This window comes from Vipera ursinii (genome assembly GCF_947247035.1).
Source record: "Vipera ursinii genome assembly, chromosome: 9".
Classification (NCBI taxonomy): Eukaryota; Metazoa; Chordata; class Lepidosauria; order Squamata; family Viperidae; genus Vipera; species Vipera ursinii.
The window spans coordinates 14,435,305-14,507,393 of record NC_139523.1 but is presented as its reverse complement, the minus strand read 5'-3'; the positions used below and the strand labels follow the sequence as shown (position 1 = coordinate 14,507,393).

At 39.7% G+C, this 72,089-nt stretch overlaps 2 protein-coding genes across 4 annotated transcripts in view; both read left to right on the top strand.

Moving 5' to 3' along the window:
• SRSF4 (serine and arginine rich splicing factor 4) overlaps positions 1–5,080 on the top strand; it is an 11,974-nt gene extending 6,894 nt beyond the window's left edge. For all 3 annotated transcript variants that reach the window (XM_083368990.1, XM_083368991.1, XM_083368992.1), the window contains exons 4-6: positions 1,660–1,874; positions 3,265–3,354; positions 3,672–5,080. In XM_083368990.1, coding sequence (XP_083225116.1) covers positions 1,660–1,874; positions 3,265–3,354; positions 3,672–4,470 — 1,104 coding nt within the window. In that variant the 3' untranslated portion in view covers positions 4,471–5,080. The remainder of the gene's footprint in view (positions 1–1,659; positions 1,875–3,264; positions 3,355–3,671) is intronic.
• Positions 5,081–14,837: 9,757 nt separating this feature from the next.
• On the top strand, positions 14,838–63,072 carry LOC310644275 (lethal(3)malignant brain tumor-like protein 4). Its single transcript, XM_083369105.1, has 20 exons — positions 14,838–14,875; positions 26,894–26,991; positions 27,626–27,773; positions 28,354–28,408; positions 29,753–29,841; positions 32,998–33,102; positions 33,618–33,753; positions 35,171–35,262; positions 36,471–36,622; positions 37,413–37,489; positions 42,670–42,755; positions 43,294–43,404; positions 44,202–44,316; positions 44,457–44,556; positions 46,231–46,395; positions 47,279–47,413; positions 48,430–48,494; positions 50,113–50,279; positions 52,667–52,729; positions 60,751–63,072. The coding sequence occupies exons 2-20, from the start codon at positions 26,951–26,953 to the stop codon at positions 60,877–60,879; spliced, it is 2,031 nt and encodes a 676-aa protein (XP_083225231.1). The 5' UTR covers positions 14,838–14,875; positions 26,894–26,950; the 3' UTR covers positions 60,880–63,072.
• Positions 63,073–72,089: the final 9,017 nt, after the last annotated feature.

The following is a 72,089-nucleotide window of genomic DNA, read 5'->3' as shown; positions in this document are numbered from 1 at the left end:
TTCTTGAGCATGAAGTGTTCACTGTCTATGCTCTTTTTATTACCTATATTACATTACCTATTAAGTACAGAGAAATGTTTCCAACAGAATAAAGGTCTCTATATCAAATCTCACCCATGACCTTGATGTTTTAGAAGCTGTTCAGAAAAGCTAACCGCCAGTGCTTCTTCGAGGCACTTGTTGCAGTGGCTTGCCCTTCTGTTTAAGATTGGTTCACGGTTTGGCATTTGAATTGGCTAACCTACTTGCCACAGTTACTTACAGGCCACTGTAATAGTTCTTTATCTCTAAGGATTCAAACTGTTCTCAAGTACAAGTAGACCTCAATTTACGACCACGATGGAGCTCAAAGTTTCTGTTGCTAAGCGAGACAGATATTAAGTGAATGTGGCCTCATTTTACGACCTTTCTTGCCACAGTTGTTAAACAATCACTCCAGTTAAGCTAGTGGCATGGTTGTTAAGTGGATCTGGCTTCCCTGAGTTCACTTGTCAGAAAGTCAAAAAAGGGTGATCACATGAACCCAGAACACTGCAACCATTATAAATATGAAGAATCAGTTGCCCAACATCTGAATTTTAATCATATAACCATTCAGATGCTGCAACAGACACGAATATGAAAAATAGTCATAAGTCACTTTTTTCAGTGCCATTGTAACTTTGAAAGTAGCTAAACAAACTATTGTAAGTTGAGGACAATCTGTACTTTCCTGGAGTAGATAGATATCTTTATTACAGGTACAGATAGCCCTCAGAAAAACTAGCTATGTATGTACGTGTGTATTTTTCTGCCTCTTCGTGTTATAAATCATGAGCTGTTTTTTGGATTGCTTACAATGCATTTCTCTTGCTGGACTATTGATTATATCTTTTTTGTAATGGTGTACCCAGTGGTACTATCTAATCCTTGGGGTCTTGTTTCCTCCTTGCAAACTCCAGCCTTTATAACTACCTCCATTTTTGCTCTCCCCCCAATTGATTTCTTGTGTTCCCTCTCCTTTTAAAATTCTAAAAAAATGATGCCCTGAAAAGCAAGCGTGTTGATATTTTTAGGTAAAATTAGCATTTTATCTATGATGCCTAGAAATTGAGAGGTAGATAAGTAAAGGTAAAGGTTCCCCCGCACATGCGTGCTAGTCGTTTCCGACTCTAGGGGCCGGTGCTCATCTCCGTTTCAAAGCCGAAGAGCCAGCGCTTGTCCGAGGACGTCTCCGTGGTCATGTGGCCGGCATGACTAGACGCCAAAGGCGCACGGAACGCTGTTACCTTCCCACCGGAGTGGTCCCTATTTTTCTACTTGCATTTTTACGTGCTTTCGAACTGCTAGGTTGGCAGAAGCTGGGATGAGTAACAGGCGCTCACTCTGTTATGCGGCACTCGGGATTCGACCCGCCAAACTGCCGACCTTCTGATCGACAAGCTCAGCGTCCTACCCACTGAGCCACCGCCTCCCTGAGAGGTAGATAGAGATATAGAAATGAGATCAATAAATCAGCAATTTGTTTTAGACATACAGATGCCGCATGTGTGCATATCAGTACGTGCCCAGGTGTGTGTGTATATATGTGTGTCATTTTTTCATTTGTAGCCTTTAACAAAACATAATCTGATACTATCAGAGTTAGACAAAACACTGAAACCCTGTATCTGTTTTTAGGATTATATGCGTCAGGCAGGTGAAGTGACATACGCTGACGCACACAAGGGGAGAAAAAATGAAGGTGTGATTGAATTCAAATCTTATTCAGACATGAAAAGAGCCCTTGAAAAACTGGATGGGACCGAAGTAAATGGTAGAAAGATAAGACTAGTGGAAGACAGGCCTGGGTCCAGGCGCCGCCGTTCTTATTCCAGAAGTCGCACTCATTCAAGGTAAGTTTGTTCGTAATATTATGCTTACTAGGGCAATAGTTCAGTGTAGTTAATGAAAAATAACAGGATATTCCCTTGCAGGAAAAGCAGTAAAGTGTTAAAAGAACTGAAATTATCATAATGACTTGTGCTGGTGATAAAGAAATAAGAGTGTGGTTCAGGAATAATGTCAATGACTTGGCAAGTTATGACTTGGCATTATACTGTTGAGTAACCAGAACAGTCATGTTTACATATATGGAATCTATATCTCCAGCCTCCATTTGCCATTGAGGCAAACTAGCCTTTTCATTTGAGGGAGCAGATAAATCATCTGTCTGAGGAAAGGGATGTATGATCCTTTCCCGGAGGCATTGCTGTCAAGCTATTCTACAGAGAAGCAGATAATGGAGTTTATATGGGAAAATTATATTAATTGAGGATCTCTGTATAAAAGCTGTAACCTGGTGAAACTGAACAACTGTGTTTTGAAGCCACCTTTTAATGTATTCAAAATGCTGATACATTTTACTTTTTATTTCGAAACGTATAAATAGAGTATAATCTTGCAAACTAGAATCAGAAGCCAGGTCCAACATAAGAATAGCAGTATCTCATTGGCGGAACATATATTTATTTAGGTTCTAAAATGTCACAAAATCATTGCCTGGCATGTTTAGATAGAATTTTGAAAAATAGCCTGGAAAGGTATTACCAATTACTGCAGAGAATAATAGCTAAGCTGATCAATGACTTGAGTTTTGTTCAAGGGTTTCCTTCACATGTTCAGGTCAACACTTAAGTAATACTGAGCAGCTTTTTAACTCCACGGTATATCAGTTGGAAACTTTATAGTGAAAGGGGTTCCAGGTCATGCAGAAATATTTGAATGTACATAAAATGGTTTTCACTACAAGCATGGAAACTCTCCATTAAATAATACACAGCTTTTCTTGAAGATAAAAAAACAAATAAAATAATAGATTGGATCTTTCTCTGCAATGTAAAACTATTGGAAAAGCCTTGTGTCTTGTAGTTTGAGTTGTCGTAACAAAATTATTATCTAAACAACTTCCTTTCTCCTGCTTTCTTTTCTTATTCCAGTGATCCCTCTGACCACAATTGCATTCTGTTTATTTCATCTATTTACATCTTTGTCAAAACTGGCTTTTGTTTTTTCAGACACTTAATGAAACTAATCTTATCGCTGACATTAGAAGGCTTTATGGAGCCCATTTGCAAAAACTTAGATCTCTTAGTAATATATAGCTAGAACTATGCTGCCTCAGAAATGCTCTAGGGAGATAGCGCCTTCTGTTATATTGTTTTATGCAGTTTGAAAGGGAATTTCTATGCCATGCTCAGCTGACTCTCTTGAATGCCCACTGTGACACGATTGTATTACCTCCAGGTCTCGCTCTCGAAGCAGACATTCCCGTAAAAGCAGGAGTCGTAGTGGAAGTAGTAAAAGCAGCCATTCTAAGAGCAGATCACGATCCAGGTACAGTAAAGTCTAATTAATAGTGGTCATAATTTAAGCTTATCCTCTGGTAACGTGCATTCTAGCAAAGTTGGCAGTATTGTAGTGATGGCTCTTCAGGATATGGTGTTATAATTAACAGTTATATGCCTGGTACAGGGGACTGTTAAGCATTTAGAATATCATTAAAATCATAGCTGTGAAAATTTAAAACAGTGTTATATTATGGCATATTTATAATCTGGAATTTGAACTGTCTTGAGACATCTGATGAATTATATCACTGAATATCTGAAAAGTTTCTGGTTTTTTTTTTTCTTCCTGCTTACCGGATCTAGATCTCATTCCAGAAGCAAGAGCCGCAGTCGAAGCAAAAGTCACAGCCGAGGCCAAAAGGAAAAAAGCAGGAGTCCGAGCAAAGATGACAAAAGCAGGAGCCGCAGTAGAAGTGCTGAGAAATCTCGAAGTAAAAGTAAAGAAAAACCACAGGAGATAGTTCAAAATGATGGTGACCATCAATCGAAAAGCAGAAGTCCCAGCAAGGAAAAGAGTAAGAGTAAAAGCCGGAGTAGGAGTGGCAGTAAAGAGAGGGCAGAAAGGGAGGAAAGGGGAAGCGTGAGGGGCAGTCGGAGTAAAGAGAGAGAGAAGAGTGTCAGCAAGGGAAGGAGCAGGAGTAAAGAAAGGAGCAGGAGTAGAAGCCGTAGCAAGAGCAAGGACACAAGGAAAGGTAGGAAGAGGAGCAGGGAGGCCAGCAGGAGCAGGAGCCGCAGCAGAAATGAGAGAAACAAGAGGAGGAATAAACGTGACAGCAAATCTAGTTGCAAGAAGAAAAAGAGAGAAGATCAAGAGCTGTCCAGGTCTAGGTCCAGGTCTCGGTCTCGGTCTCAATCCAAGGAGAAAGAGCGCATAAAAACAGAACCTCTTGACACAAAAGATGCCAAAGGCGAGGGCGAGGAAATGGACACCAGATGTAAATCTCGATCAAGATCAAATTCCAAGTCTAAGCAAAATGTCAAATCAGAGTCTCGCTCCAGATCCAAGTCAGTTTCAAAAACAGGATCCCAGTCGAAGTCTAGATCGAGATCTGCTTCTAGGTCACATTCTCGATCTAGGTCGCGATCTCGTTCCAGATCCTAAACTTGCTGCAACCCACATTTAGAGCTCTATGAGAAGTCTTTTGTACATGTTTGGTAGTTGTAGCACAAGTGATTGGAGTAGAACACATGTCACTGCTGTACATTTTTAATACCCCCCCCCCCAGTGGTGTGTTTGTAAGTGTTTGGGTCCAGTGCTGCCTCTCTGTTGCACGTTTTGGTACTAGAGACGAGGGCTTTACTTCAGGTACCCTGCATCATCCTAGATTTCCAGAACAGCCATAGAGAAGGAGCACTGCATTGATGGGCTTCTAAGATTGGAATGATGACTCCTAGGTAGGTATGGTAATTTCAACAATTTGCCCTTAAATTGATGCCCTTTGATGTAAGCCATTTAGTGAAAAGTGAAAAAGTCTTAAATTTCATAATACTTTTTTTTTTGTTTCATATTTTGGACTTGCAGAGTATGTGAATAGCACAGTCAGGAAAATAGATACCTACAGTAAACTATAGGAAGGGAAGAAACAAAAGTAGAGCTCCACATTCTGGTATTGTGACAATATCCTTGTTTTATATTTTTTATTTTTCCCCATCTTGCAAAGTACAGTGACTCCTGTTTCCATTAAATTTGAATAAAGACTATTTTTGCTTGACCAGTGGTTTGTAATGCTTTTAAATTGTGCTGCTTTGTTCCCTAAAAAAAAGTACACATTTCCAAGTCAGTCATGTAGCCCATTATAGGCAGAATTTGCAACAAAGACTTCAGACATTTAATTATTTAACAAAAAAATAGCAACTGTCTTTCCTTCCCAAATTTCTCCGCCACTTGGGGGAAGGGAAAAATAAGAAAAAGATACAATTTGTGCAATAGTTGTAGTTCTGATAAAGTCTCCCTGATATCATCTTCAACTTACGGGTCTATTGTATGGAAGTGACTTTTACACATTTTTCCCCTAATTGCAGCCCTGACACTCCCAAGTAGGTTTGTTTCTGTGCAGTTTTTCCAACTAGTTGTGATATTGAAAACAAAAGTCCTGGTCTGAAGGTGTTTTCAGAGGCATCCCATTTTTTTAATTCAGTACAGGTAGGCCTCATTTAGCTATCACAACTCTGTTAAGCAAAGTGATTTTAAGTGAAACCACAACTGTGCTTACGGTCTTCCTGCACTTTTCCTTTGCTTTACAAATTTACGAAGGTTGTAAATGTGGGCAATGGCTGCAAAGTTACTTTTTCATCATTGTCATACTGAACAGTCATTGTACAAAGCAGTTGCTAAACAAAGACTGTTCACTTTCCTGGATCATTTGCACATGGTTCAAAAAGGAAACAGAGCTCCAATTAAGCCTGAAATCTGCCTCCTACTGTGATAATCAAATGATGAACTTCAAGGATAATTAGATTTCTCCATAAGTGGAATGCGCTATTTGGACAAATGGTTATTGACTTATACATCTGGGAAGGAACTGCTGCTACATATAGACTTTTGTAGATGTTCAAAGCTTTTGCTGTAGTAGCAGCAAACAATATTCAGAGGAACAGAGTTCCACCTGATACATCATGGGAGGATGTATGAGAATTATATCAAGTCTTACCTTCACCAAGGATTGGCTACAAGATCAGTGGTCATCAATATTTGCAGGTTTTATCAACAGTGTTACAATAGTGCCTTCATTACCTAAAAGAACAACACAACTAAAGTGTAAACATTTCTCTGTGTGTGCCAGGCCTGTATATGAAATGAATCCCTCTACTTTTTGCATTCACCCTTGCTATCTTTGTAAAGAATCCAATAATAGCATTCTTGCAATTGTTGGGCTCAAACTCAATTTCACACATTAAGATTGCATAGCAGTCATTTCGTAAGTAAATCATACCCATATTTTAACATTTTTCCAGTTACACCACTACTTACATGCAGCCTTACCATTTTCAATATTCTAACCTATTGGGCCCTAAATATTAATTTCCAATAACCAACATTTTACATAATGATTTTAATAGGACAATAGATATAGATCAATGGCCTTAGTTACACCTAGGCCACACACTGTAGCACTATATCATTCCCTGCTAACAATAAAGATAGTAATGATCAGTTTAGGTGTGTGGCGCCAATACAATCGCCTTCCAATTTTACCCTCAGCATGTTCATGTTCTATGCAAGCTATAATCTTTAGAGCAGGGGTGTCAAACTGCCAGCCCATGGGCTGGATGCATCATGACGAAACCGCACCCACCCCATTCCTGGCAATGGAAAAAAAGTTGAGATATGTCGTGGCACATGTGACGTTGAGAGTTTGACACTCCTGCTTTAGAGGCTATTACTGCAACCCAAAACATACTTGCCTGCATCACACTAACCAAGGAGATAATATATTGTGCAGACACGGATGTTATCTGAAACGGGATATTTTTTGGAAACCTTGGGATTTCATGGCTTAGCTAAGAATAATGCATAGAATAGCCTTCCTCAATCTGATTAGGAAAAGCTGGCATACGTGAAAAAAAAGCAGATGATCAACTAACTTAGTGCAGAAAAGGAATTTGATTCATGATTCATTGCTAGAAACATTGCATGGGTAGTGTCAATGCTGTGACAATGGATGTCATCACTCTTGACAACTGAGAATTAGCAGCCATTTTTACTTTGGCTTCTAGCATGCCTTTCCTATTCTTTTAGAGTTCAGATATAGAAGGGGGGATGGGGCAAATGCTTGAGAGTTTAGCTAGCCATAACAATGTAGAAGTGGACATGGTTTATGACAGGGTTTAAGGGATGAGAATTGCAACTTGTTACTTTGTATCTGGGGGAGGGAATCTCAGTTTTGGGTTCAACTATGAAAGTGCCGATACTTTGTTTCCTAATAAAATGTTCTTTAAGGAAGAATTCTTGGTAGAAAATGGGAAATGAAAGTGGACGTTAAATGTTAGTACATCATAGTGCTGTGCGAAAGACTGTATTCATTAACTTTTTAAAAAATGGTCTGAGTTTTAATAGAAGCATCACAAAATGGGTGCTGTGATGTTTCTCTGCTAATCCCAGTGATTTGTGCCCTTCACATCAATAAAAAAAATCGGTAAAAAGCATGGAACAAGGTCACGCTTCTGAAAAATCTCATTTCCTAGTAAAATCTATTTAATGGGTCCCAAAATTCCTAGCATTCAGGCTGTTGCTTTCTGTTTAAAAAGTCCACTTAGATGGGGGTTTTTAATGAACAAATAAATCCCAAATCTATTTTCCTTTTCCTTGGTAATTTTTTGCTGTACATAGCAAAGCCATTCAAACTATATAAACACCTAACTGCTCTGCAGCAGCCTTGAGTCTCCAGCAGCTGTTATCTTCAGTTCCATAGGTAACTTCGTTCTGTTCTGGCAGTGCATTGAAATTATTTCGGAAGGCAAATAATCCTTTTGTTACATAAAAGCTTCCATTAGCATCTGATCAATGTAAATTCATGCTCTATTATTCTATCGACTGAGAGGTTTACCCCGCCCCCCCACATGGTTCATTTATTCTCTAGGATTATCGCACTACCTTGATGCCTGAATTCGTATGATGTTTCTCTCCTTAGATATACATTCTAAGGTTATATATGACCTTAGGATATATGGTATAGCTGTCAAAAGACCTCTACATTTCTCCCAAGACAAGTCTATTGGGCTCTTTTCCAATGCTGCTTTCCAGGCGAGTCCCCAGATTATGTTAGAAACTGTAAAGCTACCTCTTTACTAATTAGCAATTGGTCATGGTGGCTAAGGGTAGTGGGAATTCAACTCAGTCACATCTGAAGGACAACCCTGGGGAAAACATTTGTAAAATTTCTATCCCATCTTTTCTCTGAGAATTAATGGTGGCTTACATGGAGTCTCCCTAATTTTCTAATACTAATTTGTGAAATATATTGGGCTAAGAAAAGAGTGGGGAGAGATACTGAATTTCAGGACTAAATCTGAATTGGTTACACCATACTGAGTTTTCCTATTATCTGTTTTCAGCAGACCTTCAGGAGACAAAAAAGGCTTAGATTTAAGGGAAATTTGGTCTGTCCAATATGTCCAAAAGAGAAAAAACATGGAAGACATTTATGTTTGCCTGTTTATATATGCCGAATCTTGAGTGTATAAACAATCTGTGATAAGAATTTAATGGTTTTTGTGAAGACAGATGCAAAGTAAAAAAAAACCTAATCTCTTAGCTTCAAAAAACCCTCTTTGAAAAAATATTCTTTGAGAAAATATTTTTATAATGCAGGAAAGGAAAGCAATGAAGCTATGGTTAAGTATTGAGAGATTTATTTTTCCCTCCCTATGGCTAAGAAAATTTGGTAGAAGAGACAAGAAAATAATACTTTGCTCTTATTTCCACCTAGTGGTAACTAATCAACATTTTAAAAACTATGTGTGTTTACTTTGTGCATCTTCAACATTCAAAAGCACCAGGTAAGATTGCTTTTAATGGTGTAAAAATTAAAGGATAGTTTGATGTAATAGAGTTAAGATTCTGTTTTTACCACCATTTTCATTCACGAGCAAGGTAATTTATTTGAGAAAATATCTTCATTAACTCAACACAAATGTAAGATTTGGATTTGGAGTTTTTTGTATAATAGATTAGAAGAAGATAAAAGTGCAGAAACTCAACTTTAAAGTTTGAATAGCAATACATAGAGACAATATTCTGTTCAGAACTCTATAATCCAATTGTTCTGAAGTAGCTGAAGTCCAGTAAACCTCAGCAGGCTGATGACAAATGTGGTATGTTTCTCAGTGTACCTCTAAGATAAGCAAATGCAAATGATAGGAGCATGTACAAAATGCAAAAATGTTTTCGGAGCATTTTGAGCCTCCTGACTTCAAGTGAAAGAATAGAAATGTCCCACTCATTCTGAGGTGTTTTTTCTTCTTTCTCTGACCACTAAGGAAGGCCTGAGAGCCAACAAAGTCTTCCACACCAACTCCTGCTTCAATATGGCAAGGTTATAATATTTTCAAATATAAGGATATAATCAATAAACAAATACATATATATGATAAAACAGAATGCTAGTAACCCAATAGATGGTCATTGTCTAGTGCTTTATCCTCTACCAACGGTCCACCTACAATTTTCCCTCCAAATATTTCATGGTCCTATTGAAGGAAAAATCTTCATCTTGGTCCAGTCCAAGCCAGGAATAAACAACATGGTGACTGCTTTAGAAAGAAGGTTGTAGTTTACTGAAGAGGAGAGCCAGACAGAAAGATGGCTCTGGAAAAAAAAGGCTGACCACATGTAGGGAGTGGGTTTTTATACCTTCTTGGGCTTTAGAGTTGTTCCTGTGGCATGAACTTTGACCTGAGTCTGAGTGTGCCTTTCTAGTATTCTGATGGTGGTGGGTTAAACCCATTATGTCCCAAAGGTCATATCCGCTTCCCTGGGGCTGTGGCTGATGATTGTCAGATTTTTGGTGTGAGGGATTGCTAATTCTAGGGATCTTTCTTTCTAATCCCAGCTTCCTGACTCCAATCGTTCTGACAAGATTATCATATTTGCATTTCTGCAGACGTGGTTTCTGTTTGGGGCAGAGAGACTTGAGGGGGAGCGGGTTGGTTTCTGCCTTTAAAATCCTTTGGGGAAATATATGCTGCCTTTGGGGAAATATTCTTCCTTTTAAATATTTTCCAAAATACGGTACTTCTTTCTCTGAATTCTTCCCACAGTCCCTTTATGGCGCAGACTACAGGTACTTGCAATATTAAGACAAGAAAGAATATTCTGCATCGGGATAGACATTCTGTATAGTCAACACATCCAGTCTTCTTGTAGTTGAGTTCAATCTTGTAGGACTTCATGTGGTTTTCCTGGCAATCGTACAAAAGTAATTCTCCACTGCTTTCTTCCAAAATGATTTTTTATTTATTTCCCAATTTAGCCAACAGCCCAAAAATTTCAAACAAGTCCAAATGTGCTTAAGTTTTTTGAGAGCAGCCAAGGTCAAGTAGCTGCTGTCACCTGGCAAGTTTTATAGCACTAGACTACAAGATGTCTATGGAGATTCTCAATCATCCAGGTCATCTCAGTCATTGAGTCAGAACTGAAGAAGCTTCTTGGATGAGAAGCAAAACATCTTCCTCAAGGAAAAAAACAAAGTTGAAAAAGCATCTTTAAGACTAGATTAATTGGTTAAAAGGTAAATGTCTGAATATCATTAGTAGTTCTAGTGATGAGATATCTTTACCTTACTAGATACACATTACAATATAGACGGTAAGTACAATTATCCATCAAGGTGTCATTTGGGTTTATTCTTGAGAAGATCCTGAATAAATTACTTTGGACAAGCTCATTTTGTCTTCCTCCTCTTCCCCAGTTCAAAGCGATCACATATGTGCATTTCTCATCTGGTTAACATAAATGACTTGCCAACATTTCTTCCTTTCTATGTTGGAAGCTGGGTTAACATAAATGACTTGCCAACATTTCTTCCTTTCTATGTTGGAAGCTGTTTGAATGTAAGAAAAACTAAATGTCTGTGGAGAATATCAATCATCCAGATCATGGTTGTCCCAAAGATGCTTTTCAGAAGGCAACTAGACTTTCATGGGGGTTTTTTTCCCCTCGAAGACATTTCACTTCTTATCCAGGAAGCTTCTTCAGTTCTGGCTGAATGGTAGGGAATGGAAGGATATATTTGAGTGACTCTGAAAGTACAGATAAATCCCAAAGTGACCTCAACAACTCTCAGAGAGCTAGTGACCGACCTTCAGAATGCTAAGAGTACTAATGACCAGATGACTGCTAAGGAATATAATCAAAACTGCTATGGGGGAAAAAATCAAGAAAGTCCAGTTGCCTGTTGAAAAGTAACTTTTGCGCAAGAAAAAATTGTTTCCAGTGAATTCAGTGGGACTTTTCTATATATGGTCAAACCTAGATCCAAGTAGTTGGGAATATAAATAAATAAATGTATATTTATTTATTTAACTGTGTGTACATGGGGAGAGATTTACCTGTATAAATATGTGTCTAATAATTTGCAGAATCAGGATCTTATGTTCAAATCAGACTTGCAAATTAGGCAAAAGATATCTTCTGTGAATGTTAATAGCTGTTTCAAAACTATCTGGCAATCAAGGATATGTTTTATTTACTTCAGTTGAACCTTTAACAGTTCCTCACTAACTCCTCTGTAAATTCAATTTCTTTTAAATTGCCCCAACTTCATACCTCCCCAGGGTTTTATTTTTCTCGGTTAAAACTCAAAAATTTAGAGATGGAGTAGGACAGCATTTAACCAAGGGAAGGTAATGTTGTTTTAACTGGGGAATAGAGCATTTCCAATTTTGAAGATAAACATTTTGAACTAGTAGAAAGAGCAAAAATATGATGCTTCAAAAGTAGTAAGGTCTTGACAAAATTATTTCCCAAGCAAGGTTTCCCAAACAAAAAAAGAATACAAGTAATCCTCAATTTATGACCACAATTGGGATCAGAACATCTGTGACTAAGATACTTTTGTAAAGAGAATTGTGCCTCATGTTGACCTTTTCTTGCCACAGTTGTTAAGCAAATCATTGCAGTTGTTAAGCGAATCATATGGTTGTTAAGTAAATCCAGCTTCCTCCATTGACTTTGCTTGTTGGAAGCTGTCTGGGAAAGTTGCAAATGACAATTACATGACTCTGGAACGCTGCAACTGTTGTAAATGCATGCGTGTATTTACAATGTCTAAAGGTTAATCACATGACTATGGGGATGCTGTGATGGTTGTAATAGCAAGGACCGGACATAAGTTCCTTTTTTCTGTCCGTGTGTCACTGTAATGTTGAACGGTCTCTAAAACAAATGGTTGTAAGTTAAAGACTACCTATGTATCAATTGAATAAAAAAATAAAAAAAAATGGTTTGAAAAGTTGCCCTTGTTTCAAAAATGATTGTCAAGATGAGAACCGTAGACAAAGCAATCAAACTGATCACCAGCATTTGAATTACAAGCATAGCCAGTTTGGTCTAGTCCAGCCCAATTCACCTCCCAGAATTGTTATTGTGGGGAAGATAGGAGGAGAAAGGTGTGTTGGATATGTTTGTTGCCTTGCCTAGTTTTACAAATATCTAATAAAGGAGGGATATCAATCCATAAAAAAGCATTTTTTTCATACTTATGAGATAACTACTTAAAACATGTCACAGAACATTTTGACTTGTAATGAAAATGACTGAATGAGGCTGAGGTGATGAAACTTATCTTCCACTATAGCCATGCATTCTAAACGGTCCTTTAGACAGGAAGAGCTTCTTTCTAGAGGGTGTAAATGCAGAGGTGAACATTTAGCTTTGTACAATATGATAAGTAGGGCTACCAGATCTGGACTGTAGGAATCCAGACAGCCACTCACATGGTAGCAAAATTATGTGGGAAATGTTTGTTGCTGCTTTTATGGTGGCCACCCAGCCATTTCTGGTACCCCTAGCTAAGCCATACATCATGTCAACTACTGCTAAGTGTGATTTTTTTTTCAATACTAAATCAAGATTAAGAAAAAAAATGTACAAACCCATTCAAAAACTAATTTGGCCTAATAAATGAATGGAATCCCCATTATGATTCTTGACCTTTTCTTTTCTAGAGGGAGAGCAGAAAACAAAATAAAAAAGAGGAGACACCTGTGGCATTATAAAAAACTAGTAAAATTATTACTTTTTTAGTTTTTAAAGTTCACTCATATCCCAGGTTATTTAATATCTACATTAAACTGTTGAGATATATCATCAGGGTGCTTGGGTGGAGGTCTTGTCACAGTATGACATACAGCAATATTTCTTGTTCATCTGTTTCCAAAGCAACAATAATAATCCGAAACAGTAATATGTTGGATAAGGAATATAGTATTGGTCATTCAGTCAAGGGAATATGGGTTAGCAGGTGATAGGCTCAGGTGTTTTTATCAGTTCTGGATTTAGTTCATAAACTGGATGTATTTCTGAATTAAATTTTGTACCCAGTTTAATATCAGCTCAGGTGATTGCAATTTGCTTTGTTCATCTTATACTGATGCACCAAACACATTTTATAATGATGCACTGTTGAGGTCATTTTTGACTATAGTGATGTGCGCCCTTGTTATATACACAGACTGAGTGAAAAAAGGCTGCTTTTGAAGAGTCTTCAGAAACGTATGTCCAGGATGCAGCAGCAAAAATGTTGGCAGGTGCAATTTATACATATAAAATCTGAATTCTGAAAAGACTGTCTGTAACAAGGATTCCAGGCACAATTAAGTATCTTGAGGACAGCTTTTAAAGATCCCAAAGGCTTTGATCAAAGGTACCTTCAGACAATTTCCATCTCTATGAAGACTTTTTTTTTGCAACTTTTAGGTTTGTTTTTGTTCTTTGTTGTCTTGGATTCAGATATTATACTGGTGGTACTTGTTCCTAGCCATTTGTGGTATACAGTATATCCATGGAGTCAAGAGTAGGACAATGCTTTCTTATTTTTTAAGTGTACTTAAAAGATAGTATAAATAGGGGCATCTTTAGCTGCTACATGACAAACCTTTCTGAACAGCAAAGCAAAGCAAAATCTACCAGTGGGAGTTGGAGAGCTATCTTTTGTATGTCCAACTCTAGAAGAAATACACATTTTGCTTCTTTTGAAGGGTAGGTAGTTGACCTAAAGACCTTAGTAAGAATTAAGAATATTGAAATCAACTTGTTTATAGCACTTAGAACAATTTTCATAGATCCGGGTTTATATTCAGTATTTTATACCATCAACTCCATAGTCTCAGAACAGTTGTCTATTGACTTTTTTTTAAAAGTACTTTTAAAATTTTCTGTGTTTATTGCAAGTGTTGTTGATTTGTCAAGTTTTATATTAAGTCTTTTTCACTGCTCTCTCACAAACTGTTTTGGGGTCCTTTGACAGGGAGGGCAGGAGGTGTAGGCCTAGAAGGCTGATGGTATCAATGAGGGGGAGGAATAAATTGTGCAAACAGCCCTTGGTGATAGTGATTTTTGCTGCAAGCAACACACCAGCATAGTCCTTTCCTGCAACCACTGAATCGATCAGCCTTTTATCTAATATTGCGTTTTTCGTCCTCTCGCAGGCTCTCTGGACAGATTACATCGCAGCCCAAGGGCTCGCTCTGCGCCTAATTCTCGTGTCGAGTTGCAGCGCTTTTTCCCCGCGTGCATCCCCACGACCGGTGCTCAAGGTGAGCCTTCTCCATCCCGAGCCGCACCCGCCAAAAGCAACGCCAGCCACGATGCGCATGCGCCCAGGCTCAGCTGGCGCGCCCCCCCTCCCTCCTCCGGCCTCTTCATCCCTTCCACAAGCCGGCCGGAACGGCCCGCGCCCCAGTTATTCCGCGCATGCGTCTTGGCTATTCCGAGCTGCGCTCGTTTAAAAAAAAATTTGTTGTGGGAGTTTAAAGAAGAATCGAGCCGAGGGGAGGCGGAGGAGGAGGTGAGTCAAAAGAAAGTGGGGACTGGCAGGGGAAAGTTAGAGCGTACCAAGTGGGGGAAGCAGGGGGGCGCTGTTCGCCTTTTCCCCCTTTGTCTCAGAACTTTTGGGAGTTTGAACTTCGGTGTGGGATGGAGAAGGGACTCCGGGCGAGGCGGGCGCAAAAGGACTTGCTCGGCCTTCTCTCCCCCTAAGACCTTTTTGCCGTCCTCCACCCCACCCGCCGAGCGCCCCCCTCTCACCGTTAGGCTGCGCTTCCTCCCGCCATTTTGTGCCTGAAGGGGAGAAGCCCAACGTGGGTGTGGGGGGGGGGGAAAGATGATGCCCCCCAGCCGCCTCAGGGCAGAGGCAAGGGAAGACGAGCCCGGTGTGGAAGGAGAGGGGGAAGCCCACGGAGGCTCCCTTCTGGCCGGCTCGGCGGGTGCTCTTTTGACGCTTCCCCAGGGGCCGGTTCGCGACCCTTGGGGGGGCTAAAATCGGCTGGGGAAGTTGGGGGAGCGTGGCAAGTTGTTCTTTCGGGAGGAGCTGCTTTCTCGCCCCCCCCCCCGCGATTATTATGACATAAACATCAGGCAGAGGAAGGAGCCCAGCTCGACTGATGCTCTTTTCCTCAGCCCGGTGGTGGGATTAGGTGACGGACTCTTCCCCAGTCTCGGGCCTTCCTGAATTGGATGGCCACTCCTGGTTGGATGGAGATGGGCTCCCACCTCTATCTTCAGCGGAACGACTTACCCCGAGAAGGTCTGGGTGCTCCAACACTGGAGGTTTTTAAGAAGAGAGAGAGGACAACCATTTTGCCTGAAATGACATAGGGTTTCCTCCTTGAGCAGAGGGTTGGACTAGAAGACCTCCAAGGGTCCCTTCCAACTCTTGTTATTCCCCAAGCACAGCATTTATTTGGAAAGGATGTGTGTGGAAAAAGGCTGCTGCAGTCGCACACGAGGTGTGAGAAGGTTAGGGGGGGGGAGGCATCGTGATGTTTGTGAGGATGGTTCTTGCTCTCTTTGGTTGATAGGTGTTGGGCTTTACGCTGTATCTGGTCGTGGAACAAAATTAATATCTGAGATAAAGCATCCAGAGCTGGGCTATAAAAATGGGGTCAGACACCAGGTGGCAGCAAAGTGGGGAAATGTTGCATCTCTTGGCTGCCATCCAGTGATTGCTTGGAGATTTGCAGCCCAGATCCTTGGTGGAGGTCCTTGGAGATGCGTCCCTGGATTTTATTTCTAAATAGAGAGGCATAACATTTTCTTGTTCCGTTCATAGAAAAGATGGCATGGATTAGCACTTGCTTCTTCAAGCATTCCACTCGTATTTGGTCTGTCTCTCTGTTGGCATACTAAAACATTCACAGAGAGGGACAGATGGGATATGAAATGTTTTATGGATATCTGTGTCTCTGTAATAAAGAATTCTCATAAACTGTATTTCATGGCCTAATGACCTCATCATTTATAATTTTGTGTCTATATAATTGTTTTATAACCATCTATTCCAACAGGCACTAGTTACTTGGAGTTTCATCAAAATATTTTTCTTAGAATTTTTAGTAGGATGCCAGGAATTACATTTTTGCATTTTTTGTACCATCCCCTCCCTTGATGATAGTTAGAGCTCACTAAACTCATTCCCATTTGCTGTAGCCAGAATTACTGTAGCCAGGATTAGTTACAAATTAATAGTACCTGGAATGTAACAGATTGTCTATCCCTGTATCATAAACAAACCACAAAAATAAATAGCAGAATTTTGTGCCCAAAATTAAAATGAGCATAAATGAACTGTTACTTCTTGCATCTGCAGAATGTTCTTTACATATTTTTTTTAATCCCATTTATATCCCGCCCTTCTCCGAAGACTCAGGGCGGCTTACAATTTAAGCACAAACCAATGTGCTTAGCAATAGCCTTCATTCTATGTATATGCCTGCTTATTAGGGCTTTCGCCCCCCCCCCCAGCAGCATTATTACAAAGTCAGCTTATTGCCCCCAACAATCTGGGTCCTCATTTTACCTACCTTGGAAGGATGGAAGGCTGAAATATGAGTATGTATTTGAACATCAAAAATATATGCAACTTATTCTGAAAAGTGACCCCTTTGTGATTTTTTGTGGGACTCCTCTCGTTCCCCCTGCCCCGTCCCTGAAAGAAGTATTCTAGTAGTAGTGATATTCTGTAAATTGTTTTGGATTTGCTCCTGTGCTTTTGTACATATAGAGTACTATTTGTTACATTTACGGTAATCAAATGAGGTCTGTAAAACTTTAAAACTTTAAACTTTTTACCTATAAAGTGCTACAAGGCTCACATTAATATCTGTATACACATATACATGTGCCTATACATGTATGCATTAATCTTATACATAAGAGATTTTTGAGATTTATACACTTTATTGAATAGTTTAGCAGAAATATTAGTTTAATTGAAATTGCTCCTTTGATGAAACTGTTCTAGTCCTGGTATTAACTAACATACATACTGATGAAAAACATCTTTAAATTTAGTTTTATTGCTGTGTTCTTTAATAAATACTGGGAATTGTTAATGCTGGCCACAGTAATTGTGCATGGGAACATTTTCAGCAGAAATAATTGTACATCTTTAAAGACATTTTTCTCTGCTGCAATTTCTGTATTGAAATTACTATCAGCCTTTAGTGTAGAATAATAGTGATAATATATAGGAAATAAATTAAATGGAAGTTATGGCTTGCATTTTTAATATAAAATTTGTCTGAGCTTGTGTCAGGACTTCCAGGTGGCTAATACTGTAAGTAAAAGTGGAAGGAATATAAAATGGCAGAAACTCACTGAATAAAGCAGTAGATATCTGTTACAGAGAGAAGAGGTAGTTTATTGTCCTATTTTCCCCCTTTCACAATCTTTTTTCAGCCTTGTTTTATTAAGACTTTAAATACTTAAAATTGTTGCTAATTATATGACTAGGTAATTAATTCAATGTAAGGCTTGTTAGTTTACTCATGGAAATTAGAGTGTTTATCTCTTGATTGTAAAATGCCTGTGATGGGTTTTCACATGACTAAACTGAGTAGTCCTTCACTATTCAAATGTTCCACACTAAAATTAGTTTCTTGGGAAATGTATTTAATGGTGCCAAAACAGATACCTGAATTTGAAGCTATATGGAATTTAAGTGTAAAATACATGGTGAAGATTACTTTTCATTTGCTCTGATTAGCATAAACTTCTATCACTTTATGAATGAAATTATAGTTCATTGCAACAACTATCAGCACTGTTAAGTTTAATGAAATGAATATTAATGAACAAGCAGAGCATTACAGTCTGTGTTCTTACAAGCAGTAAATATCTTTCTCAAATGTGTTGCTTTTAGCATATTACATTACCACTACTCTAATTTTTTTAATATCCTACTTATTTCTTGATTTGGAAATAGTTTAAACTCCACAGTTGGAAATTAGGCTGATAGCTTAATAGTTTTAATTAGGGCTTTCAAAAAAAAAAGGCTTACCATATACTGTAGTGAGCAACCTTAGATTAAAAAAATGTAGACTACTGGTAGTAATGATACTTGGTAAGGTAGAATCATGAGCTATGAAAACCCTGAATTTAAAATACAGTGTATTCAGAAAGTACTCAGACCCCGCTTCACTTTTGTCAATTTTGTTATGCTGCAGCCTGATTCTACAGTTGTTGAAACTCATTTTTTCTCCTCATTAATCTACACTCAGTACCTCATAATGACAAAGTGAAAACAGAATTTTAGAAATGTCTGTAAACTTTTACAATAGCTATTATATGCCTATGATAATACTGGTATAATTTGTTTACAAATAAAAGTATAACAGGGTTGTCAGAACACTCACAAATAAATTGTACCTTAATCACAGTTCAGTAAGTATAAAAACAAAAATTTGCTTTTTGTAGCAGACTATACTTGTACTCTGTAGCTCTACATTCAACCAGAGCATTACATATTAGTTACATTTTACATGTCTAACTGGTAACCAACTGCTATAGAACCTTCTATTGTTTCCTTTCATTTTATAGTACAGGCTGATGAACAAATGTTACTTTTATCTATGATTGCTCTACATCTTAGTAATCTTTTAGCAATAATAAAAGGAAGATAACAGACATAAGGGGCATTTTATAAAGTACCTTGTTGATGCAAAAATTAGTATGTCAGTTAAATAATTATATGTGGTATTATATCAGTATTACATAGTCACAGTAATTACTTAAAGGTAGACTCAGAGGTAAGCCAATTTTTATTCACTACTGTCCCTAAAGCCATATGCTATTCGCTAAATAAATAATAACTTAAGCCGTATGAGGAAATTATTTTAAATGCAGTCGTTACCATCAACTGGTCTTTTAACATTTTACATAGTATTGTCAAATTTTCTAAATTTAAATGTATATAGAAGGAGGTAATGTATGATATCTTAATGATGAGTATATCTGTTAGCAATTTTTCCTAGCTGCTCCCTAATTTCACATAGTTTATGTTTCTTACTCTGGGCTGAGTATCACACTTGTGGAGGGAGGGGGTGTTTCCTTGGTGCTTTTTGAGCTTGGTTGTTTTTTTACAGATGTTTCATTACCCAAACTAGGTAACATCATGTTACCTAGTTTGAGTAATGAAACATCTGCAAGAAAACAACCAAGCTCAGAGAACACCAAGGGCCCTTCATTTCAAATCTGAGCTACAAATATTCTTATTAGTTTCATATTCACTTCTGACATAGTGCTACATAGTGACATTCTATTCCATATATTACCACTGATTCTCTGTATTTGTGAGAACTTCAAAAGGTCTTAAATTCCACCTTGAACTAAAGGAGCCATTATTAGATACTTTGACTTTAAATAGCTGCATCAACAATATTGAAGAGAGTAGTAGATTCGTAGCTCTGTGACTTTGGGGGAAATTGATACTTACAGAGGAATGGATCTAACCAGTTTGGGTTTGGCATACTCTGCAAAGTATTAGATGTTTTATTCCTGGTGATCTGCTGAGAACTATATGGAGAGAATACTTGATTCTTCCGAACCTTTCAGTGCTAACTGAAACCACAGGACTTGGTGTCTGTGGAAATTCTCAATTATCCAGATCATGGTTGTCTCAAAGGTGCTTTTCCAAAAGACAACAGGACTTTCTTGTTTTTTTCCTTGAATTTTAGAACTAAAGAAACTTTTTGGATAAAAAGCTAAACGTTTTCAAGGAAAAAAAACCCTCAACAGTCCAGCTGCCTTTTGGAAAAGTACTTTTGGGACAGGACTTGATATCGTATCACACCTGTCAGGATTAAAGATATTACAGTGATATCAGTCCTTGATAGTTAGTACTAAATGATTTACATTATAGTGTAATGACTGCAACAGCCACTTACATAGGACAAACAGGCAGAAAACTGGCAAAACACATTCATGAACACCTACTAAGTAGCAGTCAGAAGACATGATGAAAACTCTAATTTCACAATGTATGAACAGACTTGACCATAGCTTCAATTGGGAAACTGACCATCCTAGACCAAGCCAAATCCAAAAAGCTAGGGAATTTCTAGAAACCTGGCACTTTGACAAATTAGCCATCAATAGACACAATATCTACAGACTATGCAAAAGAGACAAAAAGGGAACAGAAAGACCAAAACATCTCCCCACCAGCAATCAGCACCTAGATGAGCATAGATTAACTCCAAGATTAACATCAGACCAACCATCAAGTAAACAATACCCCAACTGCCAAGGAAGCCAGCAATAAACAACCCAGCAAAGAACTTCTAACAGCACCCCACCAACATTGACAGGGCAAGCCACTAGAATATAAATTGAGAGCAAACCCCACTCCTTATTAGCACTGATGATGTTACCTAGTTTGGGTAATGAAAGGAGAACTTATGGATCTACTGTGTTAACCTTATGCTTTGCTGTCATTAAAGAGAACAGTTACAAGCTAATTGGAGGAACTGTTTGATGGTAACTGAACAAAGTTGTTACATAGATTGAATATCACTAATCATGTATGGATCTTCAGACCAGAGGACCTTTGTGTTTCAAAGGATGTCTTTTTAATTAAAGTGAGTGATATGATGTTCTATCTTCAGACAATAAAAGACATGGAGCCCATACAAATGAAATTATAGTCTGATTTCCCAAAGGTTTTTTCTACCTAGCAGGTGAAATGAATTGGCTATCCATACCTCCTCTCTTGATTAAATGTATTACAGTTTGCAACCAAAAAGTGATTAAGAAATTGTACAAAGGTAGTCATTTTTCATCAGTGTTATTTAAGATAAGGCATATTTTCCAATTCAGTTATTTTCTAGAAAGTAGTTGCATAATTATTGCCACAATAATCCAATAATAGTCCTCATAACATTATGACATGAAACAGCTATTATACCATTAGCAAAGCTGAATAGAGAGAAAACTAGCTCCACACTTTTTTATATCACTATTTTTATATTTATGCAATAATGAAATAAAGGCAGGTGAGTTCAGTATTCTTTAGAACGGTATCTTATAAATTAACCATGCCAGTTCATGCTTGATCAAATTCAATTGGTTCCCCTTATGGGGAAATTAGAAAGTCTGCCAAGGTTGGTTTAGCATGACTTGCAGTTATAGATTAACATAGGAATATGCATAGAGTAACCGTAACAGATGTCAAATAAGCCCTTATGTCCACACCTTCTGTAGGAGAGACAACACCAGAGAAATTGAACCAAGCATGCTTGTTCATTATTGAAAAGTCAGTAAATAAAATGGTGCCTGAACTGTACCAGAAGAAAGTAGTGGGAAACATCTGCAGTACTGGCAAGCATACTGCATGATGACAACATTTAACTGCCAAAATGACAACCCACATGCTGTGTCATTACACACATGTTGTCATTTACTATTCTAACACCCCTGTGTTCCCTGCTGCATGGAGTCCTGCTCAAATAGAGTACATCTTCACCTTTTATCAAAATCGATTGATAGGTTTGATTGGTCCTCAACTTGATTGAGACCATAATTACAATCATAAGTTTTGGGGGTCATAAGTCGAGGCATCATGTGAACAGATCTGAAGTTATGACCAGTTTTTACTATGGTTGTTAAGTGGTTACTGCACATTAAGATAATTCATATTCCCCAGTGGCCATTTTTTTACCAGAAACTGGACGGTAACGCCAGAAATTGGCAAAAATGTTGCAAATTGCAGTCCTGTGACTGTGTAGGACACTGCAAGTGGCCATAAAAGTGAGCCAGCTGCTAAACACCCAAAATGTGATCACGTGATTGTGGGACGGTCCTAACTATGAAAATAGTAAGTAGCTTTGGGAAGGTCCATCATAACCTCAAACGGTCATGAAGTAACTGGTCATAAGTCAAGGACTACCTGTAGGCCACTTTTGAGTGAGCCTCTGAATTTTAAAGTAATATTTTCAGAGCCAAGCTTCAAGAATTTGAGTGATTAACGTGTTGCCAGGAATGAGAAGTGACATCTCCCCAAAAAGGCTGGAACAGGGATTATTCATAGTAGAGAGTGTACAGTAGTGTGTGAGTCAGTGCTTTGCGTACAGATGAGCTTTCACAGTATATCTTTAGAATTTCTGAAATGAATCTAAGGACCATTCTTAGCCAACTATCCGTCTAGCAAGATTTTATTTATGCTGCTTGCTAGCGGTTCTCCAATAGTGTCAAGTTGTAGTATAGAAACAAGTTGTCTAATGTTCTTCTGTTTAGATAGAAAAAAATATTTGCCCTCCTTCATAATTTGCAGACAAAAGGGAACAATGGCTGGGCTAGAATTTATGGATGTCCAGTGTTGGCTCACTATACAACAAATATGAAGTTTCTGGAGACAGGTTTTCTCCTAAGAAATGCATTTTGGTGTTTTTACCCTGAGATAAGTTGTTTCATACCTTTCCAGTTCTTAAATAATACTTAGCTGAGAAGAAGAAAAAATGTGTCCTAAAAACAATTTGTCAGAGCAAAAACGTCTCTGATCTATGCTCATAGGTCCTTGCATTGCTCCATTTATGTAGTAAATGGGTTATAGCATGTTTTCCTTGGACTGGCTGGCATGCACAAACTTCTCCCACTGTGCTTTTTTCTGCATTGATAATAGATTTCTGGAAACTTGAAAAACAGTTTTGGCTTTATGATATTCATGGATGTATGATATTGGGAAGGATTGTGGAGTAGTCTGTAGCTCTGAGTAGGTCACAGAATCTGGTTAGAGAACTTGTTCCATGTGTGTTACCTCTTAGCAGCCCCACCTATTGAGGACTACCCCAACTGGACTGTTATTTTACTTGAGGAAGAAGAACAAAATGTTTTGTTTTTCAAATCAAGAATCTTCATTAGTTGTCATGAGGACTGGGAGGAAATGGAAGGATAGGTACTAACAGTTGAGCCGCAATGATGGCAGGATGGTAGGATTGTATTTCTTTGCAGTCACCTACTGGGGAGTTGTGCTTTCATACAGGCAAATTTTCTTATTAGACCCATAAATAGTGTTTCAGATACTGCAACTTGCACTATATTATTTGTTTATTTTACTCTGATAAAGGCTTTTTTAAAAGTAGTATCATTAAGTGCTAAGTAGCATTACAGGATTTTATCTGATGCAGAATTCATTTAGCTATTATGAAATACACGTATCCAATAGATCAGAATACATGTAATTCAGATTGAACTGTAGAGTCCTTGCAAGGTACTCTCTGAGCTTTGCCCTTTGCTTACAGACTTTCCATTAGCTCACTGTGTAACATTGTCAGTGCATAGATGGGATGTGGGGTTTGCTTCCCTTTTTTTCAACACAGTGCCATAACTTGTTTTGCCAGTGTTGGTGGAGATGTGGTTTTGTTGCTGAGTTCTTTGATTAGGTTACTGTTTTCTGCTTGATTCTTTGTCTGGTCTTAATCCTGCTTATCTGGGTGTTGATTGCTGGAGAAGATATGTTCTGGTTTCCTTCTTAGCTTTTTTATTCTCTTTTTTGAATGGGATGTAAATGTAGTTTATCTCTATGTTATCTACTGATGGCTGATTTCTGCAAGCAAGCAAGCTCAGAGAACACCAAGAATTCCATAACAAAAGTATCTAGAGAGTGTTTCTTCTGACCTCATATTCATGACTGAAGCTTGTAGACCACAGAGAATGACGTTTAAAGTTGGTTTAGGCACATTTTCATAATACCAGAGATATTTAATCAGTTGGTTAATTTAAAGAGTGATGTTGTGATTAGCATAATCTTAAAATAAACAAAATAATATTGTAAGAATGTTCATGATCATCTCCTCCATGTAATTTTATTTTATCTTTATGCATAATTGTGGTGAGGTCAAGATTTTAACACACACACGCAAACCCATGTGCATTCTCTTGTTCCATTAATAAAAACCATTGCATCAGTGTATATCTATTGACTAATAAGTTGTCTGGGCTGCATTTTTCAATAGAACACTGTTATATCAACCTGGGATGAATCTATTTAATTATGAAACAAATTCTATAATAATATTTAGTTGCTATATAATTTGGTTAAAACAAAAAAAATGTCTTCTCTTATTTTTCAGGGATTTGCATACTTAGTTTTCTGTCATTTATTTCTGTGTTTTAAAATATGATATGGTCCTTTAAACTTGATAACATGTCTATTGCTGAAGTGGGGTAACATCCAATTAAAACAGATCAACTTGGAATTAATGCACCTTCTTAAATCTCTCATACTGAAAATCACTAGAACTTAATGTTTAACATTGATTAAAAGTAATGACTTGGCAGACAATAGCAGATACTAATTAAGTATTAAAAGGAGCCTATGTAGAAATATAAATTATGCAGTAGAAATGTTATCTAAGCTATTTAAAGATAGCTAAATAATTACAACTTATCTGATTCGTACAAAAAACATTGTTCTTTTCCTTTGGGTTATTACTATATATACTGAAACAGTTTTCCCCAATCTGGAAGATTTCCAGAGGTATGGATTTCGAGTTTTAGAATTTCTCAGCCTCTGTCTTTTCTTAAAATTTTGAGAGCTAAACCCCACACATTTGAAGAGTCCAAGGTGGCATTTTGAACTGTATGAATACAGTTGCATGATATATCAACCTGGACTTCTGAGACCATTTCAATCCACCAGATACTGGCAGTCATTTTTCTCTTTCCAGATTTGGATTCCATATACACGATCCTACAAATATGAATATAAATATAAATATGTGTTTATATTTGTAGGGCCACGAGTATGCAGTTTTCTGTCATACCTGTATATGGTTTTGTAGTTTGCTTCATGTTATGCCGGTAACATTTTCACCGCGAACACTGAAGCAAATTAATATACATTCCCTATGTGTCTATGATACAGTGGTAATACTTTAGAAATTGTTATCAAAATAAAGTTTGCCCTACGTTTCTTTGATGGAAATGTCTTGTGTACTTCCTTCCAAAATTGTTGGGGATCAGCATAATGGAGGGGGTTGATTGATAACAGATTCCTTTTCCCCCTCCCTCTGCCCCTGCCCTCCTTTAGGAAATAGATTGGAAATAGACTTTAGGAAATAGACTTTAGGAAATAGACTTTAGGAAATAGATTGGAAAGAGACGTAAGATTTAGCTAATTTTTTTTTATCTGAGAAAATCTTATTTCTCTCTTTTTAATCTGAGAAAAATCTTGTTTCTCTCTTCTTGAGTAGAGAGAAAATTAAATGATAGGAAATTGAAAAAAAACAACACCTTTCCTGAATCTGCAGAGAAAAATAACAATTCAGGTATCAGCAGGATCTTTCACAGCCAAGACCTGGCACAGGCATGAAAAAAAAAATTGGATTGGAGGAAGACACTGGGTAGTGCCACTTAGAGAGCATTTATTTATTTCTTATTTTATTTATATCCCACCTTTATTATTTTTACAAATTACTCAAGGTGGTCAACATGTCCAACACATCTCTCTCCTATTTTTCTCACAACTCTGTGATATGTGCTGGGCTGGGAAAGAGTGACTGGCGGAACTTGAACTCATAGTCCATATTATTATTTGTGTGAGTGTGTGTGTGTGTGTGTGTGTGTGTGTGTGTGTGTGTGAGAGAGAGAGAGAGAGAGAGAGAGAGAGACTTTTTGAATACACAAGATCATTCCTGACTTAATTTTTCTTGGGGGAACTAGTTTTGGCCTGTCTTTGGCTTTGATTAATGAGACATCTTCCAGAGATATTTTTACTGCTAAGTAATGAAATCTGATCTCAACTCTCGTTTCTCCTGTATCCCCAAGCCTGTGCTTCAAATTTATATTCTCCTTCAACCTGGGTCTGTACATTTACATAAATGAATGCTTCACTACACCCAAGTTGGAAACCCCTGCTTACCGTAGTTGAATATAATTTACTCTTCAGTTCAGATATTGTTATTATTGCATCAAAATAGACTAAAACCAGCTACCATACATGTATTTTATGTTTAAAAAAACCCCTGTAACTATAATACATTATTTGTACGGTTACAGTATAGTTACAATATACTGTATCTCCTAATTTTATTAAATATTGCTTGATTTTAAAGGATTCATCTTGGTTAGAAAGAAGCTCTGTAATTCAGTTAAGTGATCACACTTAGTTCAATTACTCATTTATTGAATGTATCCTTAAAGGGCATTTTTAATGAAGTGTCTGTAACAACTGTGAAAGTCTTTTGTTATTCTTTAAAGACCTCCTACTGTTGCAAAGAATACACATAGTTTTTTTCTCCTCTGAATTTTTTCAGTGTAAATGAGCGTCCTGAGGCGTTTAACACATTTCCAGGCCTCTCATCTCAGAAGTTCTTCCACAATTAATATATCACCCATACGTCAGCTGTTTGTGGTTTGGGCTTAGGTATGAGTGGCATAGCATTTTCATTAAAATCCATGGTGATATATTCAGTTGCTGGAGATTCTGAGATTCGATTAATGAATGGCTGAAAAAGCAGAGAGGGAGTTTGTTACATAATAAATATTTGAAGAATTTTTTTTTTTCATCGGTGACTGTTGGATTTTGCAGAACCCAAAGACAGGAATCGTTCTAGACCAGAACTCAAAACTCACCCGTCCGGGAGAAATGGAGAGCTTTGAGAATTCTCATCAGGAGATTAAAGACAGGTGATGCCTTTTGCTTGTTTTCTTTGTTTCATTAAAATACATCTCAACATGGATATAGTCTTGGGCATAATCTGCATTTACAGGTAGTCCTCGACTTATCACAGTTCATTTACTGACCGAACTGAAAAAAGTGACCATTTTTCAAACTTACAACCATTGCAGTGTCCCTATGGTCACGTGATCAAAATTTTTCAGACACTGTTCAATACTAGCCTTTTAGAAATGATTTCCGCAGTTCAAAAACTGTGGATGTGAACCCCCCCCCCACTTTCATCCCCTTATTTCTTTTAAAGAGAACTTTCCAACATAGATGTGCTCCGTACTGTCATTTGGTCTTTTAATACAGAAGGATACAGGTAGTCCTCAACGTAGGGCTACAACTGAGCCCAAAGTTTCTGTTGTTAAGTGAGACATTAGTTAGTTGAGCTTTGCCCCATTTTATGACCTTTCTTGCCACCGTTGTTAAGCGAAACACTGCAGTTAAGAGAGTAACAAGATTGTTGCAAATCTGGCTTCCCCATTGACTTTGGCTGTCAAAAGGTCGCAAAAGGTGGATCACGTGATCCCGGGACACTGCAGCCAACATAAATATGAACCATGTTTTCTAAGTGCATGTAACTGCATGTTTTGATAGACTGTCTAAGGACAATAGCACCAGCTGTGGAAAACAGACAAATAACAGTCAGCTACGTGAAACCGACAGACCCTCCAAACGGCTTCGAAGGAAAAGAAAGCTGCTTTTAGATTCTGAAGAGGAAGAAGAAAATGCAGACAAGGAGGAGGTAAGTAAATGTGATTTCTTTAACTGAAAGAGTAGCCAGAAGGCTATAATGAAACTTTGAGTGATAAGGATTTGCCACGTAAATTCAATCAATCCTTTTATATTTATAATATTTTTAGAGCTGTTATTTATTGTGTCAAACAAACCAAACCAAAATATACATGTTGTATACATTATAAATATGACAACATTGTGATTTTACATTAAAACAAAAGGGAACAAACAAGATTATGCGAAATCTTGCTTCTTTGCTCTTTTATCAGAAAAAATATGTTGAAAAATCAGATTTTTAAAAGTAACCCATACCACCATTTCACTACTGGAAATTAGAAATTAGTTGACATGTTGAAATTTAGCATTCAGAGAATACTACTGCACTAGAAAGTGGTTATTTGCTCTCAATGGCAGACAATATATATTTAATATATAATATATTTAGTTTATTTGCTTCATTTAGATACAATGTATCTGCTGGTAGTTTAAAATACTAAGCAAAAAATAAATATTGCAAAAGAGTGAAAATGACATTCAACTACATATGAAAAATGTCAGTGTATTTTCATCTGTCTTGTGTTATCTAGGAAAATAATAAATTGAATCTGAAAAACCGCAGGAATGCCAAATCAATGAAGCAAGGTAAGGGTGCAAAACTGATCTCTAATTGTTCCATGATAAAATGTTGCTATAAATTTAGTACTTTGGCAACCTCTCTAATAACCCAGTGTACTAATGTTACAAAGAACATTCTTATCAATTTTACACTTAACTTTATAATCCATGAAATGTATTGCTTGTAGTCCTTAAAACCATTCATTTAGTGGCCATTCAACATTACGACATTGAAAAAAGTGACTTATGACCATATCTCATCCTTATGGCCATTGCACATTGCAGCATCCCCATGGTCATGTGATCAAAATTCAGACAATTTGCAACTGGCATATATTTATGATGATTGCAGTGTCCCAGGATCATGTCATCACCTTTTGTGACATTTTGACCAGCAAAATCGATGGGGAAGCCAGATTTACTTAACAATCGTGTTACCCACTTAACAACTGCAGTGGTTCACTTAACAACAACAGTGGCAAAAAAAGCTCATAAAGTGGGGCAAAACTTACTTAAACTGCCTTACTTGACAACAGAAATGTTGAACTCAAGGACTACCTATATTAGGAGGGCCACAATATTGGAACATTTCATGTCATCCGGCCATGGTCTCTTCTGTGAACTCTAGACTATATATGCAGTCGTATGTCCCCCTTTCCTCCAAGTTACCAAAATTGTTTATTTACAGTCTCAGGCCCATCAAACACAAGTGCAAAGTTTGAAATACAGAAAAAAAAAATCCAAACCTGAAACCAATAGCCATTGCTGGAAACATGGCCCCACTTTACAATAGTTGTCCAGGTTAAATGTTGCCGAAGGAAGGTTGTAATTTGTTGATGAGAAAGACAACTAAAATTTCTGATAATTTGATTTATGAGTCGGGTGATAACAATGGGCAGTGTAACAATATATAAATTGTACATATAGTAACATATTCCTATTTACTTGTGTGTAACTTCCATTCCAAAGAATTTAATTCTCTGTGTGTGTGTGTGTGTGTGTGTGTGTGTTATATACATATACATATATAATATATTTGTGTTGTAAATGTGATAAATGAGAAGATTTGTGAATCCCCTTTAAAAAAGGGATTTAGTGTGATGAGAAGGTTAAGCTAATCCAATCAAATATTTGCATGATGAGTAGAATAATATATATATAAAACCCTCTGATCGATACATAGTTGTTCATTGTTAAAGATGATAATACCAAAACGGTACAATGCATTGTTACATCACATCGCAAGGTGTAACTGTTATATACAAGTGTTCTACCACTTGTCCTACATTACTCCTTCCATGGTTGTTTGTGGTACCATACTCTTGTTTCCCAGAAGCAATTTTTTTTCTCAATCTATCTTTGATTTCTCAGCTGTTCCTGCAAAGAAGAACACGTGGAACTGGATGACATACTTAGAAGAAGAACGAATGCCAGCTGCCCCCTTAAAACTTTTCAAAGAGGTTTGTAATCTCTTAGATGTTTTCTTGTGGATATTGAACACAGGTAGTCCTCGACTTACAATTATTTGTTTAGTGACTGTTCGAAGTTACAACAGCACTAAAAAAAGTGACGTATGACTGTTTCCACACTTAAAACCATTGCAGCATCCCCGCGATCACGTGATCAGAATTTGGCCACTTGGCAGCTAGCATGTATTTATGACGGTTGCAGCGTCCCAGGGTCATGTGATCACCTTTGGTGACCTTCTGACAAGCAAAGTCAATGGGGAAGCCAGATTCACTTAACAACCATGTTACTAACTTAAGAACTACAGTGTTTCACTTAACAGCCGTGGCTAGAAAGATTATGAAATGGAGCAAAACATACTCAGCAACTGTCGTGCTTAGCAAAAGAAATGTTGGGCTCAATTGTGGCCATTACCAGCACCTTGAATCTCACCTGGAAGACAACTGGGAGCCAATGCAGCTCACGGAGCAGAGGTGTACCAGTTGGAGCCTCCGAGTGGTCCTCAAGGGCAGCCCCATGTAGAGAGCGTTGCAGTAGTCTAAACGAGAGGTCACGAGCGCATGAGTGACCGTGCGCAAGGCATCCCGGCCTAGATAGGGTCGCAAGTGGCGCACAGTTGTTATATGGTCTTCTAAAGAAAGCTGTGAATCTAGGAGGACTCCCAAGTTGCGAGCCCTATCTACGGGGGGTAATAATTCACCCCCCATAGAAAGAGATGGAATATTCTGAATATCCCAGGATGCCGATACGCACAGCCACTCGGTCTTGTCAGGGTTGAGTCGAAGCCTGTTTCTCCCCATCCAGACCCGAACCGCCTCCAGGCAACGGGACATCACGTCGAGGGCATCACTGGGGTGGTTTGGGGTCGAAATAAAAAGCTGGGTATCATCAGCGTACTGATGATACCCAACTGCAAAGCCACGAATGATCTCACCCAGTGGTTTCATGTAGATGTTGAACAGGAGAGGCGAGAGGACCGACCCCTGAGGAACTCCACAAACGAGAGGCCTCGAGGTCGACCTCTGCCCCCCTGCCAACACCGACTGCGAGCGTCCCAGGAGATAGGAGGAGAACCACTGAAGAACTGTGCCTCCCACTCCCAATCCCCTGAGACGCCGCAGCAAGATACCATGGTCGATGGTATCGAAAGCCGTGTGTGTGTGTGTGTGTGTGCTTTATTGTGCATCTGGCTTGTTAAAGGGGTAATATGTGAATTAACCATTGTAAGCAGTTTAATCTTCACATTTAATTTTACCCACAACCCCTGTTTTAATTTGTGTCTATGAAATTGCTCAACACCAGTATCATATCTCAGCCAGCAACTGTGGAAAGCTAGTTTTTAGCTTTCGTAATTAGCATAGTGCTGACATTAATTGGTCCTTGACTTTTAGCATGTTGTAGATTATCTTATTAAAAAGTAATCATTACAAGTGAGGGTACAAGTAGCAGCCAATTGCCATATCTAACAATATGCACAAAACCAAATCGTAGAAAATGTGAACATAGCATCTTTCCTGTCCATGCTAAATTATTTCAGTTTCTTCAAATAAAATGGAGATAATAGAAAATACACCATTGGGAAGGTGTTTGATCTGAACCATATTTCACTCCCAGTTTTATATGTAAAGCTCAGCTTCTTAGAGGAATTTTCAAAAATATATATTTAACTTTCCAATTGTTTTATATTGCTATTTTATGACATTAAAAGCTGACCGGAGTCATTTGATAGTGAGATGGGCAGCATATAAATTGAATGAATGAACAAATGGGCAAGATTTTAAAAAGTCTTCCAGCTGTCAGCAGAGTTTTGTTTACTGTTTGTCTGAATCCAAATTTCAGAATAATATTGTCTCTTGGTCTGATGTTTCTCCAGGTTAGATTTGGAAGTTCAATTCAGGCACTATATAATATCATGCTGTGCGCTAACTAAAATTTATGACATGAAGTTATGGTATCCAAGTGTATAAGAGTCAAATTAAGCATTATAGCAATTTGCCTCCATTTTCCCCTGTTCTATTTAATTCCTTAGGTTTATTTCCATCTCCAGAGTGTAGCAGTCTCTGAGTCCAGGTGGTCCTCAACTTACAATCATTCGTTTAGTGGCCATTTGAAGTTACAACAGCACTGGAAAAAGTGACTTATGACCATTTTTCACACTTACTACCATTGCAGTATCCTCGTGGCCACATGATCAAAATATGGATGCTTGGGAATTGGTTCACATTTATATTGGTGGCAGGGTCCCAGGGTCACGTGACCCCCTTTTGCAACCTTCTGACAAAGCGAATGGAGAAGCGTGTTACTAATTTAACAAATGCAGTGATTCACTTAAGAACTGTGGCAAGTAAGGTCATAACATGGGACAAAATTCATTTTAACAACTGTCTTGCTTTGCAACAGAAATGTTGGGCTCAGTTGTGGTTGTAAGCTGAGGATTAGCTGTGTCATAACAGCAATCTGTGGTTTATCAGTTAAGAAATGAACACTCCAAGGGTTGTCATAAAGGGTGGTCATTATTATTTTAGACCAGAAGCACAGGTCTGTCAACTCAAACACTACACTGATAATTAAACTTTAAAAAGGTAAAGGTAAAGGTTCCCCCGCACATGCGTGCTAGTCGTTTCCAACTCTAGGGGCCGGTGCTCATCTCCGTTTCAAAGCCGAAGAGCCAGCGTTTGTCTGAGGACGTCTCCGTGGTCATGTGGCCGGCATGACTAGACGCCAAAGGCACACGGAACGCTGTTACCTTCCCACCGGAGTGGTCCCTATTTTTCTACTTGCATTTTTACGTGCTTTCGAACTGCTAGGTTGGCAGAAGCTGGGACGAGTAACAGGCGTTCGCTCTGTTACGCGGCACTCGGGATTCGACCCGCCAAACTGCCGACCTTCTGATCGACAAGCTCAGCGTCCTAAGCCACTGAGCCACCGCGTCCCTTATTAAACTTTAGTAATCCTTAATTTCTATAAACATCTTACTCCCACATAAAAAACAAGAAAACATTTTTTAAAAAGTCAAGCTTAATTATAGAAAAGGAATACTATACGCTGGATATTCCTGCTTCATTTTCTTGTTTTCCCCACAGAGTATTGACATTGCAACAAGGAGTTTGTTAGGTCTACAATAATAATTTTATTTCTTTCTGATGTAGTCTCAGTCCTTTCCACAAAACAAAAATGGATTTAAAGTTGGAATGAAGCTTGAAGGACTGGACCCAGAACATCCATCTTTATTTTGTGTTCTTTCTGTTGCTGAGGTACTGGTTTGACTTTCTAAAATAATGAAGAAAATAACTGCAAGAAAGATGGAAAGCATGCCAGTGATCAGTTAATTAACTCTGGCTGAAGTTAATGAAATGCCGACAGTAAGGCATGCTTTTTAAAAAAACATTTTAATATACTGTATATATTGGCCATGTTGATAGGCATCGGTAAATGAGTATCGGTACCTGAAAAGACAGGTATGACAGGTATGGCCAACAATCTGAACATCTTTAATTGGCGTTTTATACAGTCCTTTTTTTTAATAGAGGCTTGTGCATTCTAGTGTTACTTTCATTATATATAGATGCTTGAGTTCTACTAAGTAAAGGGTGCAAAACAGTGTCTGAACTGTAGCACCAGCAATATATCAATATAATTAATACAATTAATGCGTCCACTATTAAAGGTTAATCATGTTGAAAATGAAATAGGAGCAGAATTTTTTTTAACACGGGCTTTTTTGTGTGTTTTGCAAAAGTAACAACCTTGCATTTGTGGTTGGTTGTAGGTGCAGGGGTACCGAATGCGGCTGCATTTTGATGGTTATTCAGAATGTTACGACTTCTGGGTTAATGCTGATTCAACAGATATCCATCCTGTTGGCTGGTGTGAAAAAACAGGCCACAAGCTGCTCCCTCCTAAAGGTGTCTGTCTCTCTCTCTCTCTGTGTGTGTGTGTGTGTGTGTGTGTGTATGTTTGTGTGTGTGTGTTATATAGTTTTATATTAATAAACATTCTAATCAGAGATGGGACTTTGAACTGAATCCAGTTTGCTTAATCTGCCTATTTGAACTACAGAGCCTTTTGTGAATGAAATCTTTCAGGAAAATAATTTATTTCTATGTTGATCATCTTGAGGTGCAATTTTCTCCATGTTGTGATGACAGGAGTGGACACATCTCCTTTTTTCCCAAAGAACAATATATTCCCGTTTTCTACAAACTGGGAGCTCTGCTCTTTTTTGAACTACAATCTGACCAAGGCTTGTTTCTGAGAAATTTCATTTCAATTAATAGTGCTTGAACCAAGTAATGGCTTTAATGAAGAGACTAGCTAGCCTAATGTTAAAGCACTGAATTGGTTAAAAAAGGAAAGAAGTGAGGTCCATCCTGACACCCACTTTGCATTATAGCCCCAGAATATAGATTTTTCATGAAAGATTAACTACATTTTTCTTCTGTGTTTACATGGCTTCGAATCAGTGTTGACTTCTGGTGATTGCCTGGACTACTCCCTGCAGTGTTCTTGGCAAGATATTGTGAAACAATTTGCCATTACCTACTCCCTAGGGTTGAGAGAAAGAGACTGGCCCAAATTCACTCAGCTGGATTTGTGCTATCATGAAAATAAACGATTAGTTTTGTTTTGTTCTGAGGAATATATATTGGAGAATCTAATGGGAAGTAAAGCTTACATGTCATCACACTCTTATTTAAGAAGTAACCCATGTTTTTTCCATTAAAGTTGAGCATTAGTAATGTTAAATAATTGGAACTTCTTTCAGTGATACATAATTTAACAGATGAATTCTATTTTTTAAAAAATTTTAATCCCATTTATATCCCGCCCTTCTCCGAAGACTCAGGGTGGCTTACAATTTAAGCACAAACCAATGTGCTTAGCAGTAGCCTTCATTCTATGTATATGCCTGCTTATTAGGGCTTTCGCCCGCCCGCCCCAGCGGCATTATTACAAAGTCAGCTTATTGCCCCAAACAATCTGGGTCCTCATTTTACCTACCTCGGAAGGATGGAAGGCTGAGTCAACCTTGAGCCTGGTGGGATGCGAACCTGCACTAATTGCAGGCAGCTGGTGTTATTCAGTACCTATTTTGTTTCACAGAGATTTCTGAATTTTCAGATGAATGACTCACAACTGCACTAATACGTGAGAAAAAGGAGAAATATTTATGGAAGCCTGGAGACACTAATTGTTCAACAAACACAGCTATTGTGCAGATTTCAAATACTTCCCATACTGTTTCTAAGTCTGAGAAAGCAGCATATGCCATGCCACAGGCTTTTTATCAAAAAAAATCATTTTTTTTCTTTCTTTGTCTAGGTTACAAAGATGGGGAATTTAACTGGGCTTCATACTTGAAGACCTGCAAATCTCAGGCCGCCCCCAAAAATCTTTTCAAGATCCTAAGCACAGTGAGTAGCAACTCCAGTTTCTAGTTGTCTCTTTCGAGTCCTTTCTAAAACAGGTATCAAGGTGCCTTCAGCTGATACTTAGAACTGAAACAAAACCTCTGAGAAAGAGGGAAGCAAAATGAGATAGGAACTATTATCTCTCACGTTATACTTAGAATTCAGAGTTTATTGCCTGTATTTCTTTGTTTAGAATTCAGAGTTTATTGGTTTGCATTTATCAGAGGAGTAAATTAGCCAAGCACAGCTGGCACAGAGTAGCTTGCTTTTTATCTCCTATGTTAACCCGGTTCACAGACCCTCCGGCATTTGTGCAGTGTTTCAGCTGAAAACATTTATTGATTCATGTTCCTGCTGCTCATCTGAATATCTTTTTTTAGTTGCACAGCTGGTGTTTTTCAGGTATTTTGGTTTCTTTGGTGTCTACTCTGTCAAGCAGGCACATTTGTTCACTCATATATTGTACCACCTTAGCCAATCCTTTACATTTTGGTGATCTTTTTAATTGTGCATTCGGAGTTTCACAGCTTTAGGAAGACTTACGATCAAGGTCACACATCTCACGGAGCCAATAGTTAAATAGCTGCATTGGCTTCCGGTTGCCCTCCGGGTGAGATTCAAGGTGTTGACCCTAAATGGCGAGGGTCCGGGATATCTGAGGGAACACCTGCTGCCGGCATCAAGCTCCCTTCGTCCAGTGCGCTCCCACAGGGAGGGTCTCCTCAGGGTGCCGCCGGTTAAAGACTGCCGGCGGGTAACACCCAGGGGTAGGGCCTTCTCAGTGGGTGCGCCTGCCCTGTGGAACCAGCTGCCTGCGGAGCTTAGGACTGCCCCCAACCTCCGTTCATTCCGCCGGGACCTGAAGACCTGGCTCTTCGATCTCTCTGGCCCAGGCTAAGAATATTTTTAATTTTAATTTTAACTGGGTTTTAATTTTCTCAGGGTTCTATTTAATCTCTTTCAATTTGTTTTAACGTTTGTATTGACTGTTTTTTAAATGCCCTGTAAACCTCCCTGAGTCCTTCGGGAAAGGGCGGTATATAAATCTAAATAAAATAAAATAAATAAATAAATAAAATCAGACATGTCCTATTTTGATTTAGAACCTTATGTGAATCCAGCCGTAAGATCAGATTTTCTTCAGTTCAGTGGAGATTTAAATACATCTAATGGCAATGTGTTTTTTTTTCCTGTTTTCTCCTATCCATTAGCCAGTCACACCTTCTGGTTTTCGGGTGGGCATGAAGTTAGAGGCAGTAGACAAAAAGAATCCTTCCCTGATGTGCGTAGCCACCATTGCAGACATGTTGGATAATCGACTGCTAGTTCATTTTGACAACTGGGGTGAAAGCTATGATTACTGGTAAGAACAAGAATTCGTTACATTGGTAATGGGTTATTTGCCCAGGAACTGCAGAATGTAAAATCATTTGGAGATAAGGAAACCTCTGGAGCCAGTTCTATATTCATTTGCACCCAGCTCTACTCATTCAGTTTGTTGAAGTTCTGATTGTAAGCCCATGTTGAAATATGTGCTGCATTCCCTCCAGGTAAATATATATTTGGACCATGTAGTGCGTCTACAGGTTATAACAAATAAAGAATTAAAATCTAAATTTAGTTTGGTAAAATGTAGAAATATAAATTCAAACCATATAGCTTACCATGTATGAGATAATACAGGAATATACAACTTACCGATAGAGGAGAATATTTGTAGCTCAGCGTTGAACTGTGGGGTCCTCGGTGCTCTCTGAGGTTGGTGTTTTTCTTGCAGATGTTTCATTCCCAAACTAGGTTACATCATCAGTGCATTGACGTACTGCAAGAAAAACACTAAGCAGAGACCATCAAGGACTCTATATACAACGTAAATTGCCTCAAGAATCTGTGTGACAGGTGTTTGGGAGTATAAGGGGTAAAATGAGTGCTTTAACTTTCTGGAAGTCTACTTTTCAGTTAAAGTTCTCTATATTCCATAAATACAAAAGGAAAAAAATCACCCCAGCTCTGGATTACCATTTATGGATCTTGAAGGCTACAAAAGCGATGCCATTGGCCTGCCCTATTGCATCCTTGATATTAAAGTTCAGCATAGAAACATTAGGCCAAGTTTGCATAGCTATATTTCATCATGTATATCTTTGGTGCAGGTGTGATGCAAGTAGTCCATATATTCGGCCTGTTGGTTACTGCCAAGAAACTGGATCTGCCTTAACAACACCAGCCGGTAGGTTAAAAGCAAATCATTTTCAGTCACTATGAAAATATCTGCGAGGAATATTAATATTATCATGTTATGAGGCTTACTTCAGTCACACTGAGGAAGTCCTACTTACTTTTACTGCATGTTCTACCAATATTTTTAGAAACTACGTGTCCCAACCAAATTCTGAATCCTTGGAATACTGGACAGAATTTGACTCTTCTAAATTGTCCAGGGGTTTCAGCAGAAATGGATTAACAAAAGTATTTATTATACAAGGAGAATGTGGGACCTGAATATTTTCTTCAAAAGAGCAGGACAAAGAGAACAACTGACTTTTTCCATTAAGTTCTTCAGATTTCCTGGCACAGTTTGCTTAGAAGTTTAACTGATTCTTACTTTGTTGCTTGCCATATTCTGCAGATAATTCCATCATTCCATCCTGTAGTTGTCTGATTTGGTAATGACTGGAGTGCTAATCTCACTTAATCTTCTAGTAAGACTAGAATACTAGAAGGATGCTAGGAATAATTAGTGGTTCAAGAATAAGGGGCAAGCAAAGAAAACGCTGGCTTGATACCATCAAAGCTGATACAAAGATGAACACCCAAGAATTGAAAGAAGCTCTTGGTTGACAGGGTAGCATGGAAAGCACTTGCCTATAAATTATGGGATGTAAATTATATAAAATCACCAAGAATCAGATATGACAATGGTTAATGCTACTAATATCTTGTTAATAGGGAATTCCTTCTAAAATACATTAAAGGTAAAGGTAAAGGTTCCCCCGCACATGCGTGCTGGTCGTCTCCGACTCTAGGGGCCGGTGCTCGTCTCCGTTTCAAAGCCGAAGAGCCAATGCTTGTCCGAGGACGTCTCTGTGGTCATGTGGCCGGCATGACTAGACGCCAAAGGCGCACGGAACGCTGTTACCTTCCCACCGTAGTGGTCCCTATTTTTCTACTTGCATTTTTACGTGCTTTCGAACTGCTAGGTTAGCAGAAGCTGGGACAAGTAACAGGCGCTCACTCTGTTACACGGCACTCGGGATTCGACCCGCCAAACTGCCGACCTTCTGATCGACAAGCTCAGCGTCCTAACCCACTGAGCCACCGCGTCCCTTCAAATACATTAGATGCTGCTATTTCATTGTTTACTTTTTCCATCTTGGTTTGATCTTCTTTCAGTCAGTTACTATCTGTCCATTGGCAGCTTTGAACTTCAAGCTTGAAACCTCCTACTGAGTTCAGAAATCTTTTGGAATATATTTTTTTTATTTTCCAAGTTTGTTTCCGTCTTTTTATATCTTTACAAATGTCATTATATTATTCTAGTCTCTTCTAACAGTTCTTTGAGATTCTTTAAGTTCCTTCCTAAAGATATTTCTCTTTCTTGTCTTTGGTTCTGACTCTGCTCACTTCTGTTTCTTGATCTCTTATTGTTTGATTTCATGCCACATGTGTTCTGGTTTCCACTCAGTGAATTCCTGTAGTTTTCTATAAAAGTAGTTCCTGATGTTTTCCTTGAAAATGTTAACTCCAGATCATATTGTGGAAGGTAACTTTCTTCTTCCACTTTAACTTGACTTAGAAATTCGCAAAGGAGCAGTTTGATCTCTTCCACAGTCAGCTCCTGACTTTATCTTTGTTAATTTTTCCCCACCTTCTTCTACCAATATTGTAGTTAATTTTCTTCTCCGTGTTGTTTTGGTTGATTGAAAACTATTAGCAATGAATAAATTATTGGCTTGGCAGAAACGGGTAAATTCTCCTTTTTTCATTTCTATTTCCCGGGCACTTACTCCAAATACATTTTTCTCCTTGCTTTTTCTCAGCTTAGCATCCCAGTCTCCAATCACAAGCAACATATAATATAACAGGGTTGTTGTTATAAGGAAAACAGGAGGAGGGAGAAGTATTATGTATGTTCGCCTCCTTGAGTTAAGCTGTAAGGTAGTAAACGCAGGATAAAAATCAAATAAATAAATATCTTGCTTGTTCTGTGAATTTCAAATTGAACTTGATTGTAAAACCTGTCAACAAACTGATCTTCGGCTTCAGCGGGTGAAGCATGAACTTGGATAATAATTGCATCAAAGATTCACTACCGTGAAATCTGTACAATGTTATAGAACAGGGGTGTCAAACTCAATTTCATTGAGGGCCGCATCAGCATTGCGGTTGCCCTCAGGGGGCCGGGTAGGTATAGCCAGGGTGGGCGTGGCCTACTGGGTGGGCGTGGCTAGAGTGCGTATGGCCTACTGGGTGGGCATGGCCAGCTCTACATCGTTCGCATCAAGGGTGCCTATTGGGGCCTGGGCAGGAGTGGGACAGATCTGAGGGTCTCTGGCAGGAGGAGGGTCTCTGGGCCAGGGCCAAGGCAGTGGGGGCCGTTCCCTCACTGTTTCCAGGATGGCTTTGTGGGCCACATGAAACCACTTCGCGGGCCGAATCTGGCCCCCGGGCCTTGTGTTTGACATGTCTGTTATAGAAGCACTGAGGACACTCTGTCCTTGAGATACCCTTCCAGAGTAGGAAAGCAATTGTTTTTCATGCCCTGAGTAGTAAATGATCTTTTTAACGGAAAGTGTCCACTTCCAGTCCATTTCAATTTGCTGATGTCTAAGAATCGATATTCCATTGATTCATTTCATCTTTCACCGTATTGAACGTTTCCATGTTCGTGCTGATTTATTGGTTGATCACGTGGTTGTTTGGTTGATACCATTTAAAGGCATCCAACTCCCAGCGAATCTTACGTTTCCTGTTCCTACTGTTCTTTTCTCAGCCTACGTGAGTACTTTCTCAACTGCTTTACTCACAAGGAAAAACCCCTCTTCATGGAACCAGGCAGGACCCACCAGAAAAACAAACCCCTTTTTATTTTTACACACCTGACTCAATGTCCAAGACTTCAGAGGCAAACAACCCAATGAACAAAACACAAAGCTGCAGTCTGAACAGTTGCCTTCGGCAACGAGCATCTTCCACACCTCCCCCTTTTGTAGTCCTGCCAGGGCGTGGCTTCCTAATGACTTTTCTTTCACCTCTGGAGCTGCCCCGCCGCCTTCTTCTGTCTTGCTCGCCTCTCCTCTCGGCACATCCACACATGCAGGATTGGCCCCAGCTGTTCCTGATCGTCACCCATCTCAGGCTCCTGAAACAGCTGTGTCTCTGCCCGAGTGTGAGTAGAGAGGCCGGGCTCCTTATCTGACTGTGAGTCTTGGTGCTCCATGGAGTTTGCTCGTTGTTGCCAATTCTAGGGTGTGTGGTGCTCATCTCCATTTCAAGGCCATTCAGCCAGCGCTGTCTGAAGACATTTCAGTGGTCTTGTGGCCAGCATGTCATCATGGAGCACTGTTGCTTTCCCTTCAAAATGGTACCTATTTATCAACTCGCACTTGCATGCTTTGGAACTGCTAAATTGGCAGGAGCTGGGGCGAAAACGGGGGTTCACCCCATCATGTGGTGCTCAAGTCTCGAATCTGGACTGCTTGCTTTCAGCTGACAAGCCCAGCATCTTAGCCACCATGCCACCCCAGCACCAGGCCTCCCCATCCCTACTATAATTTTTTATTTATTTATTTATAAAATGTATTTGCCACCCGTCTCGTATCTAATGACTCTGGGCTATTTGCAGCTTCCGGGGAGGGAGGGGGAAGGTCAGGGTGGGGGGATGTATGCTTGCATGACAGCATCAGCAGTTAGTCTCAAAAGCTTTAATCTAGTTGATCCTCCACTCTTCCTCAGTAACATGTTGGGTGCTATCATGCCGCATCATCTGTCACTATATTGTCAATTGCTTTATCTTGTCTGTCTGTGTGTTTTTCCTACTAAAATGGAAGATGATTTACAATTGTCTTCTCCAACACGGTAAGAAACGGTGCTTTTCCCATTATATATATTTATTTATATTTATTTCCTTATACCCCGCCTTTTATTATTTTTACAAATAACCCAAGGCAGCGAACCTACCTAATGCTCCTTCCTCCTATTTTTTCTCACCACAACAACCCTGCAAGGTGAGTTGGGCTGAGAGAGAAAGATTGACCCGAGATTACCCAGGCAGGTTTTGAACTCATGGTCTCCCCTTTTCTAGCCTGGCTCCTTAGCCACTAGACCGTGGGTGTCAAACTCGCCGCGTCACGTGATGTGTCATAACATATTGCAACTTTTTTTGCACTGGCGGAGCTGGGGTGGGCGCAGCCTCAGCATGATGGAACCGGCCCATAGGCCAGCAGTTTGACACCCCTGCGCTAAACCAAACTTAACTCTCGGCCATGACTAAAATGGTCATCTGCCACCATTATCTTACAATGTTGCTGTCTGATATAAGTGCTTTAACTGGGCAGCTGGGATGAATGACCTTCACACCTTGGGTAACCTTGCTTGATTATAAACTGTTGGCATACACTTTCCACATTCTTTGCTCGTTCTCCCAGAAAGACACCCCCTCCATCCTACCTGCCATGATGAATTCATGGGAATTTACTTGGGAGTTTTAAATATAATTACTTCCTATAAGATCGTTAAAAACTATTGCTAGTTGCACTGTTTGGTGTAGAGAGTACCTACTTAAGACCATCTTTAGAAATCCAGCTGTTATAGAAAGATAGTGGTGGAAACTCCTTGTCAACTTCTTGGCATTTGTGACGCTGCTTCTGTTGTTGCTCACTGATGTATTTCAGAAGCCCAACAGCTTAATATGCAACACTACGGTGGCCTCTCCATATCAGAATTGGGATTGATTTGTGTTCTTATTTTCTCTCTTACTCTCTTTTTTACCTCGCACTCTTATTTCTCTCCTGACAAACTCTAATTTATAGCTGTGGAGGAGGAAGTGTGAAAATCAGCCTCTGTTGCAGATGCAGTGGCAAGCGAATGGTTTGCCAGAAAAAGGGAGACATTGGGAAGCATAGGGAGGGAGAAAGTATGTTTGAATACAAGGTTCATTTGTGTAGTTTTAAAGTGGAAGCTTACAGTAACTGAAACAAGTGAACAATTGCATAATGAATGTGGTTTTATGACGTTATTTTACTGCTTAAGTTGTTTTGCTCTATGGCTGCAATTCAGCTAAGCTAACCCAAGTCACGCGTAATGTATGCATGTGATCTCAGAAGCTCAGTTCTTATCATAGCCATCCAATAATTAATTACTCTTGCAAGGATAGGAATAGACTAAGGACCGTCTGAAATCTCTTTACAGAATACAAAGATTTCAAAAGCTTCTCATGGGAGAAATACCTGGAAGAAACTGGTTCTCAGGCAGCACCAGCAAGAGCATTTAAACTGGTTGGTCAAGATTTTTTCTGGGTTTTTTTTCCTTTATATTGAATGAACCGTATCACTGAATGATGTAATTGCATTTTTGTGCTATCTCCTAAATAACCATGGTTGAGGCACATTTATTTTGATTATGATTGTCATCATTGTTATCAACTTCCCTATCACATTAAAAATATCTAGATAAATTAGGTGGCAATCTTGGCCTTAAATGCCAGATACTAATATAACACACATGCCAGAAAAGAAAGTTGGAAGCACTGCTTTCCACAATGGAACAAGCTAATTTGTTGTGACATACAAAAATGAGAATTGAATTCCCATATTCACAAACAACCCAACTGCATGCAACAGCAAATTGCAGATAACTTAAAGCAGAAGATAGACATTTTCAATCTTTTCTTGAAATGTGTGATGGAGAGATGGGGCATTGCCCCCTCCTTGTTCCATTAATGCTACGATGTAATGAAGTCCTCAGATATGCCCTTTAAATGATATAGGTATCATCCTTAGTTGCCTCTGACTCCATATATAATTTATTTTATAGCGCCCAGCTCATGGATTTCAGACTAACATGAAACTAGAAGCTGTAGACAAAAGAAACCCCATGCTAATTAGAGTGGCAACCATAACTGAAAAGGATGACCATCGTGTCAAGGTACGTATCCTGTTCAAATAGAAGTAGTGAACCTCATAAAAATATCCGAATAATTGGAAAGTGAAACCCGGTTTTACTTTCATTCTTCAGGTGAAGGTGAACTGTAAAAAGTCAAAGCCAATCAGACTTGGTTATTTTGGGTGGGGAGGGAGTAGGGCCTGACAGCTGGAAAAGAAAGTAGAATTTGCTTTGAATTTGTTCTCCAAGGAACTTAACGTTGGGTTTATTTCTGTTGCTGAGCCAGGGAAGTAATCAAGCAGTGAATTAGTCTGGAATCATTACATAAGCACATAAAGGCAAGGTCCAACCCCCCCTTGAATTCTATTGAACCTTATCTAGTCTGGTCCAGGAACAAATTGCCAGTCTGGGAAGATTCCTGTGAAATAGGCATTGAGCAATAAAGTAGGCAATTGAACTCCTCACATGAGGATCTGGTTTTTCCACACCTGACAATTTCTATACCATGAGGTTCAGTGTGCAAAAAACCTACAACTTTATACCGTTCCTTCAGTTACAGGGACAACTCCGACATTCCTATGTTGCAAATGGGAAGGAATCTGAAGGCATGGAACTGTAGTGATATAAAGGCTAAATCTAGTAATCTAAAGAGCTACTTCTATAGTTTATTATTATTCAGTTATTGATTGTCAAAGTCAGATAGGGACAGCTCAGGTGGACTAGTCTGGAGCCAACTGAGTGCCGTTGTAACTCCAACTCCTGTCAACAAACAAAGGATTGTACATTGTACTACCTATTTAAGTGAACTTTATTATCCCTTTTTAATCTGCTTTATTAAGATACACTTTGATGCTTGGGATCATGCCTTTGATTTTTGGGTTGATGCTGACAGTCCAGATATTCATCCCATTGGTTGGTGTGCCAAAACTGGACATGCCTTGCAACTTCCACCAGGTAAGGGGAGAAATAACACAAGGTGTTGGTTTTTTTTCTTACCCCTTGTGGATCTTGTAATTTTTTTTTAAAAAAAGACTGAAACAAGGTCAGTTATATTATATCATATTTATATTCCTGAACTGACTTTGTTTTTCTAGGGATTGTCAATGCAGCAATGCCAGCAGGACAAGTATGCCCTACTCCTGGTTGTCAGGGATTGGGTCACGTCAGGGGACCCAGATACGGAACTCATTACACGTATGTATTCCTGAAAGTTATAGGGCAGGTTTCCAGAGGAGTGTTGTTATCTCCTGTATTTAAAACAGCACAGCTTCAGTCAACTGTGAATACAAATGCGGGTCTTAGTTCTAAAGTGTTGTGTTGTAGCTCCCTCTTGTGCTTTGTATTTGGCTTCCCTCGGCCACCAGGCAAATACTTTTAGCGTGATAGGAAAGCAGCATCAAAATCGGTCTACCTGTTGGAGCGATTCACGTGATTGTTTACTAGCTCGAAAAATTTAAAGTTGCAAAGTGGTCTTCTCTTAGTTATTCCAAGAGGTGGGGGAAAGCTAGAATGGCTCAAAACAATATCCCTTATTTGTCCTTGCTTTTCCCATCTAGCCAAATAATAGAGAATTGTTCCTTGCTTTAGAGAAGAAGCAGTGTGTCACAAATTCTTCTCTGATGATAGTAATATGCACTGAAATACTAGAGGTGGAAAATATATTCCAGATTTTGGTTATGTATTGTCTGTGGTGTGTATTTGTGTGGAGAGAGAGAGAGAGAGAGAGAGAGAGAGAGAGAGAGAGAGAGAGAGAGAGGGAGGGAGGGAGAGAGAGAGAGAGAGAGAACACACCAAAGTTTGTGTAGCAATTTTTTAAAAAGTCCAGCAGATGGATGACTGTGAATATAAGAGATCAGTCTTGAGGAACTTGGATTCTTTTATGTTCAGCATGGAAAACTTGCTGATGGCTATGAAGAAGAGAAAACCTGAATTTACTGTTTTATTCTCCTGCTCCTGTCTTCTAAACTTTTTCAAAGTCACTTGTTAAATCATTATTCTCTTCACTCTTCATGCATGCAGCCTCTAGCTAGACCTTTTGATGCTCTATTCCAACGGTCTCCAACCTGTGGGCGGTGGCCCACTACCAGGTTGTGGCCTCTTGGCCACTGGACCATGTGAAGAGATGGCCAGTGTGTGTGTGTGTGTGTGTGTGCACCTCCCCCCCCCCACACACACACTTGGGCTAGTGCCACCCTGAGCATCCTGCCGGTGCTAGCATTGCCCCGCATTAAGCGTCCCACCAGCACTAGTGCCACTCCGAGCATCCCGCCGGCGCTAGCACCGCCTTGCCTCTGAGCATCCTGCTGGTGCTAGCACCACTTCGCCCCCGAGTGTCCTACTGGCACTAGCACCACCCTGAGCGTCCCGCTGGCGCTAGCTCCACCTCACCCCTGAGTGTCCCGTTGGCGCTAGCACCATCCCATTGGTGCCACCTGCGCGGCCCCATTTGCGCACACGCTCTTGGTGTGTGTATGTGTGCATGCGCGCATAACGGTGCCTGCCTCCCTTTCTGGGCCGCCAAACCAAAAAGGTTGGTGACCTCTGCTCTATTCCATGCAAGGTTTTGCTTTTATTTAATATTGTTCCCAGCTCTGCCAGATTCTCAGCGTTCCTAAACAGCCCTTGTTTTGTTTTCTTCTCACTAGTTCTGAAAACATCCTTCTCTCTGTAGAATTTCTTATTTAGTAAACAATTCAATTTCCTCCCAAAGCTGTGTTTTCCTAGCAACCCTGCTATTATTTTGCTCTTTCAGGGTTGATGTGTTATACTAGCTTGTCTATTTAATGTAGCGTTCTGTAAAGAAGAAGAAGAAGAAAAAAATCGGCAACATTTTTTTGCTATGAAAATGTTGTTTCGCTTTTGACGTAGGTTAATTGGCTGCCCTTATTCCGAAACCAGCCGCACCAAGGAGGGCTTGTTGCAGGATCGCCTTGGTGGAGAAAAACCATCTCCTGGTAGCGCTGCTGCCAAACCCAAGAAACCTGACATCTCTGTGCAACTTACAGATTTGCAAGAAGATTCTCCACCATCCAGGTGAAGCTGCAGATTTGCACCCTAAGACCTGTTTTAATATTGGCCTTGTTTATTAAGCTTTTATTTGGTCTGATTACCGCAAAAGGTTTTCGCCATTTTGCTGGCTTTTATTCTCTCATGTCTGTAAATTTGGTTTGTAAAGTTTGGCAAAACTTTCTATACCTTTGAGCTGGATTGATTGATTGATTGATTTTGTGGCTCCATTATTCTCTGTGCTTCTCTGGCATTTGATAGGAAGTACAAGTGTAGCTGGGGAAACTGAAATGGGGCAAAGCAGTGGTTCTCAATCTGTGGTCTCCAAATCACTGGAGGGGGGGGCTCGATGTTGTCACAGAGGGTCCGCGAAACCTTGAAGAAATGTTACGATTTAAATCTTGAGTTAAGACTTGGGGGTCCGTGGCCATGGTCCGTGGCCACATTTAAAGGGGGTCCGTGGTGAAGAAAAGGTTAAGAACCATTGTTTATTCCAGTTATTTCCCAAATACAAGATTGCCTCAAAGAACCTGATGAGAGAGACTCAACATCTGAGTCAAATCTTATCAATCTTGCCGTTTGCATGAAACTCTCCTGGGTCCTGTTCTCTACTGTGTTTCCCCGAAAATATGAGCCGGTCTTATATTAATTTTTGCTCCAAAAATGCATTGGGTTTATATTCCAGTTAGGGCTTATATTCTGGGAAATACGGTACTGAATGTACCTGTCTGGCTGCCGATCTTGACCGGGGCTTAGTTTTGGGGTGGGGCTTATATTATGAGCATCCTGAAAAATCATGCTAGGGCTTATTTTCCAATTGGGTTTATTTTTGGAGAAATACGGTAGATAGATTGGTTTGGAAGTGACAGATATGGATGTGTGTATATAAAATGCATATTTTTCTTATCAGAAAGTCATCCACACAAGAAGGAGAGAGGTCAGGGAGAAGCAGCGTTCATAGTTTTTCTGAGCAGTCTGAGACCAGCCAAGAGAAAGACTGGGCTGAAGGGGAAACATCTACTATTACTAAAATCAAAGCAAAAAGGTAAGGAAAATGTTTCAACCAACTATCAAGAAGTTAAGTTTGAAGAAAGTTTGGAAATAGATGGGTTGCAATTAGGAAGAGGACTTTATTTACAAATGCATGGAGTCATTCATTCAGTGAGACAAATACATTCAGTGGGCTCAAATGCTTTCAATGGGGTTTATATCCAAACAATCTTGAAATAAATTCAAGTTGCTTCCATCAGTCTAGAAGCCTGTAACAATGTACCTTTGCGTACTTGTTTTGCTCAGATGCTGGTTAAAATAAGCCTTGATGCAGCTGCAGGCCAGAATATTCCTGTTACTCTTTGAAGTGTCATCTTCAGGAAATATTTTAATGCAGAGGTCCCCAACTTTTTGGGCACCAGGGACCGGTTTTGTGGAGAGAGGTTTTTCCACGGACCGGAGTGTGTGTGGTTTTGTGTGCTGCCTGCATCCTGCAGATGTGGCTTTGCTTGTTTGTGCGGCCCGCTTGCTGGCATGCTGCGGTCCAGTACCGGTCCATGGAAAGGGGGTTGGGGACCCCTGTTTTAAAGGTTATATGGGTAGTTCTTGACTTATGACCACAATTGAGCACAAAATTTCCTTTGTTAATCAACACAGTTGTTAACTGAATTTGCCCCGTTTTACAAACTTTCTTGCCACAGTTCTTAAATGAACCACCGCAGTGGTTATGTTAACAACACGGTTGTTAAATGAATCTGCTTCCCCATTGATTTTGCTGGTCAGAAGGTTGCAAAACTGGGACTCTCTAGGACCCTGCAAACATCATAAATACATGCCCATTGCCAAGCGCCCAAATTTAGATCATGTGATCATGAGGATGCTGCAAGGACATAGTGTGAAAACCGGTCATAAGTCCCTTTTTTCAGAGTCGTAACTTTGAACAGTCACTAAATGAACAGTTGTAAGTGGAGCACTACCTGTACACCCTGGCTAAAAACTCATTTTTTTAACAAACCGTAATGTCCTTTGATTAATATTTTCTTGCATTAACACCCCAATTTGACTTTTCAGGATTGGCTGTTCACACAGCTATATAAAACTCCAGCTAGTGAAGCAGGAGGCTGAGGGCGGAAGAGGTTAGTTAAGCTGTCTTAGTGCCTATTGAATCTACTGTGAATTTCTGTGCTGATCGATTCTAAATATTGAATAAGGGGTTTCCATAATAACTAGAGCCCCATTATTTTGCCTGTTAGTTCAAGTTTGCACTGCTGCTTCTTCCTTTCTTGAACTGTAAGGGCCACTGTTATCTTGAAGATCCACCGGAAAGGAATTGCTCTGTTTCTGCCAACAGTCAGTAAAAACAAATTCAATCCCCAGAGAGTTTTGTCTTTCCTACAAAGATGTTGCCGCTTGAATGGGGAATTTTTAAAAACTTGGCCAAATTTACAGTCATTTGCAAGCTTCCCATAGTCACGTGATCACATTTTACGATGGTTTTGCAGTTCCGGATTTCAGCAAAACTGCCATAGCAAAGAATCGATCTGCTTAACAGCCCCTGCATTCGCTTAATAAACCTTGCCATTCACACTTACGACTGCAGCGTCCCCTTAACGACCACTGTACAATCAAGTTGATCACACGACTGACTCTGTTTATATCACAAATTAACGACCATCACGGAGGTGCTCCATTCCGATTGTAACTTGAGGGCTTCCTGTAACTAAAGATGTCTCATGTTTTTACCCCGAGGATAGTTTATTTTATTTATTTATTTATTAAATTTGTATACCGCCCTTCTCCCGAAGGACTCAGTTCTGACAAGAAAGCTCTTTAGTATTGGTTCAGCTCATTTTGTGAACCAGGCCGGGTTTGAATCTTTCAGAACCCTTGAATTATTTTAAAACTAGGAGTGAAGGCTAAGGATAGGGAAGGGGCAAGCAACAATCCTTTTCTGTTGCCGCTAGATGTCACCAGAGCTGTTTCCAATAAGCATATCTGGGGGGGGAGAAAGGTCTCAGTATTCAGTTATATTACCTCCTTTTTATGTCTGTCCGTGGAGGAGGAGAGGCAGAAAGCCTAATTAGCCAATATTGTCAATCAAGGAAGTGTTGCTATGCTGCAGTTAATCAACCCTTCCTCTTCTTTCTGCGTAGAGCCAGGCCCCCCAATGCTTACCGCAGTATGAGACAGCAAAAGCCGAAGGATCTCACATACGTCACATTGGGGGGGGGAAGGGGCAAGGAGGGGAAGGGAGAAGGATCAAACTGCTTTCCGTTTCTTAACCTCTCTGGTCATTTCACTCATGGGGAGCGATGCTAACCTCTGGAAGAAAAGGCCAGGCTCCCTAGACCATGGAGTCTGGTCTCCCGGGAACTGGCCAGTGCCTGTCGTTATCTGGCACGCTGAGTGCTCTTAGCCGGGCTGGGAACAGACCGTAAGCTGGAATGGTGCCATTAATTTCCAGCTGAAGATGCAGCCGCCCAGCCTCCTCCTCCTCCTTGTAATAGATTGCTGGCAACTCCTCCCGTGTTAGCATCAGGACATCTCTTTAACAGCTGCCAGAACAGCACGGGGTTCTGATCTTCCCTTTTCTCTTTTTTTTTTGAGGGGGTGGGGTGGGGAAGAGGGATATTTTGAAGAAAGTGACTTGATTTCCAAAGTGCATCTGAACCAGGACTAACAGATTTATTTTTCCTTATTTTTCTTTCTCTCTCCCTTCCTTCCCCCCCCCACACCCCCCTGCCCTCCTACCAGACACTGCCTTTGCTCTGCAGCAGGCCCTCCACCAGTCTGTCTTCATGCCTTCCCTGTCTGCCAATCCGACCCAGCGTCTTCATCTCTGCTGGGAGCAGCACTGCAAACTGCTGCCGGAGGTCTCCGGCCTCACCGCTAAGAATGTGGCCAAATGGAGCGTGGAAGAGGTAAGTTCTGCTTTTCTTCTCTCTGTCTCATGGGAAAGCATCCTGAACACCCACCCACACACACACACACACACACAGACACCCCAGCCAGGGATTTTGTTCCTTGCTCTGCTTTACAGCTGTGGTTAAATTTGGGAGTGAGGGTTAAGCCAGCCAGAACTTTTAACCAGCCAGGATCTGGAATGTATGGATAGATATTGATCCTGGTGTTGCGGTGAACCCTCCCCTTTGAAGCAGCTGCCCCTTTGGGGGCCTCCATTGACAATAGCTTTGGCTGTGCTTCTCTGGGCTGCTGACTCACTTTCCCTTGCCACTGGCCCTGCGCATGCTTGCGTGGCTGCGTCACAAACCATCCCTACAGTGTTACAGGGATTGCTGACAGACGGGCTTGTTCTGCCAAGATGGTCATTTTATAGTGAAAGCTTATTTGGGGGGGCCAGGCCACGTATTGTGGTATTTTCCCTTCCAGCTGGCTTTAGCTGTGCATCCTGACCTGTATGCACAGTCCATTTGTTTTTTTTAATTTTGCTGGGGATTAGAAATGGTTGAGGGAGGGATTAAACATGGTACTGAATGGTTCTGTTGGGGAGCTATGCATAGCCAGGTGGTAGATGGAAATCCAACGTCAGATGGATATTAAATTATGGGCAGTACCAAACCAAACGTTTTGGAGCTCTTTGTTGTTGTGCTGGGGAAAGAAAGGTGAAGTTCAGGCTCACCTTTGGACCACTGAGTTGTACTTTGTAGAGGCATCATGCAAACTCCTTGAAGTGAGAACAAGGGTCCAGCTGGCCAAGCCCTCCCAACTTCATGTCATGCAGATGTGCAGCACCTGCCATCCCCAATGGGCACCACCAACATTGCTACTGATAGGGATTAGGGAGAGCGATCGGCTCTGGGTACATAGAGACCATAAGGCTGGGGGAGGTTGGCTTGTTTTATTTTGAGAGTGTTTCTGGTGGTCTCTTCCAGCTTTGCTAACAGAGCTACTTTGTACCTGGGCTCTTCTGAGTATAGACAAAACCTGCTGCAAATATGGACCGGTTGCTCTTGAGTTTTAAAGTAGACCTTTGCAGAGATACATCAGATTATTTTACCAGTGACATTCAGTTTATACCTTGAAAGCCTTCTACATTTAACTCATCCTATTCATGTTTATTTGAATAGTGGTCCCATTGAGTTCAATAGCTCTTACATGTATGTTAAGAACAAAACTGCATTTTGGGGCACACTTTTATTTAGATATCGAATGCATCACAAGGTTACGGTTGGTCTTATTTATTAGGACCAAGCTAATCTATTTATTTTCACAATAATAAATGTTCAGCTTGTTTCTCATCCTCTGGGCAAACGATCAATTTGTAAACCTTCATACAAATTTTCCTCTACTTCAGACATGTCAAACACAAGGCCCGGGGGCCGGATCCAGCACGCAAAGTGGTTTCATGTGGCCCGCGAAGCCATCCTGGAAACAGTGAGGGAACGGCCCCCACTGCCTTGGCCCTGGCCCAGAGACCCTCCTCTTGCCGAGACCCTCAGATCTGTCCCACTCCTGCCCGGGCCCCCATAGGCACCCTTGATGCGAACGATGTAGAGCTGGCCACGCCCACCCAGTAGGCCATACGCACTCTGGCCACGCCCACCCAGTAGGCCACACCCACCCTGGCCATACCCACCCGGCCCCCTGAGGGCAACCGCAATGCTGATGCGGCCCTCAATGAAATTGAGTTTGACACCCCTGCTCTACTTCAAAGGAAATGAAAACATGGATCATTGACATATTTGTGGTAGGAATGTTGTGCCTGTCATAACTCAGGAAAATTTGGTTTAGATTAGAATGATTCCTGCAGGGGATAACATAATTAGCCTTCTGGGGCCAATATAATACTAGCTCCACTGCTGCTGTCTGAAGTGTGTGGTCAAAATAGCTATGCAGGCTGAGCCAGACATTCTGTATTTGGCTAACTGTCTAGGCTCTGTCTTTGGGCCTGTCTGCCTACCTGCCACGGTTCTAGTGTCCCATGTAGCTAACCTTTACATATTTCCGCCAACTTCATAGTTTATTTTAAATTTATTTTAATCGGGGTTTTAATTGTACAGGGTTAGTTTAATCTTTTTTAAATTGGTTTTAACTTTTGTATTGTTGGTTTTTAATTCCCTGTAAACCGCCCTGAGTCCTCAGGGAAAGGGCGGTATATAAATGTAATAAAATAAATAAATAAATAAATAGTAAGTATAATCCATTTTTTGTTTATAAGCTGCAGAATTCTTTGGACCAAGAAAAGAAAACCCTTTATGTTTACAATATTTTGCTCAAGTTAATGAAATGGTAAATTCGCTGGTTGTCCTTATAACATTTTTGTCTTTTATTTCTGATATTTGTCCAGGTGGCTGGCTTTGTTCAGCGTCTGCCCGGTTGCAAAGAACAGGCCTCGCTCTTCCGACAAGAGGTAAATTATCTTATTTTTAGGCTGATGGAGAGTCATAAAATCTTCTTGCACGAGGAATGATCTCAAGAATTGTATTGGCAACTAAAAATTGTACCAAATTAACCCAGCTCTAGTTCCAGAGAAAGTTTGTTGTTTGCATTCTGCAAGCAAACTGGATCTGCCTACTCTTTTATTCCTTTTGTAGTCATTGGCAAAAGTTGCCATGTAGAATAGGGTCAATGTCCAGTTTACTTTGAACAAACAGAAACTTGTATTGGCATCTAATACCTGTTTTGTACAGAGGATTTGCTTCGGCTTTCTAGAATACTCAGGTGTTAATTTTGAGTTGCATTTGAAGAGTGGGATAAAGTGATCTACTTTTGTAGAACAACCGACTTGTTTGTAAAATAGGTGCTTTTAGAATGTTACAGCTTTAAGTCAGATGCTGAGTACTAAAATAGTAGATTGCTATGACCATCTACTGTTGATCAATGGTTCACTCTAAGAACCATTAGAGTACTGATTTATATTTTTTACTCTCTACCCTCCAAGGGGAAGGTTCATCTCTTATCATATTCTTAGAGAGACCAAGAATAGTCTCCCAAATTTACTGGAGAGACCTTTTATTATTCATGTAGTTAACCACTGGTCTCAACTATTCATTTAACAATGTGCTTATTCTGGGGATTCTGCCATCTCTCCGAAGGGGGTGGGGGAGAGGATAGACTTTAGGCATCTTCAAACAACAGGGAACATTTGAACAAAAAAGGAAGCAATAACCATAAAACCAAGGAGAGTTCCCTTTCCCATGGAAGGGCCTGACATCTGACCAAATGGATGAGGGGAGGGGCTGAAATGGGAATGCTTTATATAGGATTGAAATGTAACTTTGTTAGATTCCGTCTTGTATTGCCACAATTGATTCCATCCTAGTAAACATTTTCCTTTTGGACTAAACTTGCATCCAAGAGTTCTTATTTCCTAAGATGTGGATTGAGGTGGGTCCTGACACAGGCTGTATATAAACAATGGTGTATCAGCCTAAAAATAGAGTGGCATCTCTGCCATGATCAATGGCTTACCCAGTTTGGAAAATCTTTTGTTTCAAGAAATTAAAACTATGCCAAAATAATTTAGGAATTATTCATCTTTCAGCTCAGTGTTTACATTTGGCCTAGCATGACAATTGCAACATTATTCCGGTTACCGTTGAAAGATTCCCCCAGAACAAACTGCAGGCTGTGGTGTCTAATCTATCTCAGCGATCCTAAAATGGATAGATCTCAGGTTTTATAGTTGATGGTGGACACCTGTAGCATTCCAAGGGGGCAAATGATAACGGATGGGCACAGTTCAAATGCCAGAAGGACTAGAAAATAGTGCTCAAGGGTTTCATTAGATCAAGTCTATAAAAAGGAAAACCAGATGACCAAAAAACAAGATGCAGGTAGGACTTTATGTTTCAGAAAGGAGCCGTTTACTCAGACATGACTGTTGATGAAGAACAACAAGTTGCTTGTGTTTGGAATTGGTTCTGAAGCCAAGTCTTTACAAAGCCTAGTAAACAGAAGCTGGCATCTGGGACAACAGGATTGGAATAAGAGCTCCCTGTGGCTGAGAAACAGCAGTAGAAGTGTAATAGCAGTGTAATAATTTAAGCATTCTTTGCTTCATTGCATAGGCTGGTAGTGGAGCATTGCAGAAAACATGTAACGTTTCTAGCCAAGCATAGCTGTTGTCTATGATTATCACTCAGTAATATAGAAAAATTGAGAAGATAGGCATTCATAGGATAAGCAGCTATAATAACAAATCAAATGCGATTAGTACAAAGCTGGACTTAGTCTGCAAAATATTTTGCTATCTGGAATTGAACCCATAGGGGGACTCTGACATAAATTAACAAAAGTAGGGAAGAGTTTATAAGAAGGAAACAGGTGTGCGTACGTAGAACCAGATCCAGAACATCAGGCTTCACAAAGCAAAAAAAAAAAAGGTTTGTAGGACACACCTCATTCTACACCTTATACAAAGTAGATGCAGTTCTCATCAGCCTATTAAAAATGTTGGACTGAAATGAAATCTATTTTAAGAAAGAGATTTGGCTTGGACTAAGATGTAAATGACAGAATTGCTGAACTCTGCTATAATAGCCCATTAGAAGCAATTGAGCTGCCCAGGTACTGTATATTATATTTAAATTCATAACTTTAAGGCACCGCAGATAGTGGTGCTTTCAGCTTATTTTTTATTTTCATTTCCTAAATGACAACAGTGGAAGGAAAAACAATTTGTGAAAATGATAAAAGAAATCCAAAGGAACTGGACAGAATTGCTAGTGAGGTCTAGCCAGAGAATGAGGTTTATATATGAAGTCATATTCTGAAATAGTGTCACTAAATAGCAGGGCTTGATAGTCAGGTTGAAAATAAATTGAAAGGTGAACTTTCTACAATATTAGCTCTGCATGATTAGAATTTGGGGGCCTTTGTAGTATAAATAGGGGTGTACATAAAAGGAGGTGTCTGGCAGAGGGACAAAGAGAGCCTTAGTGAAGAGGTCACCATCCCCACATTGCTCTTACTTTTCAAAAGCTTCAGCCCTTCTAATTTTTAATTTAATTTAATTTAATTTAATTTAATAATTTATATACCGCCCTTTCCCGAAGGACTCAGGGCAGTTTACAGGGTATTTAAAATCAAACAGTACAAAATACAAAAGTTAAAAAACAATTAAAAAAGATTAGATTATCCCTTAACTAAAAACCTCAGTTAAAAATTCTCAGCCTAGAACTTGAGGTCTGAAGCAAAATAGGTAGACCTCTGTTACATACTGTGAGAATGAATTGGTTCCCTTCTTTCTGTGTTTGTAACCAATGCTACAGCAACTGGGAGAACTACAGTCTAGGCAAGGGTTAGGGTGTTGGGGTATGTGTTACAGATGGTCCTCAACGTACGACCACAATTGAGCCCCATATTTCCATTGTTAAGCAAGATTTAACTCAAGATGTCCAGACCTTTCCAGTTTACTCCTGGGAGCAATAGAAGTGCTCTGCAAATATTGAGACTGTGAATTGCTAATTTGACAGATTGGTGTCTGGACCATATTTGCTGCACAGTCCTTTTATTTTTAAAAAAAATCGTAACTCTTGAGGCTTATGTGCTCTTTGTGCATCTGGTTTCTTTCCTCCCCTCTCTGGTTCTATTACAAAAGTAGTCCTCGTCTTACAGCACTTCCTTTAATGACCATTCAAAATTACAACGGCACTGAGAAAATGACTTATGACGGTTTTTCACACTTACGACCATTGCAGCATCCCCATGATCACACAATCAGAATTCAGACACTTGGCAACTGACTCATATTTATGACAGTTGCAGTGTACTAAGGTCGTACAATCACCTTTTGCCACCTTCTGACAAGCAAAGTCATGGAGAAGCCAGATTCAATTCACAACCGTGTTACTAACTTAACAACGGCAGTGATTCCCTTAACAATTGTGGCAAGAAAGGCCATAAAATGGAGCAAAAGTCACTTAGCAAATACGCCACTTAGCAGCAGAAAATTTGGGCTCAATTGTGGTTGTATGTCGAGGATTACTTGCAATTAGAAGTGGGTGGACAGATGGGACTTTATTGGCACTCGTGATGACTGATGCATACCATTTAAACATACTGACCTTCCACATTATTGCCCTCAAAACCCCAAGAGTCACATCTTGCTGTGCAATTCCATCCAAAAAGTTCTGGGAAATTGCACCCTTTACAATGTTTAGAACGAAGAAGTGGTTTTTGAAAAAGATAGTGTAAATGCAGAAATTCCAGTGGAATTTTGACCATGGGGATGCTACAACAGTGTGAAAAATGATCATAAGCCACTCTTTTCAGTGCAGTTGTAACTTTGAATGTTCACTAAACAAATGCTTGTAACCAGTGGTGGGATTCAAATAGGTGAACAACCGGTTCTCTGTGTGGATGCCGCTTCCGGAAGTCCATTCTGGGCCTGGGGCAACAAAAAATTAGCTACCGGTTCTGCCGAAGTGGTGCAAACCGGCTGAATCCCACCACTGCTTGTAACTCATGGACTAGCTATATACTGTTTTATGGAATCAGCTTTATTTAGCTGGTTCCTGTTTTTTAGCATGCATTAGAACCAGAGCTTTGCAAAGATTTGGTCTGTTTACATGCATTTGCAGAATCAATTATTTTGGGTGTTTTAAGTTTGCGATCTTAAGCACATCATTTAGCTTTATGAAATATTGTTCTTTTCTCTCATGAAAAGAGATTGTAATGCTCAGTGTTATTTTTTTTAAAAATGACTTATTTGTTTGATATTCTATATCTAAGCTGAAAAGCATATTGCAATGTACAGATGGGAGGCTTTTGTTAGCTACTTAAAATACGTTTTTAGGTTGGACCTGCTTAAAAAATTCAGTCACACACCATAAGTTTTAAATTTCCCAGTTTTGGTGCTATAATTACCAAGAAGTATGGTAAGCAAAGAATCTGAAGGCAGTTTCTTCATTCTAGTTTCTCTGCTTTGTTCACATGGATACCAGATTTGCACATTGGTCTATATACATAGTAGTACAAAGTTTAGGTTTTTAGTTTAGAAAACCTGCCCGTTGTATCAAGCATTGCAACAGGCCAAGATACATACATACATACATACATACATACATACATATTTCTGTGTCCGAAAAGGGAACAAAAAACCCCAAACACCTTCCCTTTAACAATCAGCACCCAGATGAGCATAGATTAACACCAAGATTATCATCAGATCGGCAATCAAGTAAATAATACCCCAATGAAGGAACTACCAAACAAGCCCAACCAAAGAACCTCTAAGACCACCCCCATCAACAGTGGCAGGGCAAGCCACTAGAATACAAACTCAGAACAAACCCCACTCCTTATTAGCACTGATGATGTTACCTAGTTTGGGTGATGAAACGTTTGCAAGAAAGCAACCGAACTCAGAGAGTACCAAGGACCTCTCAGTTCAACCCGGAGCTAGAAATATTCTTTATGGACATATTTTTTTGGTTTTCATCTAAATGCCACCGAAGTAGCATCTTGTTCCTTTTCCTCTAACGTGGTTGTAATTTAGTTTCCTAGAAGGCCAGGTTCCAAATGAAATGTACTTCTTTTATAACCAAGATCACCGTTTTCAAATACAATTTACTTTTCCTCTACTTTTTTAAAAGCAACTCTGGAGAGTTTTCTCCATGCTCTTGTTATTTGAAGGGTTATGGCTTTCTATCTCCACTCTGCTGGTTCCTTTAATAAGAAACTGTGCTCATTCTATTACTATTTGGGTCAAGGCAAATTACATAATTTCTCCTTAATATTTTGCTAAATGTGTCACAGCCCTTACTAGGCTATGTTATAGCCTAATTAAGCAGTCATGCCTTGTGGGTAATCAAGAGTCGTTTGGTAAAGACCATGACCCCTTCATGGCCACATTGAAAAATCTGTTGTCCTCAAGTCAACTGATTTTTCATCTGGTTGATGTCTCTGCTGTTCTTTCATTTCAAATAAATGAACTACACAGGGCCACAGTAAAGAGTTGATATATCAATTTTTTTTTGTTCAACTAACCATCCTCTGCACTCCTTAAGTTCAGTGATCATTTTTCATGATTAGGATTTGCAGGAGTGTTCAGAACTGAGAGGAATTTAGGTTTTAGCATTAAACAGTAGATAACGTGTGTTTTGGAGTGGAAGGGCTCTCACAAAAAAAAACACAACCCAGAATCTGGGGATATCCAAATAGCCTATTGCACTAGCACGGACCCCTTATATATGAATTTCATGGCTAATCTCTTGGTGAGCCTGTTACAGCAAAGGAACCAGCTATTTTTTTACTGTCTTATTTATTACCTGTGTTAATTCAGTCTGTTGCCACCAATATGGGTCATAATGTGACAGTTAGGATCAGATTTAAAAAGGTAAACATTTCCCTGTCAGTCAGGGAAGGTGGGGTGGGGTGCTCATCTCTGTTTCTTGGCCGAGGGAACCAGCATTGTCTGAAGACATTTTCCATGGTCATGTGGCTGGCATGACTGTACGCCAAAGGCACATGGAAGACTGTTAGCTTCCCACTGAAGTGGTACCTATTAATCTACTCGCATTTGCATCTTTGGAACTGCTAGGTGGTTAGGAGCTGGGACAAGGGATTGGAGATCATCTCGTTACACAGAACCTGGGTCTCAAACCAGGCTGTTGGCTCTCCAGTGTCTTCAACTGGACAAGCTCAGTGTCTTTAACAGCTGGATCAAATTATCCTTCATAAACGTTTTAGTGTAATCTTGGGAATGTAAAAAGAAAACTATGAACAGGTGTTCTGTAATCATCATTTCTGTGAGAAACAGCCTTATCCTAACCAAGGTAGTTCTAGAATTGGTATTAATCAGCCTATAAGTTGTATCCTACAGTAAGCCTATGGTTGAGCAGTTAGATGGAAGTAGTTAGGAAGTGAGTTGTTAAGCTGTTAAGTTTTACATGGGAATATAATGATAAGAGTTCAGACAGATGTGAACGATGTGGAGGGTTTGAGGCACATGCAGGAAAAGGAAATGGGAAGGAAATGTAAATGTTGGTGAAGTAGGCTTAAAACTAACCAGAGGAATCCTAGTTATGGTGATTAAGAGCCTTGAGGACCTGGACCTACCGCAGCAAGAGGCAGGGATCCCGGGATCCCAGTTTGTCAATCTAAAGCCATGTGGGGGTCTGCAGTTTGATTTTCCAATTGTTCCTTTTACATTTTAGTACATTTTTATAGATTTATACTTTAAGGCTATAAACTGCAGGAAGTTCGCATAGTTTATAATGGACTTCATAATTATGGACTATGTTGCATTATTTATAATATAATTATAAATACAAGCAACCAGTCAGTAGATTATGAGAAATAATGAGCTTTCCCAAAATAGAACATGCAGGCTGGCAGGACATGTTCTGTCAAGCAAACAAATCAGATAACCATGAGGTGGCAGCGAAAAGCTAATTTTCTGTGTGTTTTTGCTGCCGTCTAGTGGTCATTTTGATTTTGCAGCCTCAGACTGGAAGCTCCATTAAAGCCATTAGCACAATGGTCGTTATTTAATCAGGAATTAAGGTTTCTTAAAAATCCTGGTTCAAAGTCATGGCTCAGCATGATATGTGTACCCAGTCACAAAGTATGAATAAGATATATATTTAAAGGAAAGGATCTGAAGAAGAGAGTTAAGATAGTTTATTATGCTGTATTCCTATCCATTTTTCCCCCCAGATTAATTCCTAAAACTGCAAACTTAACCACTTTTAAAGTGATGAATTTGTCCATATAATTTAAGTAGAAGTTAGCCCAGCAGTTTAGCCAAAAAAAGGTCTGGGTAAAATTTTGCTTTAAAGAATGCATTATTTTCCTCAAATAAGAGGGACAAAATTAGTGAACATCACAGGAAGGAAATAATATAATTCAAACAACACGTTCTGGAATTTTTAGAGACTGTACAAACATTATCTGTCGTGATGGCCTTCTTGGCAATTATGCATAGCTAATGCTAATCAACTTTGTAAGTGCTAATTGTGCTCATTTGGGCAGCACGTGAATGATTTCTGAGCCCTTCGCGATGTGGATTGTTTCTTCCTGGGATTACTTTCCTACTTAACTCTGTTAGACAAAACAAGCAAATCAGAAGACTTCTATATTTTCTGCCAAGAATCCTGTAAATCCATTTATGCAAAGGGGTTATCGTCAAAGAATTGAAATACATTTGAGGATATTAATGTGGAAAGGGAAGATATTAAAAGATGCAAGTGGCTTCATATGTTACTCTAAACATAGAATGTTTATCATCCTTAGTGATTCAGTTCATTTTTTAAAAAAAACATCTTCCCAAATTAGGGCTTATTGTAATATAGGAACCAGGCAATCATAACTACCAATTGTCATTCTTGATGCCCTAAAGTTAACTTGCTGTTAACTTTAAGGATGCAGGAGCTGAGTTCCCTTAGTCAACACACTAATTCCATTGTTCTTTTTTCCATTCTGCAGCAAATTGACGGTGAAGCCTTTCTACTCCTGAATCAGTCAGACATCGTTAAAATCCTTAGCATCAAACTGGGGCCCGCACTGAAGATATATAATGCAATCCTCATGTTTAAGACAGCAGAAGAAGACTGATGGAGAATTTTCCCCTGGGCCAGACCTCCAAGCGCAGCTCAACAGCAAAGCGCCCAGTCTCCTGTTTGTTCCTAAAGACTGAGTTGATTGGAAACTCGGAAAGAAAGTGGCCAGATCATATTTCACACAGTTGTGGATAGAGAATACTGAAAGCGTTCTGAAATTCAGTCCGGTTGGCAGCTTGGAACGGATGCGATGGCTTCCCTTCTAGGAAGAGATGTTTATTTATTTTTTCCTAATTGAATTTGGATATGGTTATATTGATCTTTTGTAAAGATCTTGATGATGCCTCTAGTTATAAGAGGAATCCTGAGTATTTCTATTGATGGGAAGCTAAGTTCAAGCAAACTCACTAACGTATTGTAGTGCCTAACAGAGACTCCGGCTCACCATTGGTGTGCTTCTAAACTTACAACTTTGGGTTTAAGAGGGTAAGGGAAGAGTGAGATATTTCAAAGCAGTGCAGATGAATTACTCATCAAAGTCTTTTGTTTGTAGCCAGTTAGTTTTAAACCTTGTCCTTGTATCTTGTTTAGCTATTTAAATATTGGGAATTAATATTTGATGAATTGGAGAAATGAGTTCCGTCTCCAAGTACATGAATTTTCAGGTTATTATGCCTCTTTTGCACACTGCACTATTTCACAGTTCAAAATATTATATTAAAACTGTTTAATGAAGACCACTGGATATGGTTCCACTGGAAGGTAGACCAACTATTTAGGTATAGGATCAGAGTAACAAAACTATGAGACTATGTGTTTTGTTTAGTGTTTTTTTAAAGTTCTTATCTTCCTGCAGGTCAGCGCAAGGTAGAGTGAGATATATAAAGAGGCATATCCAGCTTTGTCATAATACGTATTTCTGGCAAGATTTATGAGAGGTTTTGAAAACAAGTACTAACAGTCTTTATTTCTTTGTTATTGAAAGTACTATTGTTTTATGAACAGGTATATTAACTTGAACATATTCTCATTTTAAGTCAGAAAGACCTAAGCATACCAACCACACAGCATTATCTGTCATTTCAGTTGGGCTTTTGTCAAGAGTTTCTCAGGTCTTGCTGAAATATAAAATGTATTCCACCTGCATAGCAGTAGGGCCAGTTGTCCTAAGCCTAATCCCTTCATATTTGTCCTTCTGATGACCTATGGTCCTAACGAAGCATTTGTGCCACGGTGCAGAAAAAATTGGAAATATTTACCCACACAATTGCTATCATTTTCTCAGGCTTGAAAGCAAAATCCAAATATTTTATTCTGCAAGAACAGGGTCTCCAAACTTGGCAACCTGAAGACTTCCAAGTCCCAGAATTCCCCAGCCATCCATACTGGATGGAATACATTTTATATTTCATGCTGGCTGGGGAATTCTGGGAATTGAAGTCCACAAGTCTTCCAAGTTGCCAAGTTTGGACAGCCCTGTGATTGAGGATACTCTATGGGAGGTTTTGATAGAGCAGAGCCATTTGGTTGGATAAGAAGGAAAACTGAAACGTAAGGCTTCAACAGAACATGGAAATGGACCAATCTGGCAGAAGTCTTCCATGGTCTTCTAAAAGGACACCATCATTTTGAAAACTGATTTGTTTGTAATGATGTTAGTCTTGTGCAAGTGATGACTGAGTAAGTATCTTTTACATCTAACACTATACAGATTTTTTCCCCACTAACCACCTAAGCATAACTTGGGAACAAGGCATTCTTTATTACTGGTACATAACCTGCTCTTCCTATGATACGTACATTGATTGACCTGGTGTTTTGCAAGCAAGAATTCTTGAACTAATCAAATGAGGTCTTTTATTTATTTTATATGATGCCACTTGTTGGTTGGGTGAACGTCAGTCTCAAAAAGGTTTTGGGTAGCATAAAAACGATGGCGTTCTACCGTAAGTGTAACTCATCCCTTTCTAAAGCATGAGCTAACAAGGGATGCATGTTTTCCAGTGTGTTAGTGGCAGTGCACTTTTGGTAATTTGTCGTTGGCTTTACAAGCTAATATGAAACCAGCCTTATAAATGAGAGAAAACAGGAATGATGTGGGCATTTGAGTTACAGCCTCTTCACAGCTATCTCTGCTTCTGATTTTCCAAATTTGTAAGACTCCCTTCCTAAAATCAAGGTGACACAAAAATGTGTAACTATTGCACAATCCAGGCTGCTGAATCTGAACAGTATTGAATAAATCTGCAGTGGCAATATGTCTCGTAACTTTCTATTTGTATATAAATCGTTAAAGAATATAAGTTTTACCTACACCCATCACTTAAGGACAAGGATAGAGAGGCTCAACAAGAAGAGGCTGATATGCCATAGAGCAATATTCCTCAACCTTGGCAGCTTTAAGATGCTGGCTGGGGAATCCTGGGAGTTGAAGTCCACACGTCTTAAAGTTGTTGAGGTTGAGAAACACTGCCCTAGACAAATGCATTGAACAGTAGCCCTATATAGCTTCTCTTCTACTAGGAGAACATTTAAAAAAACTGTTAAAGTGATGTAAGAGAAGAATTGTAGAAGGTGTTCCTTCTAATATTCTCTAGCCATATTTATTTTTTAAAAAACCAGATGTTTAAGGATGTTATATCTTTCAGAATTCTTTTACAAAGCAGTATATATTTTTTTGAAAAAAAAACTGTCATAAGTGAGTTTCTTTCCTCTCTAAACTGACTTCTAGGGACAGTTTTGCTAATACTCTAATGGTTGCTTGTGGCCATGTGAAATTAAAATGATGGTTGCTAACAAAGCAGGGACGCGGTGGCTCAGTGGGTTAGGACGCTGAGCTTGTCGATCAGAAGGTCGGCAGTTTGGCGGGTCGAATCCCGAGTACCGCGTAACAGAGTGAGTGCCTGTTACTCGTCCCAGCTTCTGCCAACCTAGCAGTTCGAAAGCACGTCAAAATGCAAATAGAAAAATAGGGACCACTACGGTGGGAAGGTAACAGTGTTCCGTGCCCCTTTGGCGTCTAGTCATGCCGGCCACGTGACCACGGAGACGTCCTCGGACAAGCGCTGGCTCTTCGGCTTTGAAACGGAGATGAGCACCAGCCCCTAGAGTCGGAAACGACTAGCACGCATGTGCGGGGGAAACTTTACCTTTACCTAACAAAGCAGATTATCAAGCTTCTGCTATCCCTCTTGTAGCAAGTGGTCAATGGAAAGGTTAGTAGTTGAGGAAACACACAAAAAAAAGGTCAGTTCACTTGATCGGTTGCTATCCCTGGGGGTTTACATTTAAATCAGCATATACCCAGCCATGTGCAATGTTACTTCAGTTCCACTGGAGTTAATTCTGCCTTGAGGACAACTAAGCCTGATTGCCTATTTGGTCCACTTAGGAAAAAAAACTAGAAAGAAAGAGCATCTGCAAAAACAGTGATGAACTTGCTTCCTAGACCTGGAACTCCCAGAATCCACGCTCCAGATTCTGCTGTAGCAGTCAAGCCAAGGTTCCTGTTGCCACCTGACCAACTGTTGGGAAGGGTTGCGGGTAGTGATGGTACAATGAAGCTTGGTTGGTCTCTCCTGGCACAAGAGCTCCTGGGGTAGGAATCATCTCCTAGAGAGGAATCTGAAGCATGCAGACCATATGCCGTTTGAAGCCTTCCAAATGACACCCCACAGCAATACTATTTATTTAGTTAGTTTTATCTCACTTTTATTATTTGTACAAGCAACCCAAGACAACATATCCAATACACCTATTTTCCCCACAACAACCCTCTGAGGTGGGTTGGGCTGAGAGAAAGTGGCCCAAGGTCACCCATCTGGTTTTTATGGCTAAGGCGGGACTTGAACTCGTGGTCTCCTGCTTTCTAGCCTGGTGCCTTAAGCACTAGACCAGGGGTAGGCAACCTCGGCTCTTTTATGACTCACGGACTTCAACTCCCAGAATTCCTGAGCCAGCATAGCTGAGCATAGCTGGCTCAGGAATTCTGGGAGTTGAAGTCCGTGAGTCATAAAAGAGCCGAGGTTGCCTACCCCTGCACTAGACCAAACTGGGTCTCTATATACTATATAATAATACTATGCAGGGCAAGAATGAGGCTTCACCAATGAGAAATAGAAAGCAGAAAGGAGGAATAATTGCTGTGTGCTGCAACACAAAGGGGAAAAACAAAATATTTGGGCAGCCTTTGTTGGGATGAGTTTCCTAGGTTATCTCGGAGAATATATTATTCCTCAACCCGGTAATAAAACTAAATATAGGTGTTCTGCTTAATGTAAAATGTGTCCTACAGATTGAAACCGGTCCATTTCTTGGTGTTCCAGTCCACACCTAATGCACAAACACACTGTCTAAAATGAAAGGAGTCATCCGGTTCCATCATAGAAATAGCAGCTTCCCAGGACAGCGTTTTGTTTTAATTCAATGTATTTATCTTTAAAAACACACCAGGATTGACTTGAGTTTCTACTCGATAAGAGTTTGGGTATCAGTGGAAGAAGATTGCAATGTCACAGCCCTTTGGACGAACGAATTAGTCATTGTGAAGATCCTTGTCCTCTAGAGAAAATGGAGGCTTATTTTTTCCCCAAATGATGTTGTGGTGGTTTGTTTGTTTGTTTGTTACATGATGGAGAGTTCTGGAGAACTTGAAAGCCAAAATTTGTGTTTGGGTGACATTTTGGCCAGTTATAATAAAAATATTCCTATATATGGAGTGAGTGGAAAAGAGCTTAAGATCTTGACTTATTCTGGATTCTCCCGTGTGCCAACAGACACTTTTTTGTGTGATGCATATATAGTAAAACTTTATTCCTACTGCATTTACACAACATCAATCTTCTGCAAAGGCTTAGATGTTTCTGCTTCTCTAGCATTTTTATCTGTATTGAGGCTGCAAGTGAAGGACATAGAAAAGGAGATAAGAGAGCTTTTTTTTAAAAAAAGTTGACTATTGGGCTTCGATTTACTTGCTTTTTTTTAATCCTTGACTAACAACCACAACTGAGCCCAAAATTTCTTTGCTAAGCAAGACAATTGTTAAGTGAGTTTTGCCCCATTTTACAACCTTTCTTGCCACAGTTGTTAAAACGAATGACTGCAATTATTAAGTTAGTAACACGGTTGTTAAGTCAATCTGGCTTCCTCATTAACTTTGCTTGTCAGAAGTTTGCAAAAGGTGAACACGTGACCCCGGGCCACTGCAACCGTCACAAATATGAACCACTTGTTGAGCATCCGAATTTTGATCACCTGACCAAATGGGGAAGCTGCAACATACAGAAGTGTGAAAAATGATCGTGTCACTTTTTTCAGAGTCGTCATAACTTTGAATGGTCGCTAAACAAATGGTTGTAAGTCGAGGACCACCTGTAGCTCCTTTTGTTTCTTACGCATTAGCTCTGACACGTTGGACTCGGTTAAGGCTCGCTGTTCTCAAGTGAGAAAAACAAGAAGAAAGCTCCATTCCGAATGCATTACGTTCTAAATTTAGATTCACCCTCCCCTCCCAATTTCCTCTCGGCTAGGAGCCTTGATTAAAATTTTCTGTTCTATCAGAAACGATCATTGGCATCATCTGACAGTAGTAAATTTCAGCGCTGGGAGATGCTTCGTATCAAGATCTGCAAGGAATGACAGCAGTAGCCGAAAACATTACAGGGAAAGTTTTTTAAAGGAGAGAAGGAAAAAACACAACAGCCAGAGGGAGAAGCGAGCTGGCCGTGAGACTTCAGCCCTGCTCCTTCCATGCCCGGGAGAAGAGATTTCACTTAGAAAAAGCTTTGAGTGTTTGACAGTCTCTTCACTATGTGGTGATGAGCGAGTCCATTTCTGAAATGTCCTATTATTTCAATTTGAGATACATGCAGAACAAGAAGCAGCTGTCAGATGGAGTTTGGGATTCAGTGCCGGACATTAGCTTCCTCTTTTCCTTCCCTGAAAAGTGGACCTTGAAAACATGTCCTGTTCTATGCCCTGAGGTCTGCTCAGAAGAGAGAGATGTGGCGGTTCCTTTGACTGGCCTCGCTCTAGCAACTTCTGCCAGGCTTCCTGCCTCGATCTCCTTCCTCCCTGAAACAGGACCATCTTCTTCTTGCGAGGAGCAGCAGGGCCTGGGGAAGTGGTCAGCGTCAGGCTTAATACTTATCACTCCTGATCAGCTCCAGATTGATGAGGGCTGCTGCTTCTGCTAACTTGTATAGTTCTTTTAATTCAGGGCTTCAGCCTCTTTGGAAGTACCCCAGATCGGAGTCTTAACTCTATGCACATCGGCTGTATTTTTTTGTGCAGGTAGTCCTCGACTTGCAACCATTAGTGACTGTTCAAAGTCACAAAGGCACTGGGGGGAAAAAAAGGGACCTAATGGCTGTTTTTCACACGGTTGACCGTTGCAGCATCCCCATTTGGTCAGGTGATCAAAATTCAGACCGGCTTGGCAACTGGTTCGCATTTATGGCAATTGCAACATCCGGGTTTATGTGATCAGCTTCTGACTGGCAAGGTCAGTGGGGAAGCCAGATTTATTTAACAACTGTGTGATTAATTAGCATCTGCAATGACTCGTTTAACAACTGTAGCAAGAAAAGTAAAAAAACGGGGCAAAACTCACTTAACAAGTGTCTCACTTAGCAACAGAAATGTTGGGCTCATAAGTTGAGGACTACTTCCAATGAATCCCTAACACTCCAGATCAGCCACTGCCCCAAAATGATGAGGGCTGTTGCTTCTGCTAACTTGTATATGATCCTCCTAATTAAGGAATTTAGTCTCTTCTCCATCCAGACTGGATGTCCAACTCAGCGCACATAAGCTGTATTCTTACACAGATCCTTCTCCTATGTCCAGTCCAACCTGCTTCCTGGTAATCAGAATTTTCCTTGTGCAGTTCGCTCCCTTTAAAATCTGTAAAAAAGCACATCGGTCGAACATTTTTGTCCAAAATTGGCCAGCATTACATCTCTCTCTCTCTCTCTCTCTCTCTCTCTCTCTCTCTCTCTCTCTCTCTCTCTCTCTCTCTCTCTCTTTCTCTCTCTCTCTCTCATACACACACACACACACACGCACACACACACACACAGAGTGACTTTGCTTACCAGAAGCTCCCTAAGAAGGTTGCAAACGACAATTCCACAACTCTGGGATGCTGCAACCATTGCAAATACTTATGCTTGTGGGAATGCTGCAATAATCATAACTGTGAGCATTGGTCCCAAGTCATTTTTTTTTCAGTGCCGTCGTAACTTTGAGCACTCATTAAATGAATAATTGTAAGTCGAGGACTACCTATAATTCAGGACTGCCTAATTTTTATTTATTTTGCAGAGCCAAGAGACCTACTTGATCTTTGAGGGAATTGCTGGGATCTACAATCTCAATAACGGGAAGGTCTGGCAAAGAACAAACCCCACATTTAATTTTCATTTTTCTAAAATTAATTAAAGTTAAGGGTTTAATTCAACAGTTCTGTGGCGACTTTGGGGGTGGGGCGGGGTTGTTCAGAAAGCTACTGTTAAGAGATTAGTTTCAATTAATTCTATTGTCTCTTGTGATTTTGCCAGCACACTGATTATTGTAATTATTCTTAATTTTACCATCTACAGAATACTTGCAAACATTTCACAGCAACACAATGATTTAAACTAGGAAATGAATAATAAAGGTAGAATTTGCCAATTGGTAATCAACAGCTGGTTTGGGGAAAAATGTACATTTTTTTCTTTTTAATTATAGGTCTTTTTACTGCAGTATGGGACTGTAAATTCCCAAGGAACTGATATTAGATAAAAGGATAATTTACATTTCCAATAAGAGAAGAAGCTTGGCTTTGGATCAAAACATTGCAAAGTTCAATATTATCAATTTGATGGTGAAGCTTTTTTTTTAAAGTGCACAGGCAATTTTATATTTCCCTTATAAAATTTAGATGAGAGCATTATGTAAGTAGCACAGGGAATTGTTTCTTTCCTCATCATTATAATTTCCTTTACTACTGCAGTAATATTATTATCTTGAAAGTAAATCAGGGAAGTTTTCCATTCAGCTATTGCTTCTTCGATTGCTAAATTTTGGTTATGGAACAGAATGCTAATTATAAATCTTAAAATCTTTTGTTTTTACTGAAGTAAGTACATCGAGAAGCTCTGAGCAATTTTGTCAATAGACTCTCTTTTTTTTGGTCCAAATTATAAAGAGCTGAGTGCCCTATCCAGATCATTCTTCATATGCTGAATCCTAGAATTCTCAACATTTGATAAAAGAGAATATTTGTAACTCAGGGTTGAAATGAGGGGTCCTTGGTGCTCTCTGAGGTTGGTGGATTTCTTGCAAACATTTTATTACCCAACTAGGTAACATCATCAGTGCTTGTACTGATAATGTTACCTAATTTGGGTAACGAAACATCTGCAAGAACACCACCAAGCTCAGAGAGCACCAAGGATCTCTCAATTCAACCCTGAGCTAGAAATATTCTCCTTTATTGATATATTTTTTTGGTTTTCATCTAAATGCCACAGAAGTAGCATCCTGCTCTTTTCCTCTAACTTGGTTGTAATTTGGTTTTCTAGAAGGCCAGGTTCCAAATGAAATGCACTTCGTTTATGACCAAGATCACCCAGTTTCCGAATACCAACAATCTCCAGAAGATTTGAAAACAGATCACACAACGAGGTGATTGGGATTTTGAGATGTTTGCAATTTTTTACAAATATATAAATAAAGTGTTAAAGAGAGGCACAGGTGACCAAGGCCCATCGTGCCACCATAGGTAGATTTTAGAAACCCTGACTCAGCTCTTTGCGTTTCATTGGCTGTCACTATGCTCAAGTTAAATCTAGCGCTTCAGTTCCTGAATTCCATTACCATCATAACAGTGGTGGGATTCAAATAGGTGAACAACCGGTTCTCTGTCTGGATGCCACTTCCGGAAGTCCATTCTGGGCCCGCGCAACAAAAAATTAACTACCGGTTCTGCTGAAGTGATGCAAACCAGCTGAATCCCACCACTGCATCGTAGCCATTGAAGAAAATCCTGTAACTTGAAATCCGATCTCTCAAAGATGCCCAGCTCATAGTTTGCAATATAATTTGGCCTAGTGGTTAAGGTGCTTGGCCTAGAAACCAGGAGACTGCGGGTTCTAACCCTGCCTCAGCCATGAAAGCCAACTGGGTGATTTGGGCCAGTTCTCTCTCCCAGCCCAACCCACCTCACAGGTTGTTGTCATGGAGAGAATAGGAGGAGGTTAGGAATGTTTGCTGCCTTGAGTTATTTAAGAGTAATAAAGGCAGGATAACAAAAATCTAATTAATAAATAAACAGAAGGGTATTAGGTTATAGGAAGGATGGAGCACCTGTAGCTTTCCAGATGCTTAGACTGTTAATTGGCATAATTCTTGGCTGTAATCACGTTGAGTATGCTGTAGCTGATTGAACTTCCACTCAGTTGTTAGCCTCTGGAAGAGAAACCTAATCCATAGAATTTGAGATTGAGGGAGAAAAAAATACAATGATGGATGTAAATTGGATCCAAAACCAAATGTTCACATAATTACAGCTTTCTAGCCATTCTTCATTGCGTTCAACAGAAAGGGGATAGATATAAGTAAAATAAAAACAAGCATACGCACCCCATGGATTTATGCACATAATTTCACATCCAACAAACGGAGCAAGGCACACATTTTCCTCCATTTGTAGATATTTGGCAAAGGGCCTTATCCTTTCATGCTCAGAGTCATATTCCTAGCCAGAATCACCACTATAGATTTAAAACACTATTAGGAAAACCCTGAAATCAAAACAGGTAAAAATATAGCCTGGAGCTTAAGTTGCCTAGACACGTTGTTTGCATTTGTTGTAAAATATTTCCCTTAAGAATGCAAAGCACACATAATTACATTACTGGGGTTTTTTTTTCCACAACACCACAATGCTGACCTAATTATATCCCATTTTTTTTCTTTTCTTTTTTTTTTAAAAAAAACCTATTATATAATTGAAACCATGTCAGGGAAAGCAGGATTCTTCTCTATTATGCAAACAGCCAAAGAGATCTCACTCCCCCCAGGAAGCAGCTTTCATGTTCTACAACATTCAAAAGTTTGTTCCTCCACCGACCTGACTTTGGGAGAAGGTAGGTACAAGAGGTATTGGGTGCACTTAAGATACCAGTGTTGTGGGGTCCCTGATGCTCTCTGAGCTTGGTGTTTTTCTTGCATACATTTCATTACCCAACTGACGCCGATGAGGTTATCTAGTTGGGTAATGAAACATCTGCAAGAAAACCAACAAGCTCAGACGGCACCAAGGACCCCACAGTTCAAGATATTCTCTTCTACCGATATCATCCTTGTGCCATCCAAGACCCATGTTTGCCTTTTGCCAAGGAGCACAATATCTTGGCTCAGCCTTGTCCCATGGGAAGCTCCTTAATCGCAATAGCACTTAGACTTCTATACTGCTTCATGGTGCTTTACAGCCCTCTCTAAGCGGTTTACAGAGTCAGCATATTGCCCCCAACAATCTGGGTCCTCTTTTTACCAGCCTCAGAAGGGTGGGTGGCTGAGTCAACCCTGAGCCGGTGAGGATCAAACTCCTGGCAACCAGCAGAATTAGCCTGCAATACTGCATTCTAACCATTGCGCCACTACAGTTTAAGCATTGCAGATAAGCACAGGGAAGGATTGCCCCAAAGGAATATCATGTATAGTTTAAGAAGACAGCAGAATTTTCTGGTGCAACACACTGCTCAGTCTTTCATCTTCCTATTCCAGCACAGTGCAGAGCAATATCACCACCGGTGAAAGACTTACATTTCCAATCCTCTCAAACGTTTGCATCAGAACAGGTGCAAATATGGGACAAGAGAGATGGTAAGCTCTCTAAAACTCTGGGCTGTCTTACCAACTCCAGATAACTTGGCAAAGACCAACAGCACCTAGGGGTGAAGGTATAATCTGCTCTTAACCTAGGAATTATACATCTTCTATATGACAAGCTGCAGTTCCCTGCTAGGGATTTTTTGTTGCGTTTTTCCCATCCGTAGATCCCTTTTAGCTAGAAATCCCACGGCTTAAAAGTAGAACATTTTGTACGCATGTTATTGATCCACCATAAGAGACGGATGAGTAATAAAAAAAATGCAGCAGAAAAGGCTCTCCCCCCCCCGCCCCAATCCCCAAGACCGTGTCCTCATTTGGTATTCTTTGCACATAATGCTTACCTGTAAATCTTGCCTTGACCCACTTTTGTTCCAGTCTAATAAG

Bases quoted from the DNA above. Each gene is read 5' to 3' on its own strand.
- LOC310644275 (XM_083369105.1), top strand. From the start codon at position 26,951: ATGGAGAGCTTTGAGAATTCTCATCAGGAGATTAAAGACAG. The intron at 33,103-33,617 runs GTACTGGTTTGA...GGTTGGTTGTAG, and splicing joins GTGTTCTTTCTGTTGCTGAG to GTGCAGGGGTACCGAATGCG. The intron at 47,414-48,429 runs GTAAGGAAAATG...TTGACTTTTCAG, and splicing joins ACTAAAATCAAAGCAAAAAG to GATTGGCTGTTCACACAGCT.